General features: G+C 37.5%; 2 pseudogenes; one reads left to right on the top strand and one right to left on the bottom strand.

The window, feature by feature from the left end:
* Window positions 1–895: 895 nt before the first annotated feature.
* Window positions 896–1,825, bottom strand: LOC114036287 (annotated as a pseudogene).
* A 5,892-nt stretch (window positions 1,826–7,717) lies between these two features.
* On the top strand, window positions 7,718–53,120 carry LOC114036311 (annotated as a pseudogene).
* The last annotated feature ends 14,629 nt before the right edge of the window (window positions 53,121–67,749 follow it).

The following is a 67,749-nucleotide window of genomic DNA, read 5'->3' as shown; positions in this document are numbered from 1 at the left end:
AGAAAGAAAGAAAGAAAGAAAGAAAGAAAGAAAGAAAGAAAGAAAGAGAAAAATAGCAAGCTTCAGTGTGTATTCACTCAATATCAGTTCTTTCTCTAGAGGCAGATAGTATCCTTCATCATTAGTCCTTTGGGATTGTCTTGGATCATTGTATCACTAAGAGTAGCTAAGTCATTCACAATTCTTCAACATACAATATCACTCTTACTGTGTCCAGTGTTCTCCTGATTCTGTTCACTTCACATGCATCAGTTCATGTAAGTTTTTCCAGTTTTTTTTTCTGAAATCATCCTGCTTATAATTTCTTATAGCACAAAAATGTTCCATTAAAATCACATACCACAGATTGTTTAGCCATTCCCCAATTGATGGGCATCCCTTTTATTTCCAATTCTTTGCCACCACAAAAAGAGCTGCTATAAACATTTTGTACAAATACATCATTTTCCATTTTTTTGGATGTCTTTGAGACATAGACCTAGAAGTGACGTTGATGGATCAAAAAGTAGGTACTGTTTTATAGCCCTTTAGGCATAGTTTCAAATTGCTCTGTAGAATAGCTGGATCAGTTCACAACTCCACCAACAGTGCATTAGTGTGCCAGTTTTCCCACATTCCCTCCAATATCTTCCTTTTTTTTGTCATATTAGTGACTCTAATATCTGTGAGGTAGTACCTGAGTTTTTTTAATTTATATTTCTCTAATAAATAAGGATTTAGAACATTTTTTTCATATGACTATAGATAGATTTGATTTCTTTGTCTGAAAACTGCCTGTTCATGTCTTTTGCCCATTTATCAACTGAGGAATGACTTGTATTTTTTTTTTTTTAGAAATTCCATATGTTTACATAGCATGTCTGAGATACACTTTTAGCAGTTGGAATTGCTCAACTCAACCTGAACACTGTCCTCTTGGAAAAACTGCCATGAATTTTTGCCAGGCAGCACTCTCCATCCTGGGAACATCTATCTCCTTGCCAGGGAACAGGGGTCTCAGTTCAGGCTCTCGGTGCTCAGGTGTGTCTGACTGAATGCGACGGACTTCAGCCTTGTCTCTAGGCCTCAGGCTTATCCCTTCAGGTGGGTAACAAGTGATGGTGGGAGCAATTCCCAGAGGTATGAGGGCATGTGGCTCTTGTTGATGCCATGGACAAAGGAGCTCATCAGTTTTCCATGAGGCTTTGGCTTCAGTCTGGCTGCTGGGAGTGCTGGCTAGCTTTGGGGTAGACAGGTCCTCCAGGTCATAGCATCCATTCTCAGAAGCCTCATCGAAATTTGTTTTCTTGGCTTCCTTTTCACTCCTCTTGTGTTCAATGATCTTCTGGAGCTGGTGGACAGCCTAGTTAGACTTGGTGGTCAAAGGGCCAGCTGGCACTGTCATGCTGAGGACATCAGACATCATGAACAGGCAAAGCCAGTCAATCAATGGAGTGCTGCCTGGGTTATAGCGGGTGTATTTGTGATAGAAAAGGAGCCCATCTACCTCAAAAGGGAAGTTTGTGGATAAGACCTTGCAAAGGTTCTCTGGGATACATGGGAAATTCTTTAGATCCACAAATTTAAATGGATTAAGCCTGATTTTCTCTCCAAGTCTTTGCTCTTCTGATAAATTTGAATGCATCCAATAGAATCTAAAGTCAGTCTGGTAGTCATAGACAAGATGTTCCCTCCAGCACATCACATCTAGAACATAATAGGTCTGGTTCAGTTCACTATAGATACAATCTAGGATTGTGTAGTCTTTCCCCACATAATCAAAATTATCTATTTTACATTTTGTAATACTATATACTCTTTGGTCCTAAATTCTTCTCTTACCCATAAATCTGACAGATAAACTCTTCCACGCTCTCTTAATTTGCTTATAATATCACCCTTATGTCTAAATCATGTACACATCTTGACCTTACCTTGTTATGTGATTATGCCATATTGTTTTCCAGTTTTCCCAGTAGTTTTTGTCAAATAATGAATTTTTGTCCCCAAAGCTTAGATCTTTGGGTTTATCATACTATCTGTACATACCATGTATCTATTATATATGTAATTTGTACCTAATCTATTTCACTGATCCACCACTCTGTTTCTTGACCAGTACCAGATTGTTTTAATAATTACCACTTTATAGAACAGTTTAACATCTCGTATGGCTAGGTCACATTTTTTTTTGTAATTTTTAAAAATTTTAAGCTACAAAATAGTAAATGAAAAAAGAAACAAACTAAAATGCTAAAACTAAAATTATACAAAATAAGAAATAAAAGAAACATTACCTAGGGTACAGCAGAATATGAGAGAAGATTCAAACAATATGGTAATACATTTCCATTTTGAAACATTTGACAAGATGGCAGAGTAAAAGCAGTGACCTGCTTGAGCTCTCCCCCAAACCCCTCCAAATGCCTGTTAAAAATGACTCAAAAAATTCTAGAGCAGCAGAACCCACAAAAAGATAGAGTGAAACAAATTTCCAGCCCAAGACAATCTGGAAGGTCAGTAGGAAAGATCTGTTGAACCAGGCTGGGAGAGGAGTGTAGTTCAGCGTGGTCCACACAGGGAAAGGCAGGGCCCCAGCAAACCTGGAGCAGCCCTCAGGAGACTGAATCACAGGGCAGCTGTGGTATCTTCCAGACATCTCAACCCACAAACACCAAAGACAACCTAGAAGGTCAATGGGAAAGGTCTGTCAGACCTGGGTGTGAGGAAAATGGCCCAGGCCCAGTCCTGGCTTGGCCAGGAGGTGGTGGTGGCTGCTTCCAGAGCACTTGGATCACAGGCTGTGGGGGGATCAAGCAGCTGATCAGAGTGGGATTGCAGGGATATCTTTGCTGGTGCTGAGGCAGGATTCTCTCGCTTTGCCCATGCTTGGATCTGGGTTTTAGTCCTGGATGGTGGTCCTAGGGTGAGGAGGAGCACTGACATGGTGGAATTTGTGGTGACAGGGAGGGAATTCTCCTCACAATTCAAAGGCAGAAAAGAGTGCTTGTGGTCACTCATAGATGAGAGCACAGGCCAGAAAAGGAGTAAACATCTCACCTTTGATCATACCACCTTGGAAGAACTGAAAATTTATAGGTCCCTGGAAGTACCTCTGAAAACAGCTGCTCAAAACATTCAAAGCTTGGGACAGTACACCCTCCACACTGGAAACATAACCTTACCTTAACAAAGAGTTTAAAAATCAAATAATTGACTGGGAACATAAGGAAACAGCTTAAAAAAAGAGAGAAAAACCTTGAGACTATAGAATCTTACATTGGTGAGAAAGAAGACCAAAATATACAACCAGAAGAAGAAAACAAAGTCAAAGCTCCTACATCTAAAGTCTCCAAGGAAAATATGAATCCATCCCAGGCCGTGGAAGAGCTCAAAAAGGATTTTGAAAAGCAAGTAAGAGAAGTAGAGGAAAAACTGGGAAGAGAAATGAGAGTGATGCAAGAAAATCATATCAAACAAATCAACAGCTTGCTAAAGGAGACTCAAAAAATATCGAAGAAAATAACATCTTTAAACATAGTCTAACCTAAATGGCAAAAGAGGTCCAAAAAGTCAATGAGGAGAAGAATGCCCTAAAAAGCAAAATTGGCCAAATGGAAAAGTAAGTACAAATATTCACTGAAGAAAATGCTTCCTGAAAAAAATTAGAATAGAGCTAGTGACTTCATGAGAAATCAAGACATTGTAAAACAAAATCAAAAGAATAAAAAAAAAATAGAAAACAATGTGAAATATTTCATTGGAAAAACAATTGACCTGGAAAATAGATCCAGGAGAGAGAATTTTAAAAGTATTGTACTATCTGAAAGCCATGATCAAAAAAGAGCCTAGACCTCATCTTTCAAGAAATTATCAAGGAAATCTGCCCTGATATTTTAGAACCAGAGGGCAAAATAGAAATCAAAAAAATCCACCAATCACCTCCTGAAAGAGATCCCCAGAGGAAAACTTCTAGGAATATTGTAGCCAAATTCCATATTTCCCTGGTCAAGGAGAAAATATTGCAAGCAGCCAGAAACAATTCAAGTATTGTGGAAACACAATCAGGATAACACAAGATTTAGTAGCTTCTACATTAAGGAACCACAGGGCTTGGAATATAATATTCCAGAAGGCAAAGGAGATAGGATTACAACCAAGAATCACCTACCCAGGAAAACTGAGCATAATCCTTCAGGGGGAAAAATGGACATTCAGTGAAATAGAGAACTTTCAAGTATTCTTGATGAAAAGACCAGAGCTGAATAGAAAATTTGACTTTCAGATACAAGACTCAAGAGAAACATGAAGAGGTAAACAAGAAAGAGAAATCATAAGAGACTTATTAAGGTTGAACTGTTTACATTCTACATGGAAAGATGATATTTGTAATTCATGAGTCCTTTGTCAGTATTAGAGTAGTTGGAGGGAAAAAAACTATATGTATGTATGTATAGATAGATAGATAGATAGATAGTTAGAGGGCAAAGGGTGAGTTGAAGATGAAGGGGTGATATTTGGAGAATAAAATTAAGGGGTGAGAGAGGATTATACTGGGAGAAGGAGAAATGAAGAGGTAGAATGAGGCTAATTATTTCACATAAAACAGACAAGAAAAGAATTTTAAAGTAAATTATCTCACAAAAAAAGACAAGAAAAGACTTTTAAAGTTGAGGGGAAACGGGGGAAAGTGAGAGGAAATGAGTGAATCTTATTCTCATTGCATTTGGCTTAAGGAGAGAATAACATACTCACTCAATTGGGTATGGAAATCTATCTTACTCTACAGGAAAATATGGGGGGTCGAAGGGGACAAGAGAGCAGGAGGATGATAGAGGGGAGGGCAGACTGGGGGAGGGGGTAATCAGAAGCAAACACTTCCAAGGAGGGACAGGGTCAAAAGAGAGAACAGAATAAATGGGGGGCGGGATAGGATTAAGGGAAACATACTTAGTTTTTCACAACATAAAAAAATAAAAAAACAAATATACAACAACAACAACAAAAAAGAATTATTTCCTTTATACTTAAATTTTGGGTTCTATTATTCCTAGGAATTGAATTCATAATAGTTAAAATATGGATAATATTAACAAGGTAGGTTTATTTTTTTTGGGGGGGGGAAGTGTTTTCTGGATAATCAAATTCATTTGATCACTTCAATTTAGACCTAAACTCGTTTCCCAATGGAGTGTGGTAGGGATGATACATTTGAATGTGCAGTGCAGAGGAACATTTTGTTGCCATTTTTAATCACTGAAATAGCCATTAATTTTTTTAAACAATGTTCAAGAGATCTTAGACAATATCCAAAAGATTGTTAAATATGCATATCATGGAAAGAGTAATACCTTTGACCCACTGATATCAAAAAGGACTTTTTAAAAAAAATAATTAATTTATTTTTAATTATCAACAATCACTTCCATAAGCTTTTGAGTTTTAAATTTTTCTCCCTTTCCTTCCCCACCTCCCTCCCCATGATGATGTACAGTCTGATATAGGCTATACATATATAGTTTTATTAAACATATTTTCACATTAGTAATGTTGTAAGTAAGAATTAGAACCAATAGGAGGAACCACCAGAAAGAGGAAAAAAAACACAACAGAAAAGAAAAAAAAATAGCAGGTAGTGTCCTTTGATCTGTCTTCAGACTCCATAGCTCTTTCTTTGAATGTGGATAGCAGTTTCCAACATGAGGCCTTTGGAATCAAAAGGACTTTTAAAACACATTATAAAAAGAACTGATTGCCTCTGAGTTTAACAGGCTTTTTGTTTTAATGGCGATGTCAAAGTCTCCTTTCAAATTTCTCTTAAAAGGGTTGCCTGTTATCCTTGTTTTTTGAGGATGAGCCTTTTCTAATAAATCAGTTGTATTCCTAAAAAAAAAAAAGATTTCTTCTAAATAAAACATTCTATGATTCACAAATAAACGGTGGGTCATTGATTGGCCTTTTGCCCAAAAGGCTATCTCCCTACTCCTACCCTCCTCTTTACACAATGCCTGAGGTCAGAGGACACAGACTTCCATCCATAGTGAAACAGCACAGCTTTGGAGTGGAAAGGGACTGCCGAGATCTAGTGCAGGCATGTCAAATCACAGGCTTAGAAAGCCACATGCTGGTGTTATCTCTGTTGTGTGGTAGCTTTATTTATTTTGTTAAACATTTCTAAATTACATTTTAGTTTGCCCCTAGCCCTACTGAGGAGTGATGAACTATGATGCTTCAGGCAGGTCTTGTGTTTGACACCTCTGGTAGGCCAACTTCCTTTTTTACAGACAAGGAAATAGAGGCCCAGGGAAGCAAAATTGGAAGAGCTGAAATTCAAGCCCAGGCCCTCTGACACCAAATCACCTTTCTACCTACTGCTCCAAGAAGACCATTGAAAGGGAAAACACAAGGATTGCCATTCACCCCTGGCTCCTGGTGCCAACCTTATAGACTAAGGAAGATTTGAAAAAATAGTTCCAACCACTTATAAATGCCTGCTTATAAGAGAAGTTTTCCAACTTTTTTGTGTCCTGAATCTCTTCAGCAGTCTGCTGAAGCCTATGGATCCTTTCTCAGAATGATAAATGCATAAAATAACATACATAGGATTACGAATGAAGTTCCAATTATATTGAAACATGTTAGAATTTTATTCCAATCACTCTTTATTCTAACTGTATTGAAATTTCATTCCAGTTATCTAATATTTTTCTCCAGTTACACTGGAATTTTGTTTCAATTATAATGGAATTTCATTCTAAGTCATTACAGTTTAATCCAATTACGTGGGAATTTCATTCCAATTATTCCAATTATATTGCAATTTTATTCTAATTATCCCAATTTATTCTAATTATTTTTTACTTTTATTTCTATTGTTCCAATTATATTGGGATTTTATTAAAGTTATTCTGATTTATTCCAATTACATTAGCATTTTATTCCACTTATTTCTATTTAATTGGCATTTTATTCCATTTATTCCAATCATATTGGAATTTTATTCTAGTTTATCCTAATTCTATCAGAATTTTATTTTAATTATCCCAAATTATTCCAAATCTATTAAAATTTTATTCTAATTATTCCAATAAAGTTGAAATTATTCTCTTCAATTCAAGATCACAGACTCACTGAAATCTATCCATATTAGTTCCCACGCCCATTAAGAGGCAGTTTACAATAGGGAAAAGAGAACTGACTTGAAGCCAGTTGAGTCAGGTTCCAATGAAGGCTCTGAAACTTAAAAAGAGCTATGGGAAACTTGTCAGTTTCCTGGCCTCCCTGGACCTCAGGTTGCCGCTCTCCTAAACAAGGGGGTGACATTCTGGGTCCCCTTCTTGCCTCAAAGGTCAGGTCCTGTGATTTGGGCCCCACTGGGTGGGTCTGACTGAGTGTGGAGCCTTCCCAGGCTGCTCTGGCCAAGTTGTCTCTCTGGTTCCCAACAGACAAGCCCAGTTTTCTTTTTTTTTTTGGTGGGGGAGTGGGATGTTAGGAGGGGCATGTTTACTCCAAAGAGGCAGGCCCTGGTAGAAGTCAGAGGGCTGGGGCACAGAGGGGAGGCAGGCACTCGCTGGAGCTCTCACTGCAGTCTTGTAAAGCAGAGCCAAAAACAGTTTGAGCTTTGTCTCTCACGTGAACACTGCTCCTGTTGGCCCTATAGCTATGGCTGTTGCTGCAGGAAGAGGAAGGGGGAGGAGGAGCTTGGCTTGTCTGGCCTTGGTGCCAGAGCTGGGGAAGTATGCAGCTCTCTCTGGGAACTGTGCTCCCTTTCCTTTGGGAAAAAGCCCCCCTGCAGACCCTCCTCTTCTCTGCCATCCTCCTGATCCTGGCACAGTATCTTCAGAGAAGAAGGAGGCATCCCAACTACCCCCCTGGCCCTCCTGGGCTGCCCATATTGGGCAATTTTCTTCCAGATGGACTTTAAAAAACCCCAAATCACCATCCAAAAGGTAAGGAGTGAGATGGGAAGGTGAGAATTCACTGACTGTGGGGGGACCTTGGGAACTGGGGCCTGGGGAATGTGCTGGATTGAGTAGCCACAAGCCTGGGTATCTATCCTGCTCTGGCCCTACTGAGATGCAGCTTCCTGCAATAGAAAGAACATCTGATTTGAGGCTTAGAGGGCCTGGGTTCACATTCGCCTTCTGACCTATGGGACCTGGAGAAAGTCATATGCTCATCACGTGTGGGGTGTGTCATTGTGGAGTTAACTTTTGTGTGGTGTCAGGATTAGATGCCTGCTGAGGTCCCTTCTGACTCAGTTTCTGTGATTCTGACACAATGGGATAATAACTGTAAAGTGCTTCACATAGTGATAGGCACACACTAAGCAGTATATAAATGTCAGCTTTCATCATCATTATTGTTATATCTATAAAATAATAGGTGAGCTCCTTGAGAGACTGTCTTTTGCTTTATTGTATCCACAGTACTCAGCACAGCACCTGGCACATAGTAAGCACTTAAATGTTCATTGATAGACTGACTGGCAGAAATCGCGTAGGCAGCCTCTGAGGTCCCTTCAAACTCCAGAAGCAGAGGCATATAATCTGGGGCCATAGAACTTTAGTTAAAAACATTTTTTCATTGCTGCATTTTAATATATTTGACTTCCTTCATATTCCTATGTATTTTATTTTATTTTATTTTATTTCATGCATTAAAAAAGGTTTTTCTGAGAAGTGACCCATAGGATTCATCAGACTAACAAGGGGACAGCAAGAGCTATACCCACACACACCCACACACAGCCACACTCCCCCCCCCACACACACAGGAAAGGTTAAGTAATTGTGTTCCATGACACTGATCTTAAGACTTTGGACAAGTCATGTCAGGTCTCTGACGTTCACATGCCTTATTGGTCAATTCTGGGTGTTAATGTTATACTGCCAACATCTCAGTGATGTTCCTTTAAATTGAGCTCACTAAATATTAACAATGCCTCTTTTTTTTGCTGGCTATATCACACTGTTGATTCATGTTAGGCACAGTTTACTGAACCTCTGTTTCAACTTTTTCATGTCCTGGACCCCTCTGGCAGTCATTCTTGTGAAACCAATGGATATACCTTCAGAATCATGGTTTTAAATGCATAAAATAGTATTTTAAAGGAAATTGATGGTAATGAAAGGCAGTTATTGAAATTTAAAGAGAAAACCAAGTTGCCAAGAGCCAGATCTTTTTCAGAGTGAAATTGGTTGTTGTATCTTAGCGTGAGACTTTAAATTTATCCTTTTTGTGTTTCACCTTGTTGCTCGCAATCCAATCACAGCCCATCAATTTTTTTTTCTTTTGGTTGATTATCACCCAGCTACACATTCTGATTCAGTGTTGACTGAAAATCAGTTAAGTACCCTATCTATGCCTTTATTCCAGTAATTGATAAAATGTTAGACAGCCCAGGGCCAAGCACAGATCCAGGAGTAACCCATGGAAGACCCCCTACCTAGGATATTCAAAGGTTAAGTGCCTTACCAAGAGTCATATAGCTGGCATGGACCAGGGGGTGGATTTGAACCCAGGACATTATGATGCTGATGATGGTTCTTAACGCACTATCACATGCTGCCTCCCAGGTCAGACTGGCATAACCTTTTCACATTTGAAGAAAACTTTGCAAGCATTATCCCATTTGATCCTCAAAATATCCCTTTGAGATACCTACTACATATGCAGAAACTAAATCTTAGAAAAGGTTCAGTGACTGGTTCCAGGCAGGAGTCAAAGATAGGATCTGAACCCAGATCTTGCTAGATTTCAAGTCATAAGCTCTTATCACATCCTTCCCCCCCCATTTTTTTTCCATTTTGAAGTTTAAATATTCCTGGCTCCTGAAAATAGTCATCATTTGCTATCAAATTGAAGTTACACTGTGAGGCCCTTGAAGCATAAGACCAGCATTCTTGGGTCCTACCAAGCTGCAATGATTACATATAAGAGTGTGGTGACAGGCTCTCGAAGTGTCTGTGGCATGAAGACAGGCCTTACTAAGTTCAGAGAACCTTATGACCATGTTGGCAACACCATTGATTAATTTTTCCTCTAATCTCTCTCAAAGACAGGCTACTGAGTTTTGAAAAGGCTTTGATGGGTTTCAGTGGGTGAAAGACCAAACCAATCAATCAATTAACAAGCATTTCATAAGTACTTTCTATGTGCCAGGTACTATGCTAGGTGCGGGAGATTAAGAAAACAAAAAATAAAACTGCCCCTGCCCTCTGGGAGCTTATGTTCCACCCAACTCCAATGAATTTACTAATGGTTCAAGTGTTGACGTCCAAGTCTTTCCCATATATTCAATTCTTAGTTCTTTGTCATATATTTCTAGCCCAGCATGGTGCCTTAAATGTAGGAGCCACTTCAGAGCCTGGAATACACTCCCTCTTCCCCTGAATCTTTTGGAATTCCCAGTTTCCTTCAAAGCTCAGCTTCAAGGGGTCATCTCCTGCAGGAAGCCTTCTAGATCTCTCCCAGATGATAGTATCCCCTGAAATAACTTAGAATTTCCTTTGTATGTATTCTGTATTTGCTTTGTATGGATTCTGTATTGTATCTGTAATGTACAGATCATTTCCTTCCAATGTCAATTTCTCAAGAGAAGGAATTGTTTGGTATTTGTGATTGTCAGCTCAGCTCCTAGCACAGGACTTGAGATATAATTGGATGATTCAGTGTTTGTTGGAGTGATCTGAACCAAATTCAGTGGAATTTGATCAGACTGAATTGAGTGAGCTCCATTGGAATTGATGTTTCACATTGCTAGAACATCGTCTGATGATGGTACAGACAAAAATAGCCTGAAATGCAATGGAAGTTTGCAACTCAAACTAATTCTTTTTCAGTTTGCCAAGAAATATGGAAATGTTTTCTGCGTGGATGTGGGAAATCTTACCTTTATGATGGTAACTGGATTGCCACTGATCAAGGAGGTCCTGGTCAACCAAGACCTATTGGTTTATTGATCGTCCCCAACTTCCTCTCCACTTCCATGTCTTTAAAACACTTGGTGAGTTTTTGAATTATGATAAATATTTTTCATCTCTAGGATTCTTTGAATAATATCTTTGACTCCTATATTTCATCATTCCTGAAGAATTCCAACCTATTATAGAGGTCTTGTGGCTAGAAGAAATATAAAAGAAAAAATAGGTTTTTGAAGTTTCCTTCCTTTATGTCTGAGAGTTGGGGGACAGTAATAAGATTGAGGGGGAGAGCAATGAGGATGGAGAAGGGGTTCAAATTTATCCCATTTGAAGATTCATTAAAGGAGCTTGGAGTGTTTAACTTGAGGACAAGGAGACTCAGTTGGGGGGGGGGGTGAAGGGAGGTATGATGACTGTCTTCATGTATTTGAAAGATTAGGTTTTGGCCTCCGAAACGGCAGCAAGGGGTGAGAGTTGCAGAGGGGTACAATTTGGCTTGAAGCTAGGAAAAATTTCCTAACCATCAGAGCTGTCCAAAAATGAAATAGTTTTTCCTCAGTAGATTCCTACTCATTGGAGGCCTTCAAGTAAAAGTTGTTTAGAGTATTTTGCTGGTGTTGTTTGCTGGGTACAAGTTAGACTGGATGACCTCTGAGAACCCTTCTAACTCTGAAGCTCTAAGGGTTTATGATTCTGCCTTTGGGCCCTTTGACCCACACGATGGTGCAGGTGCCAGCAGAGCCACCTGCATCTGGAGGAATTCAATAAAATCAAAGTCCCAGGTCAAAGTCTTTTGTTTTATTTTGTTTATGTGTGTATATATATATATCTATATATATCTATATATATAGATATATATAGATATATATAGATATATATATATAGATATATATACACATACATACATTCACACACATAATATTCACAATGTAATTATATATTTATATATAATATTATATAGTTATATAATTATATATTTATATATATATAATATACATTTATAATATAATTTTATATAATATATATAATTTTTAATTTATGGAATCAAATAAGCATTTTTATAACAATATAATAAAAAAAGGATTGCACATGAACGTGCAAATCTACTATGCACTACTTAATATTCATTTCAAATATACAACAAAATTATCATCTAAATTTATTTTTTTCTTTTTCTTCCTTCCCCAACCCTACCTAGAGGTGTATATATACATATATGTGTATATATGTATATATATATATGTGTGTGTGTGTGTGTGTGTATGTACATATGTATGGTATATATATAATTATTCTATACATACATCTATTTATCATTTCTTTCTAGATGCTGATATTGTTTTTCTTCACATGTCCTTGATATTTAATTTGGGTATTTATAATAGACAAAACAACACATTCACTCAAAGTCATTCTTAAAACAGTATTACTCTTCCTGTGTACAGCGTTCTCTTGGTTCTCTGCTCATTTTGCTCTTCATTATTTCATGCAAGTCTTTCCATGTTTTTCTAAGATCATATCATTTCTTATATCACAGTGGTATTCCATCACAATCATTTACCACAACTTGTTCAGCCAATTGATGAGCTTCTCTGCAATTGCCAGTTCTTTGCCAGTTCTTTGCTACATTTTACTTGAACTAAACTTTTTAATTTAGTGTAATCAAAATTATCCATTTTTATTTTACCTTGCTCTTTATTTCTTGTTTATTTACAAATTGTTCACCTACCCATTAGTCTGATAAGTAATATCTTCCATGTTCGAATTTTCTTGTAAAATTTCTCTTTATATCTAGGTCATATATCCATTTTGACCTTATCTTGGTAAATGGTGTGAGATACTGGTCCATGATCAGTTTCTGCCATACTGCTTTCCAGTTTTCCTAACAATTTTTAACAAATAAAAAATTATTATCCCAAAATCTTGTCTTTACACTTGTCAAATTCAAGTTTCTATGTGTATCTGTTGCTGTAAATTGTATGTCAACTCTATTCCATTGATCTACCTTTCTATTGCTCAGCGAGTACCAGGTAGTTTTAATAATTACTGCCTTGCAATACAGTTTAAGATCTGGTACTGCTAAACCTTCCTCCTTCACACTTTTTTTCATTATTTCCCTTGATACTTTTGACTTTTTGTTTTTCCAAATGAATTTTGTTATGATTTATTTCTAATTCAGCAAAACATTTTTGGGGTAATTTAATTGGGATGGCATTGAATATAGAAATTATTTTGGGTAAAATTTTCATTTTTATTGTATTGGCCCAGTCTACTGATGAACCATCAATATCTCTCCAATTATTTAAATCTGATTTCATTTGTATAAAAAAGTTTTTTTTGTATAATTTTGCTTATATAGTACCTGGAGCTTTTTGGCAGGTGGACTCCCAGATATTTAATACTATCTGTTGTTTTTTGTCCTTCATTCTTGAAGAGGGCCATGAACTCAGCGAGGTGATGCCATGACATGCAATTGAATTGGACTTAAGTGAGGGAGTGCTGTACAAAGTCACCAGCCTCATTTTCTCCTCCAGAGCCATCTGTGTTCTGTGGCAAGATATAGATCAGGATGACTGGAGATGGCCCTGAATGCAGTGGGAGACCTTGACTTTTTAAAGATAAAGTCTTTTCAGGTCTCACTTTGTCTGAAGCCACACCGATTCAATGATTAAGGCTAGGTAAGAAATAAGGCAGAGAATGATTCTTTTTTTTTTTCAGCCAAAGACAAGATTTATTAAAGATCCACCATACTGGCCCAGACTCTTAAGGAATCTGAGCACCTGTGAGCTAGTGGCCAGATTGTAAAAATCTCAGCAGTGACTAGATTATAAGAATCACAGCTGAGAATGATTCTTTACCTAGTCAAATAAAAAGAAAAAAAAAAAAACAATGGTGGAGGGGGGGAAGACCCTCTGGATTCCCAGCCAAAACAAAAGAAACAATTGCTATTCACATTGTCTCTGAGCCAATCAAAGCCCAGACAATGACCAAGTGGGACTTGGCCTGAGCTAGAGTTATTTTAAATAGGGTATTTTTTTTTTACTATCTCTTCTTACAAAGTTTGTATGTGTGTATGTGTGTGTGTGTATGTGCGTGCGTGTGTGTGTTATATAGGAAGGCTGATGATTAATGTGGATTTGCTTTAAATCTTGCTATTTCACTAAAAGTATTAATTTTTTCACCTAACTTTTTAGTTGACTCTTTGGGATTTTCCATATATATCATTATATCATCTGCAAAAAGAGATAGCTTTATTACCTCATTCTCTCTTCTGATTCCTTCATTTTCTTTTTCTTCTCTTATTGATATTGTTAGGATTTCCAATATAATACTGAATAATATTGGTGACAGTGGACATTCTTCTTTCATACCTGATCTTATTAGGAAGGTTTCTAGTTTATCCCCATCTCAAATAATGCTTGCTGATGGTTTTAGATAATTTTTTTTATCAATTTAAGGAAAAATTCATTTATACCAATCCATTCAAGTGTTTTAATAGAAATGAATGTTGTACTTTATTAAGAACTTTTTTGCATCTATTGATATAAGCATAATTTGTTTTAGTTTTATTATTGATATAATCAATTATGTTAATAGCTTTCCTTCTGCTAAACCACCCCTGCTTTCCTGGTATAAATGCAACTTGATCATAATAAGAAATCTTCGCAATATATTGATGTAATCTTTTAGTTAGAATTTTATTTAGGATTTTTTCACCTATATTCATTGATTAAATGGGTCTATAATTGTCTTTTTCTGTTTTTACTCTCCCTGGTTTAGATATCAGTATCACATTTGTTTCATAAAAGGAGTTTGGTAGAATCAATTCTTTACTTATCATTTGAAGTAATTTATTTAATATTGGAATTAGTTGATCTTTAAATGTTTGATAGAATTCACTTATAAATTCATCTAGTCCTGGTACTTTTTCTTTTAGGAAGTTAATTCATGGCCTTTTTAATTTCTTTTTCTGAAACAGGTCTATTTAGATATTCTATTTCCTCTTCTGCTAAACTAGGCAATTTATATTTTTGTAAATATTCTTCTATTTCATTTACATTGGTAAATTTAATGGCATATAATTGAGCAAAATACCTCTTTAAAATGACTTTAATTCCATCTTCATTAGTGGTATATTCATTCTTTTCATTTTTAATACTAGTGATTTGGTTTTGATCTCTCTCTTTCTTAATCATGTTAACCAATTTTTAACTACTTTATTTTTTCATAAAACCAACACCTAATTTTATTTATTAATTCAATGCTTTTTACTCTCAATTTTATTAACCTCACATATGCTTTATGATTTACAATTTAGTGTTTAAATGGAGATTATTTATTTGTTCTTTTTAAAATTTTTTAAATTGCATACCCAATTCATTGGTCTGCTCTTTCTCTATTTTATTGATGTAAGCATTTAGAGATATAAATTTTCTTCTTATTACTGCTTTTGCTGTGTCACATAGGTTCTGATATGTCATCTCATTATTGTAATTCTCTTTAATGAAATTATTGTTTCTATGACATGTTCTCTAACCCACTCATTCTTTAAAATTAGGTTGTTTAATCTCCAATTAGTTTTGAATCTGTATTTCCTTGGCCCTTAATAAATATACTTTTTTATTGAATTATGATCTGAAAAGGATATTTTTAATATTTCTATTTTTTACTATAACATTTTTATGTAATAATATAGGGCCAATTTTATAAAGGTACTGGGACAGTGAGGTGGCATGGTGGATAGAGCACCGGCCCTGAAGTTAGGAAGACCTCGTTTCAAATTTGGCCTTGGACCAAACACTTGACACTTACTAGCTGTGTGACCCAGGGCAAGTCACTTAACCACAATTGCCTTAAAAAAATAAAGGTACTACACTGAGAAAAAGGGGGATTCCTTTGTATTTCAATTCAATTTTCTCCAGATACCTATCAAATCTAGTTTATCTAAAATTCTACTTAGTTGCTTAACTTTTCTTATATTTTTGGTTCAATTTATCTAGTTCTGAAAGGGGAAGATTAAAGACCCCTACTATTATGCAACTACTATCTCTCTCCACCTGTAACTCATTTAACTTTTAGAAATTTAATTGCTATAGTAATTGGTGCAGATAGGTTAAGTATAGATATTACTTCATTGTCTATGATATCTTTTATCAAAATATACTTACTCTATTTATCTCTTAATTAAATCTATTTTAACCATAACTCTGTCTGAGATCATAAGCTGTCTCTCCTTTTTTGCATCAGCTGAAGCGTGATAAATTCTACTCCAACCCTCAATTTCAACAGTTAGTGTATCTCTCGTAGGATACTGATTTTTAATCCATTCTGCTGTTTGCATTTAATGGGTGAGTTCTTTTCATTAATATTCAAAATTATAATTACTATCTGTGAATTTCTCTCATCTTATGTTTTTTACTATTTTCCTTCTTAATCTTTATTTTTGCCTTATCACTGTTATCTTATCTTCTCCCTTTACTCTTTTATTCTTTATTTTATCCATCCTTTAAAAGTCCCTCATTTGTCTATTCACCTGACCCTCCTAATCTTAATCTATCTACCTTTCTAAAAGTCTCTCCCTCATCTTATTTCCTTGGTTTCACACCTCTCTAGAAATTCATAATACTTCTAAAACTCTTCAGATGTATATGGTGTTTCCTCTTCAGCCCATATGAGAATGAAGTTCTAATATTACCAGCCCTCCTCCCCCACCTACTTGCTCTATATTGGTTTTTCCTTTCAAGCCCTGTTTTTATGAGATACTTTCTCCTTTTACCATTTTCCTACCCAATTTTGCTTTTTTAGAATCACCTCATCATGTACAATTCAGCCCTCATCTTTCTTTCAAACTACCTCAGTAATGATAACAATTTTAAGAATACAATTACTAATAAAAAAACAAAAGAATCACTAATATTAATAACATTTTCATGTGTTATGAGTGAATAGTTTGACCTTAATCAGAGTCCTATAATTAGTGTTTAATGGTTTCCTTATATTTCTTTGGGATCTTTATATCTAATTCTCCACTGAGTTCTGGTCTTTTGTTACAAATACCTGAAAGTCTTTCAGTTCATCAAATATCCATTTTTTTCATTCAGGATTATACTCATTTTCACTGGATAAGTTATTCTTGGATGTAACCTCAACTTTTGCTCTTTGAAATATGATATTCTAAGCCCTACAATCTTTTAGTGTAGAAATTGCTAGGTCTTGTAAAATCTTGATTGCTTTTCTGCAGTATTTAAATTGGTTTTTTTTTGTCCTTTTCTTATTACTCACAATATTTCCTCTTTAACCTTGGAATTTTGAAACTTGGCTTTGACATTCCTTTAAGTTTTCTTCTTGGCACTTCTTTTGGTAATCAGTGGATTTTTTTTCTATTTCTACTTTATCTACTTTTTCTAGAACTTGAGAGCAATGTCCTTAATTTCTTGTAATATTGTATCCAGATTCTTTTTTTTTTATTGTAACTTTCAGGAAGATGGACAATTCTTATACCATCTCTCCTCAATCTGTTCTCCAGATCAGCTTTTTTTTCAAATGAGATGTTTCAGATTCTTTTCTATTTTTCCTAGTTTCATGATTTCTTAGTGTCTTATAATGTCATTTGATTCCACTTGCCCAATTCTAGCTTTCAAGGAGTTATTTTCTTCCTTCACATTTTCTATCTCTTTTTTTTCTAGTTAGTTAACTTTCTATTCATAATTTCCCAGGATTTCTTTTTTTTAATTGGGTCAAAGTCTGGAAGGGGACAGGTGATGGGAGTTGACTGGGGAGGGTTGGTAAGAGTGGATGGGAAAAAAAGATGAATTCATCAAGGATTAGAGATACTTATTGTTCTATTATTGAGAAGAGAGCATAATTGATGCTGCTATGACTTAAGGAATAAAGGCATGGAACTGAAACCCATAGGAAAACATCTTCTAGAAGTAGGAGGCTTAGACTTCAGCTCTAAATTTGGCTCAGTAGTGGAGAAGAGAAGACAGAGGCTCAGAAAAATCAGTGTAAAGATGTTGATAAGGAGTCATTAAAGGCAGATTAGGAGGACTGGCCAGACATAGGAAAGACCAAATTGGAGTTAGTTACCATCAGATTGAGTGAGTCTAATGAACCCTTCCAATTTGGACATTCTGAGGGTCTATGATTCTTTACCACACCATTGACGGTCCTTCAGCCAATCTTTACATCTTAATCTGTGACATATCATGTTTGTGTCCCCACACTTAAGCCAAACTAGTCTGGGCATTATTTCCCAAATGCACCTCCAGTCCAGTCATAGAATCACAAATTTAGAGATGGAAGGAAACTTAGAGGCCACCCACTCAAACCCCCACCCCCATTTTACAGATGAGGTCACTGAAGCTGAGAGCTCATGTATATCAGTCATGATTTAAACTCAGGTCTTCTTAACTCCAACACCAAAGTTCTAACTTAGGAACTATGTATGCCTTTACTCCATGCTATGCCCATCATTTGGAATATTCTCCTTCCCCACCCCTTAGCCTCTTGAAATCTTTCAAGAACCAATTCACATACTTAATTTCTCCATGAAGCTTTCCCTTGTCAATAATAAATTTTTCTGGGTCTGATATCAAGGAATTCTTTACTAGTCTTGAATTTATAGAGTAATTTGTAATAATGATCCAAACTAGTTTTTAGCACAGTGCCCAAGATATAATAATAAAGGTTTATTGACTGATATTTATGGAGAAGTTTCTGGTTTACCTTCCCAACAAGAGGGAAATTTAATTTCCATTAGAGCTCAGACAGTCTAACACTGCCTGTATTTCTATCATCATTTAATGCAGGCCTTTGTGGTTCTTCATTCCCTAATAAATGAATGTTGAGTGAATTAGTGAAAGGGCTCAGCATGCATATTTTGACATTTGAGAGAGTTGAGATTTTAGAGGCATAAAGGACCTTAGTAGCTGCCCAGTACTGCTTGGATATGAATCGGAATCCCATCTCAACATTTCCAACAAGTGGTCATCGAGATTCTGCTTGAAGACCTCCAAATATGGGGAACCCACAACCTTTCAAAGAAGCCTATGACACTCTAGGCCAATTCTAACTGACCAGAATTTTGGCCTTCCCTCTAAATTCAGTTCTTGTCCTTACATCTTTCACAGATTGCTCCTGGTTTTGCCCTGTGGGGCCAAGCAGAAAAAATCTAATATCTCTTCCACAGGAAACCATCAATACAAGTCTGCTATCTACTAGTTCATCTTCTTTCATTTTTCTTAACAATAACTTATGACTTACTCCATGTTATTGGGGTGAACCTATCAGATTGTATAATATGAAATCTCCAGCCACTGTGAGTTTCCATGATTCTCTTGGTGCAGACACATCTCTGCTTTTTTCCTTTTTTGTTTTGTCAAGGGTACCACCATTTTTTTAAACATTTTCTCACTTTCATAAACTGTCTCTTTCTGTTATACGACCTTTTCTAATATGCTGGGGAAATTGACATCCACCATTCACACATTGTGACAGCAAGGAGATACTCTGCCTTTGAGGCAAGAAGGTGAAGGCTTCTCAGTCAGGGGCGCCCAGGCCAGGGTTGCCTAAAAAGTGTTTTCACTATTACATTCCAAAAGACCTTCCCCATCTAAAAGTGGAAACTGCATAAGATGGGATGTGCATAAGAGACCAGTCTTAGAGTAGAAAGCATACACTTATGAGAGAGCAAGAAGTAATGGAAAGGTCACAGACTGTGGGGTCTCAGGGTCTCAGTTCGAATCTCAGCTCTGTCATGTTTTACCTGTGTGACCTTGAGTAAGTCCCTTACCCTGTCTAGGCCTCAGTTCCCAAGTTCTTCATAGCAAAGACACTTTCTGGAAAAGGAGTGTCCCAAGGTCCCTCCTCTACCCATCCCCATTCATGGGTAAAGAGAAATAGGGTTGATTGTTTAATACTGCACTGTCAGCAAGGTGGAGGGACCTTACAAGTTCCATATGACATCGAGTAAAGGAGTGACAATGAGCCTGCTTGTGGCATTTCTAACATCTCTGGGCCATGGCGTCACTGCCCTGCCTGGCCCATGACACCGATGAAGTCAACGAGGGCCACATGAGATGACTTAAGCTGCTCAAAGTGGAGCTGGCCATCCAGAGCAGGACTTGGGCTCTTCCCCTGTTTATATCTGTCTTCTCCAAAATAGAAACTCATCCAACTGTCAGTCATCCCTGACTGAGGACATCAGAAGCTCATACTTATGGACCCCAAGGCACATAGCCTACTTATAGACCCTGCAGACCCCTGAGACTTCATATCTCCTTCTGCTTTGTCTTTAGGACTTCCAGGTATTTCCCCATGTCCTAAGGCAAACTTTAAATGTTATTTCCTCAATTCCTGTGTGAGTTCCTTGGGAACAGAAACTGTATAGCCCTTAATATTTATATACTCAGCACAGTGTTTGGCACATTATAGGTGTTTTTTTTAAGTGCTTTTTCAATTTAATTCTATTGCTGGTAGAGGGAATAATCACACCTGTAAAATTATAGATCTTTTGAAATAATGATATGAAGTATTATTATTTAGGCTTATTAATGTCTAATGGCCAAGAGTGGAGACATCAAAGAAGATTTGCCTTAATGACGCTAAAGAACTTTGGTTTGGGAAAGAAGATTCTGGAAGATCGGATCTGGAAGGAGGCCAGGCATCTTACTGAGGCTATCAGGGAAGAAAAAGGTAAACACTGGTCAGGCAGAGGTATTTTCAATTGCTTCTGATTGTCCTTTTGTCCAAATAATCACTAAACTAATCTGTAACTGTGGATGGGAGGAGCAGGGGAAGAGAGATCCTCTGTAGAATAGAGACAGACAAAATTCCCCAGTCCACCAGCCCCTGGGAAGGTCTTCAAAGACCCAACATTGTCCTCTAGGAATAAACAAGGTAATAAGCAAACAAAGGAATTTCTTGATGATTCGTTCTCTTAAATGGCATTATGATTATTATTTTTTTGCCATGAACACATAGAGGTTACATGCCTCAATTCTTCAAATGCTTCACATGAAACATTGCCTTGTCTGGCCATTCCTGGAACTTCCTACAAACATGCATGTACACACACCCCTAGCGCTATTCTCTTCTGCTACCCTTCTCTAATTCTTTTTTCTTCCTAATCATGCTTCTTCCTTTCTATTTACTGGATCACCTATTATCTTTTCTCATTATCTTCCCTCTCATTCTTCTCTTTCTTCTTTTCTCTTCTGCCTTGCTCTCTTTTTTCTACTTCTTAGAATTCACACATGTATAAATATTGCTATCTTCATTTTTTAAATTTTGATTTTTTCAATTAATCATTTATTTTCTTTCCTCCTTTTTCTTCCTCTCACTGGAAAAACCAAAACCCTAGTAACAAATATACAGTCAAGCAAAATCAATTCTTACATTGGCCGTGCCCAGAAACATATAACACTGTGTAACCTAAGTCCATCACCATGTGTCCGGAGGTGGGTAGTAGGTGCCATCAATGGTCCTCTGGAATTGTGGTTGGTATTGCATCAATCCAAGTTCTTAAGTCTATCCACATTGTCTCTCTGTTCGCAATTTTGTTATGGTAGACATTCGTTCTTCTACTCTTCTTCCTCTTTCTATGCTCCTTCTTTCTTCCTTCTCTTCCTCTTCCCATTCTCCTCCACTCTCCTTTCTCCTCTTCTGCTGCTTCTACTTAGTATCATAAATTTAGTGTAAGAATGAGCCTTGGAGCCCATCAATCCAATCCTCTCTCCCATTTTACAGATGAGTAAGCTTAGGAGCAGGGCAGTTAAGTGACTTGCCCAAGGTCTCACAGTCAGTCAATAAATATTTATCAAGTGCCTATTATATTCTAGGCACTGTGCTAAATTCTGGGGATATAAAGAAAAGGGAAAAAAAAGGAAGTCTCTGTCCTCAAGGAACTCCTAGTCTGAGAGGGGAGACAACATGCAAACAACTATGTGCAAACACTCTAAAAAACAGGAGAAACTGGAAATAATCAACATGGAGAAAGAACTAGAACTAAGGTCATCAAGCTAGTCAATGTCTAAGGTAGTCCGGGTCTTCCTGGCCCAGGTTCAGTACCTTATGAACTACCTTATACTGGCTCCCTTCCTTATTCATCTTCTCATTTCTTTTTTTTTCATTCTAGTATCTCCAGTTGTAATTTCAGTTGTACTGCTCACATGTATGCAAGTAGCCCACTGGTATATATAGTCATGGGCATTGGTATATGCAAACATACATCTATGGACACATATGCACATGTGTGCCCATACCCATTACACAGATGTGCATAGCTTTGTCAACCTATGCATATGATATATCAGATATAGAACCATAGATAGAGTCTAGAAGGGTCCTCAGAGGTTATGTAATCCAATGCCCTCATTTTACTGAGGAATACACGGAGACAAAGACAGATAAAGTAACTTGCCCAAAGCCACAGGTAACCTATGTTGAAAGAAAATATGCCAATTAAACCCCAAGTCTTGACTAAACATTAAAAAGTGGGCATGTTCTTTTCTTTTTTCTCACATCTATTTAGGCAGTAGCTGGTTATGGACAATAATAATAAAGCAGATGTGCTGGTAGGTATGGGACAGGGGAAGGTGAGGAAAAGCATGTTTAGGAGAAAAAGGCAGAAAGCTCTGCAGAGTTCTTTTAAACAACATGAGTGAAATGAAGAGTGGTCTGTCCCCTTTCTCTTCTACTCAACAGGACATCCCTTTGACTCTCACTTTCAGATCAACAATGCTGTTTCCAATATCATCTGCTCCATAACGTTTGGCCATCGCTTCGAATACCATGATTCTCAGTTTCAGGATCTGCTAAAGAGTTTGGATGATGTCACAATGCTTGAAGTTAGATGGGAATGTCAGGTAACAGACCTTCCATTCCTGGACAGGGTGGGATCAGCCTCAATTTGGCCTGTATATCCTCCATGGGAAAAGAAACATGAAAAGTATGGTTGTGAGAGGCTGGCAAGAGCTGAATCAGCTTGTGCGTGAGTTCCTCTAGGTGGTAAAAGGGACTTAAAAGGGGATAGGAAAGAAGCAAGATTTTTATAAACAATGACATGAAAAAACATGACTGGGGACCCAATGCTTTTCCAGAACACTGTGATCTCCAAATAACAGGAAACAAATTTCTATACAGTTTTTAAGTTTTTCTAAGATATTTACCAAGGTTATCAAATTATAAACATTTATTAAGCACCGACTGTGTGCCAAGTACTGTGCTAGGAGATGAGGATATAATAACAAAAATGACAACACCCGGCCTTGAGTGCTTTATATACTGTTGGAGGAGACAATATGCCATCAAGGGAGTGTGTAGGCAAATAAATACAATGGGGGTAAGTTTTGGTATTGGCTGCATTAGAAGCCAGGGGGACCACGAAAGGCTTAATAGAGAAGCTGTATCTTGAGCAGAGTTTGAGGGAAACCAGGAATTTTATCCTCACCTCTGAAGGGGAGAAAGGGGTGAGAGAGGGGAGGGGAGAGAAGAGGAGAGAGAGATAGAAGGGGGAGGGAGACAGAGAGACAGAGAGAGACAGAGACAGAGAGATAGACAGACAGATAGACAGAGAAGAGAGTTGGAAGCAGGATGGGAGAAAGGGAAAGAGGTTCAGAGACAAAGACAAGAGACATAGACAGACAGCTAGAGAAATGGAATGAGAAGAGACATAATCAAAGAGACAGGGATTTAAGTGCTTACATTTAAGGTGTGTAAACAGCTTTACATTTATTGTTAGCTCCCACATCAGTGCCTTTGCACTGGCTGTCCCTCATGTCTGGAATGCTCTCCTTCCTCACTTACACCTCCAGGCTTCCTTCAAGAATCAGCTTGGGGGAGAGGAGCCAAGATGGCAGAGTAAAACCAGTGACTTGCTTGAGCTCTCCCTCAAATCCCTCCAAATACCTGTAAAAATGGCTCTAAACAAATTCTAAAGCAGCAAAACCCACAAAAAGACAGAGTGAAAGACATTTCCAGTCCAAGACAACCCTGTATGATTGATCGAAAAGGTCTATTGTGCTGGGCTGGGAGAGGGCACAAAACAGGCCTCGGTGAACCTGGAGCAGGCCTCAGAGGACTGAATCAACAAGCAGCTGTGGTGGTTTCCAGACTTCTCAACCCATGAACACCAAAGAGAACATAAAAGATGTGACCATCATGAGAGAGAAGCTCAGTCCCAGACCCAGTCCTGGTGCAGCCCAGGGGTGGTGGCTGCTTCCAGAGCCCTTGGCCCATAGACTGAGGGGGAATCAAGTGGATGATCAGAGGGGGACTGCATGGATCTTTTTGCTGGTGCTGAGGCAGAATTCTCTTGCTTTGCCCATGCTTGGATCTGGGTCACAGTTCTGGGTTGTGATCCTGGGACAAGGAGGAATGCTGATATGGTGGAGCTTGTGGTGGTGGTGGAGAGGAAATCCTCTTCACAGTTCCAAGGCTGAAAAGAATGCTTGTGGTCACTCATTCACCAGAGCACAGGCCAGGAAAGGAGTAAACTCACCCTTGATCATACCACCTTGGAAAAACTGAACATTTACAGGTCCTTAGAAGTATCTCTGAAAACAGCTGCACAAAACCCCTGAAGCGTGGGACAGTGTATTCTCCATACTGGAATCAGACACCTACCTTAACAAAGAGTTTATAAGTCAAGTAATTGGTTGGGATCATTAGCAAACTGTGCAAAAAAAAAAAGGGAGACATGGAATCTTTCTTTGCTGACAAAAAAGATCAAAACATACAACCAGAAGAAGACAACAAAGTCAAAGGTCCTACATCCAAAGCCTTCAAGAAAAATGTGAATGGTCTCAGGCCATAAAAGAGTTAAAAAAGGATTTTGAGAATCAAGTAAAAGAAGTAAAGGAAAAACTAGTAAGAGAAATGAGAGTGATGCAAGAAAATCATGAAAAACAAGTCAATGGCTTGCTAAAGGAGAACCAAAAAATATTGAAGAAAATAACACCTTTAAATGTAGCCTAACCCAAATGGCAAAAGAGGTCCAAGAAGCCAATGAGGGGAAGCATGCCTTACAAAGCAGAATTGGCCAAATGGAAAAGGAAGTTCAAAAGCTCACTGAAGAAAATACTTCCTTAAAAAGTAGAGTGGAGCAATTGGAAGTTAGTGACTTTATGAGAAATCAAGTCATTGTAAAACAAAACCAAAAGAATGAAAAATAGAAGACAATGTGAAATATCTCATTTGAAAAACAAGTGCCTTGGAAAATAGATCCAGGAGAGATAATTTTAAAATTATTGGACTACCTGAAAGCCATGAGAAAAAAAAGAGCCTAGACATCATCTTTCAAGAAATTATCAAACAAAACTGCCCTGATATTTTAGAACCAAAGAGCAAAATAGAAATTGAAAGAATCCACCTATCACCTCCTAAAAGAGATCCCCAAAGGAAAACTTCTAGGAATATTGTAGTCAAATTCCAGAGTTCCCAGGTCAAGGAGAAAACATTGCAAGCAGTGAGAAAGAAACAATTCAAGTATTGTGGAAACACAACAAGGATAACGCTAGATTTAGCAGCTTCTACATTAAGGGACCAGAGGGCTTGGAATATGATATTCTGGAGGTTGAAGGAGATAGGATTACAACCCAAAATCACCTACCCAGCAAAACTGAGTATAATCTCTCAGGGGAAAAAATGGACATTCAGTGAAATAGAGGACTTTCAAATATTCTTGATGAAAAGATCACAACTGAATAGAAAATTAGACTTTCAAATACAAGACTCAAGAGAAACACAAAGAGATAAACAGGAAAGAGAAATCATAAGAGACTTATTAAGGTTGAACTGTTTACATTCTACATGGAAATACGATATTTGTAACTCATGAGTTCTTTGTCAGTATTAGTGTAGTTGGAGGGGAAAAACTAGATAGATAGATAGATAGATAGATTGATTGATTGATTGATTGATTGATGGATAGAAGGCACAGGGTGAGTTGAAGATGAAGGAGTGATATCTAGAGAATAAAATAAAGGGGTGAGAGAGGATTATACTGGGAGAAAGAGAAAGAGAGAGGTAGAAAGGGGTAAATTATCTCACATGAAACAAAAAAGAAAAGACTTTTACAGTGGAGGGGAAGGGGGAAAGTGAGAGGGAATGAATGAATCTTATTCTGCTTGGATTTGGCTTAAGGAAGGAATAACATACACACTCAATTGGATATGGAAATCTCTTACCCTACAGGATAATGGGGAGGGGGAAGGGGACAAAAGAGCAGGGAAATGATAGAGGGGAGGGCAGATTGGGGGAGGGGGTAATCAGAAGCAAACACTTCTAAGGAGGGACAGGGTTAAAGGAGAGAGCAGAATGAATGGGAGGTGGGTGGGATAGGATTAAGGGAAATATACTTAGTTACTCAAAACATGACTAGTATGGAAGTGTTTTGCATGACTACACATGTATAACCTATATTGAGCTTCTTGCCTTCTCAATGAGGGTGGGTGGGGAGGGAGGAAGGGAGACGATTTGGAATCCAAAGTTTTAAAAACAAATGTTAAAAATTGTTTTCAGGTGCAACTGGGAAATAAGATATACAGGCAATGGGATATAGAAATCTATCCTGCCCTACAGGAAAAGTGAAGAGGAAGGGGAGAAGAGGAGGGGGGCAGAGATAGAAGAGATGACAGATTAAGGGAAAGGATATTCAGAATGCATGCCATCTTGGTTGGGGGAGGGACAAGATGGGGAGAAAATTTGGAACTCAATCTTGTGGAAGTGAATGTTGAAAACTAAAAATAAATAAATTAATAAAATCTAAATTGATTTAAAAAATGAATCACAAGATTTTAAATCTGGAAGAGACCTTGAAGATGAAGTTATATGGAATCTTTCTTTTCAGGCAGTGTTGTTGTTGTTGTTATTGTTGTTGTTGTTTAAATCTGGAGAAATATACTGTTTTCTAATACTAATTAAAATTATTATATAATATGATTCTATTAAAAGATTAGATAAAATGCAATTTGATTCTGTTAAAAAACTACAGTCATTCAGTTAACAAAAAAAAAAATCAGCTCAAATTTCACCTTCTACTGCAGGATGTCTTTTCCAGTTTCTCCATCTGCTAGCTCCTTCTCTGAGATTACCTTTCAACCTGCATATATCTTGCATGTATCAGGGTCTCTCCCATTACAATGTGAGTTTCTTCAGGACAGAGACTAGCATTTTCTCTCTTTCTTTATGCCTGGCACATAATAAGTGCTTATTAAATGCTTGTTGATTGACTGATTTCTTTAGATCCTCACAATGACCTTTTGAGATAATTGCTATTATTATCCCCATTTTACAGATAAAGAAACTGAGGGTAAGAGAAATTAATGACTCATCCCACAGCTAATAAGTGTCGGAGGCAGAATTCTAACTCAGGTTTTCCTGAGTATTATCCTAGCACTCTATTTGGCTCATAAGTCACTGACTCATGATTTCACTTAACTCCTCAGAAGTCTGGCTATGGAGGAAAATGAGTGGAAAGGGTGAATAACATTAAATTTAATTTCCCTAAGAGGAACAAAATGGAAATTCAAGAGAAGTGAATTCTGTGGGGCTAACAGGGAAATATAGACCTAAGTGCTATCAATTTCCCTAGAAAGAATCTCTCCCATTCTTCTTTGCAGGTTATGAGGCTGCCTAGATTGGTGACATCTTGAAAGAGTTATTTAAGTGCATCAGGACACGGCCATGGAGTTGATGTATGAGACAAAGACAGTTGGACATGAGCCTGTATGTTAGGAGAGCAGCAGTATGGGAGGATAGACAGTGGTTACAGGAAAGGTGCATTTCAGGAGAAGTTAGACATGGAATTAGTGTAAATTCCATGATACAAACAAAGGTCAAGAATCCTGGCCTGGCTTAGGGTGAGGAAGATGAAGAGTTAGGCCACCCTAATAGGAACTAACACTCATCTTTTCTCCCCACCCCGCCTCCTTTTATATTACTTCGTTCTTCAATATGTTTCCTTGGATAATGAAATTCCTGCCAGGACCTCACCAGAAATTCTTTAGAGAATGCAAGAAGCTAGAGGCATTTGTAAAACATGTGATCGAACAACACAAGGAAGACCTGAACCATGAGGAGGCCCTGGACTTCACTGATGCTTACCCAAAGGAGCTGTCCAAGGTAATGTAGATAAAACAGAAATTGGACCTTTTGTGTTTAACCACCCTCCCCCCAAAAATGCAGATCTGGGGGGATAAGTATGTTAAAATGTTTCAAATTTTACGTCTGCCTCATAACGTAAATATCTTCCCTCAATGACAACTCTGGGAGGTAGAGTATAAGTAATGGAGCTTGCTAGTGGAGAGCTCCCAATTTTGATTTAGAACTGGAAGGTACCATTGGGCTCACTTAGTTCAATTTCCTGGTTTTATATGAGGGGAAATTGAGCCATAAAGAAGTTAGTTGATTTGCTGCAATCACACAGCTATTAGGAATGTGAGGCTGGATTTGAACCCAGCTCTTTCTGTCACCAAGTTCAATGTCTTTTTCATTAGAATCTATTAAGATTGGGATTAAGTCTTGGCCCTGATATTTTATCCTTATGAATTCATCTCTTTGCACTTCACTTTTCTCATCTATAACATTAAGATAGTCTCTCTACTCCTTATCCTATCCAGAACTATTGTATGTATATTCACAACACTATAAAAAATAAATTGAATTATCAATTTCATATACACAATCAACATATCACCATCATTGGGAATATGTGCAACAGTCAAACATGTGACCAGCATTGTAGCCCATATCACTCCTGAGTACTGTAGAATCAGATTAAAAGGTAATTTAGACACATTTAACAAAATAAATAAAAATACATTAGAACGTACATGATGTAAATCAATATGTAGCCCCCAGGGATCCTTACATATGGTTTAGTGGCTCCATTTCATCTTGAGTTTGATACCATTGGAGTTCCTTTCCAACTTCAAGATTTTGTGATTATGTCCTATATAATTCAACAATGCTGGACCTCTGTTTGAAATTCATATCTTGAATTCATTAGCCAAGTTTACTTGGGAACAAATCATTTCTCTAAGTCTCAGTATCTTCAACTGAAAAATGGATATAATACTATTGGCACTATTTACCACATAAGATGATGGGAAAAGTAGTTGATAAATTGTAAAGCATTTTGATAATATTGGTTTTTATTTCATTAAAAGAATAAATCAATAGGGTAAAATAGCTATTCTTACCTAGAAAAATAATACAAAATGTTAAGAAATGACAATAAAACTTCTGCTTAGATGCAGATGATACTCCAAGGCATACAAAATGTTTTCCACCTCCAAGCAATGGCATGAGATATCTACCACAGGTATTACGTCCATTTCACGGATGAAGAAACTGAAACCAAAAGAGATGAAAGGATTTGCCCCAACAATCATGGAGCATAGACATATGAACCCAGCTCTTTTGACTTAGTGTTCTATTTTAAGAGTATGAAATAGGTGAGGGATGAATCTAGAACTAAAGTAAGATCATTTAGGTAAGTACATTGCATGTGGATACAGCACTGGACTTGGAGTCAGGAAGACCTGAGTTCAATTCTGATATCAGACACAGCTGTTTGATGCAAGGAAAGTCACTAAATTTTTGTTTACCTCTGTTTCATCAACTATAAAATGGGGATAATAAAGCTTCTATCTCACAGGGTTGTTGTGAGGATCAAATGGAAATCTATTTGTAAAACCTTATCACAGTGTTTGGCACATAGTAGGTGCTATATTATAATGTTAGCTATTATTATTCTCCATTTTACAACCAGCTTCATTCCTTTCAGAAGAAGAAATACCAGCAGCTACTAATAGGCATATGGATAGGTCTTTAGTAGAGGGAAAATAATGAGAGTGATAATAAAGAGAAGGAAGAAAAAAACAAAGGAAAAGAGGTAGAAGATAATGTGAAGGAGGAGAGAGAAAAAAAGAAGAAAAAAGAGGAAGAGGAGCAGGAGGAGGGGGAAGAGGAAGAAGAGGAGAAAGAATTGAATATAAACAAATACAGATGCAAATTCAATATAAACTTCTATGATTTTAGCACACTGGGTACTTCTATCCAGCACATATCCTGATCAGATCATAGAAAAATCCATTGACCACATAATCACCTTTTAAAAAGCAGACCTCCATGCCACTTCTTTTTTGTGTGGAAGGCACTGAGGGTTATGTTGGAAAAGGGGAAGCGGTACTTGCACACAGGGGTGAGCAGTGACATGATGCAGCAAAGATTGGTAGATTTTGCTCAGGAGCCAGTATTCATCGGTCAGTCCTGTCATTTATTAGCCCTGTGACTCTGGGAAATTCACCCCTTGTCTTTGAGCTTCAGTTTTCTCCCCTGTAAAACAAATATTCTATCTACCTGCATGGGTTTGGAGAGAAAAGTACACACAGTGAGCCTCCCAACCCAAGAGAACTGAGAGCTCTCAGAGGTGGAACCAAGATGGTGGAGAAAAGTCAGGAAGTTGCCTAAACTCTCCCCAGTTTCCCTGGATATAACTTTAAGTCAAGCAACAAAATGAATTCTGGAGCAACAGAATCCATCAAAGGAAAGGTTCAAACAATTTTCCAGGCCAAAATTACTTAAAAGGGCCACAGGACAGGTCTGTTTCACTTGGGTAAAATGGGAGCACAGCCTAGTGCAGGCAGTGTTAGGGCAAGCCAGTGGAGGCCCTAGCCGTAGCATACATAAGTAACCTTCCTCAGCAGGCTGGTGGTGCAGAGACAAGCTGTGAGGCCTGTAGCCAGCATGTGAGAGGTGAGCTGTCAGGCCCTAAAGTCTGGTACAACAGGTAATAATAGGAGAGGAAATTCCAGCACAACTGCTGACAGCCCTGGAGCCCCCATGCAACAGGCAAGCCTCCGAAGCACCCCAGTGAACAAGGCCCTGGTCTCCAGCACCAGAAGTTTGGGACAGCGTCCCTGTATCCCAGGAGTAGAGCTCAACTTTAAATAGTCACAACGTATGTTGGAAATGAGCAAAAACAACCAAAAAGTCTGATGATAGAAAGCGACGATGGTGACAGAGAAGATCAACACCCAAACTCAAACAGGAATATATTGTCAAAATCCTGATATGTGAAGAAACAATTCAATTATCAAGGAGTCACAGTCGGTATTACACAGGATTTTGTAGCTTCTACATTAAAGGATCAGAGTGTTTGGAATTTGATATTCTGGAAGGCAAAGAAGCTTGTATTACAACAAAGAATAAAGAACTCAGCAAAACTGAGCATAATCTTTCAAAAGAAAATATGGACATTCAGTGAAAAGGGGGACTTTCAAACATTCCTGATTAAGACCAGAGCAAAACAGAAAAAAAAATGATTTTCATATACTAGATTCAAGAAAAGCATAAAAAGGTGAACAAGAAAGAAGAAAAAGTTATTCAATAAGGTTAAATCATTTATATCCCTACAGGGGAAGATAATACTTGTAATTCTTAAGAACTGTATATCTATTAGAGAAGTTAGAAGGAGTATATATACACAGAAGGTGTGGGTATAAGTTGACCTTGATGATATGTATGTAAATAATATATATGTATGATATATATATATACATACACATGTATAAGTATATATACATATATACATATACATACATATATACATACACATATGTGTATACAAAGATTATTGAACTAGGAGAAGATAGAAGAGAGAAGCATAATGGAGCTAATTATATCATTAAAAAGTGCAAAAGATTGATTACAGTGGACAGAAAGAAGGGAGGTAGTGAGCATTGTTTGAAACTTACACTCATCTGATTTGGGTTAAAGAGGGAGTAACATACACACTCAGTTGAGTATAGATATCCATCTTACCCTATAGGGAAGTAGGAGGGGAGGGAGACAAAAATAGGGGTACTGATAGAAGGGGGTCAGATTGAGGAAGGCAGAAGCAAAACACTTGAGGAGGTAAAGGATGAAAGAGGGAGAGAGGGAAAAGTATAAACAGGAAAAATAGGACTGAGGGAAATACACAGCTAGCAACCAAAAGTGTGAACGTGAATAGGCTGAACTCTCCCATAAAGCAGAAGCAGATAGCAGAATGGATTAAAAACCATAATCTGATAATATGTTATTTATCAGAAACACATCTGAAGCATAGGCACACACATGTAAAAGGCTGAAGCAGAATATTTTATGCTTCAGTTGCAAAAAAAAGCAGAAGTAGCAAGCATAATCTCAGGCAAAGCAAAAACAAAAATAGATAGAATTAAAAGAGACAAGGAAGGAAGCTACAACTTGCAAAAAGGTACCATAGAAAATGAAGTATTATCAATACTAAAAATGTACCAAATGGTATAACATCAATTTTTTTTAAAAGAAGTTAAATGAGTTACAGGATGAAATAGACTGTAAAACTATAATAGTGGAGGACCTCAACTTTCTCCTCTTAGAACTAGAAATATCTAACCAAGAAAGAAATTAATGAGGTGAATAGAATTTTAGAAAAGTTAGACATGCTAAATCTCTGGAGAAAACTGAATGCAGATAGAAAACAATAAACTTTTTTCTCAGTTATACATGACTTCTACACAAAAAAATTGACCATGTAGTAGGGCATAAAAAAACTCAGAATCAAATTCAGAAAGGTAGAAATATTAAATGCATCCTTTTCAGAATATGATTCAATAAAAATATATTTATTAAAGGGCTATGGAAGGATAGATTAAAAATTAGTTGGAAACTAAATAATCTAATCTTAAAGAATGAGTGGATCAAAGAACAAATCATCGCAACAATAATTAATTTCAACAAAGAAAATAGCAATAATGAGACAACATACCAAAAATTTGTGGGATGTTACCAAAGCAGTATTTAGGGGAAATTTTACATCTCTAATTGCTTACATCAATAGAGGAAGAGAATGAAAATGAATTGGATATGCAACTAAAAAAGCCAAAAAAAAGGATTTTAAATCCTCAAGTGACACCAAACTGAAAATCCTGAAAATCAAAGGAGAAATGAATAAAATTGAAAGTAAGAAAACTAATAAATAAAACTAAGATCTGGGTTTATGAAAAATAAAAAAGAAATAGACAAAACACTTAATTTGATTTAAAAAAGAAAGAAGAAAACCAAATTACTGATATCAAAAGTTAAAAGGGTGAATTTACCACAAAAGATAAGGAAATTAAAGCAATGATTATGAACTATTTTGCCCGGTTTTTGCCAATAAACCTGACAATCTAAGAGAAATGTATAAATACTTACAAAAATATAAAATGCTTAGATTAAAAGATGACATAAAATTCTTAAATAACCTCATTTTAGAAAAAGAAATTGAAAAATCAATGAACTCTCTTAAAAAATCCCCAGGTCCAGATGAATTTACAAGTTAATTCTACCAAAGAACAATTCATTTGAATACCATATAAACTATTTGGTAAAATGGAAAATAGAAAAAAGAAATCCTAACAAAGTCTTTTTGTGACACAAACATATGGTGCTAATAACTAAACCAGGAAGAGCCAAAACAAGGAAAGACAATTATAGGCCAATTTCCCTAATGAATATTGATGCAAAAAATGTAGATAAGGCACCAGGAAGGAGATTGCAGCAAAATATCACAAAGTTCATGCACTAGGACCAGGTGGGATCTATACCAGCAAGGTAGAACTGGTTCAATGTTAGGAAAATGGTCAGCATAATTGACCATATCAATAACAAAACCAAGAGAAATCATGTAATTACCTCAGTAGATGAGAAAAGCTTTTGACAAACTCCAACATCCATTCCCATTAAAAACACTAAAAAGTATAAGAATAAATGGAGTTTTCCTCAAAATGATAAATATTATTTATCCAAAATCATCAACAAGCATTATGTATAATAAGGATAAGCTAAAAGCCTTCCTTATATGATCAGGTGTGAAACAAGGATGCCCATTATCACTACTTTAATTCAATATTTCTGTAGAAATGTTAGCTTTTAGCAATAAAAGAAGAAAAGGAAATTGAAGGAATTAAAATAGGCAACAAAAAAATAACACTTTCACTCTGCAGATGATATAATGGTGTATGTAAAGAATTCTAGAGAATCAACTAAAAAATACTTGAAATAATTAACAACTTTATAATAAATAATAATAAATCCACATATAAACCCATATAGATCATCAACATATATATGCTATTTAATAACTTATATATAAGCTATTTAATAGTTTAAATATTTAATAGAAAAATTATATATATATGCACACATTACCAACAAAAACCGGCAGCAAGATATAGAAAGCAAATCCCATTTAAAATAAATGTAGAAAATAAAAAATACTTGGGAATCTACTTGCAAAACAAACCCAGGAACTCTATGAACACATATTACAAAATGCTTTTCATTCAAATAAAATTGAATCTAAACATTTGGGAAAATATTGATTGCTGTGTAAGCCAAACCAATAAAATAAAAATAACAATTCTAACTAAATTAATTTACTTATTTAGTGCCATACCAATTAAATTGCCAAAAATATCATTTTATAGAGCTAGAAAAAATAAGAACTAAATTCATCTGGAAAAACAAAAAGTCAAAATATTAAGGGAATTGATGAAAAAAATAAAAAGGAAGGTGGACTAGTTATGCCAGATCTTAAAATATAATATAAAGCATCAATCATCAGAACTATCTGGTACCGGCTAAGAAATAGAGTCACGGATCAGTGGAATTTATTAGGTACACAAGACAGTAGTAAATGACCATAGTACCTTAGTGTTTGATAAACCCAAAGACACCAAGTTCTGGGATAAGAACTCACTATTTGACAAGAACTACCGGGAAAACTGGAAAACAGAAACTAGGTATAGACCAGCATCTTATACCATATACCAAGATATGCTCAAAATGGGTACATGATTTAGACAAAAAGAGTGATAAAGTAAGAAAATTAGAAGAGCAAGCAATAGTTTACCTTTCAGGTCTATAGAGAAGGGAAAAATTTGTGATCAAACAAGAAATAGAGAGCATTATAAAATGTAAAATGTATGATTTTGATTCTATTATCTTAAAAGGGTGTTGCATAAACAAAACCAATGCAACCAAGATTAGAAGAAAAGCAGAAAGCTTGGAAACAATTTTTTACAGTCAGTGTTTCCAGTAAAGGTCTCATTGTTCAAATATATAGGGAATTGAGAAAAATTGATTAGAATACAAGTCATTCTCTAATTGATGAATGGTCAAGGGATATGAACAAGCAGTTTTCAGATGAAGAAATCAAAGCTATTTATAGTCCTATGAAGAAATGCTATAAATCACTATTGATTAAAAATGCAAATTAAAACAACTTTGAGGTACCACATCACACCTATCAGATTAGCTAATATGAAACAAAAGGCTAATGATGAATGCTGGAAAGGATTGGGTACAACTGGGACACTAATGTCCTGTTGGTAGACTTGTGAACTGATCCAGCCATTCTGAAGAGCAATTCAGAACTATTTACAAAGGTTATCAATCTGTGCATACCCTTTGATCTAGCCATACCACTAGTAAGTCTATATCCCAAAGAGATCATAAAAAGGGAAATAGATGGACATGCACAAAAATATTTATAATAACACTTTTTGTGGTAGCAAAGGATTGGAAATTGAGGGGATGTCCCTCAGTTGTGAAATGGCTAAGTAAGTTATGGTATATGAATGTAATGGAATTCTACTGTGCAAGTGACAAGCTGTTGGACTTCAGAAAAGCCTGGAAAGACTTACTTGCACTGATGCAAAGTGAAGTGAGCAGCACCAGGAGAACATTGTACACAGTATCAGTAATGTTGTGTGAAGATTGACTATAATTGACTTAGCTCTTCATAGCAATATAAAGATCCAAGACAAGTCCAAGACTCATGATGGAAAATGTTGACATTCAGAGAAAGAACTGATGAAATCTGAATGCAGATCAAAGCATACTATTTTCACTTTCTTTATTTTTTATTTCATGCTTTTGTTCCTTTTTGTTCTGTTTCTTCTTTCACAACACGACTAGTACAGAAGTATGTTTTATGTGAATGCACATATAAAACCTATATCAAATTGCTTACCATCTTAGTAAGGGGAGAGGGGCAGAAGGAAGTGAGAAAATTTGGAACTCAATTTTATGTTAAAAAAGAATTAAAAATTGTATTTAAAGGTAATTGGAAAACATAATATTTTAAAGGGGAAATAAGAAATAGAAACTCTCATTCTTAGGAACAGTTAGTATATTTTTGGGTGTTAAATGGAAGCCCAGGATCTGCCACCTTGACCTTCCCAAGGTTCCATTGAGGGTGCAGCTCTTTATGCTTGGAGACAGCAGTAATTATTTTTTAGATTAAACAACTGATCCTTGACTTTTTCACTTAAAGATAACATCCATTCTAGTTTTAATGAAGAAAATTTAATCTTCTGCACCCTGGATCTCTTCTTTGCTGGAACAGAGACAACTTCAACTACGCTGAGGTGGGCACTGCTGTATATGGCCCTTTATCCAGAGATCCAAGGTACAGTGATGGCTCCAGGCTATGCACTCCTATAGAATTCTGCTCAGAAGTTCCCATTTATAGAGATGTTAAAAGTTTGCCAAGCACTTTACATATATTATCTTCTTTCAATTCTCATTGGAATAAAGTAGTGATTACCATTTATTACAACTGTATGGATCCCTTTTTAACATCAAAATTTCTTTCAGCACCCTATATGATAACAGTTGCTGGTTAGGACAGTAGAGTATATAATTTGGAGTCAGGAAGATATAAGTTCAAATCCTGTCTCAGGCACTTACTAACCATGTGACCCTGAGAAAATGATTTAACTTCTCTCAGCCTTTGAGTCTTCATCTGTAAAATGATGATAATAATATTCTTTACCTCATAGGGTTGAAATGAGGATCAAACAAGTTGACAAACATAAAGTGCTCTATAAGCCATAAAGTGTTATATAAATACCAGGAATTATTTTAATATTATTAATTATTATTTTAGTACTACATTTCATTAAAAAAGCATGATAAGAAAAAAGTAATATTTTGAAATGTATTTGTATCCTATTAAATATGATAAATCTGCATAGATTTCAAAATAGAAATCCTTAAGTGAATGATACATTGTTAATTCAATCTACAGAAGGTCCTAAGTTCTTTAAATTTAGAATTGGAAGATATCTTAGAGGTGATAAAGTCGAATCCACTCATTTTACACATGTGGAAACTGAGACTGAGAGAAATTAAACAATTTCTTCAGGGCCTCACAGGTAGGAAGTTTCTGAGGTGGGGTTTAAATGCAAGTCATCCTGACTCCAAACCCAGGCCTTCATCTCCAGGGACCCCTATTTGCCTCTCCCTTAAGAGATCCATGTTCTGAAAGCCAAGACATGATCAAAAGTTCTATTTCCTCATCTATTATACTGTGATGTGTCTCATATCTTCCTTAAGTTAAAGATCAGAATGAGAATCCATGGACAGAATATGGATTTAGAGATTTCTAGCAATAGCTTCTTGGAGAAATCCACAGCTCTCAGTTTGGAAAAACCTAGAAATTTTTGTTCTCTTTAAGGTAATACCCAGAATGAACTATTCCTTGTACCTATCTGAGGCAATACACAAAAGTAGTATTCTTAGCAGCCATTTAACATCATGGAAATTTAATCAAGTACTTATTATGTGCTTACTGTGTGCCAGGCACTGGAGAAACAAGTACAAAAAAACGAAGCAATGCTTCCCTCCTTTCAAGGATCTGGGGGTGAAAGAAAACTTAATCAGGAGTCATAAGTTTGTTTTCTAGTCCAGGCTTCCAGTCTAAGTAGTCATGACACTTTGAGCAAGTCATTTCAGTCAGTCAATGAAGATTTATTAAGTACCTACTATGTGCCACAAACAATGCTAAGTATTGTTGCTGTTATTAGTCTTTAATTCTAGAAGAGGGATGTGGCATCAGGAAGGCGAGGGCTGTGAAAAGTCACCAGCCTCACTTTCTCCTCCCAAACCATCTAGGTCCAGTGGCAAGATACAAATCAGGACAACTGGTGACACCAAATCACCACCACCCCCCATCCCACCTGCAAAGCATTAAGAATACAAAGAAAGGCCCAACAAAAACAACTATTCTGTTCTCATAGTCTAATGGGAGAAATAGCACACAAAAAGCTATGGACAAAAAAAAAATTCAGGCAGAATAGATAGAAGAAAATCAACAGAAGATAGTTCTCTGGTCCTCAACTTTCATTAAAAATATCATAGGGAGACATGATGGCAGTCTTCAAGTATTTAAAGGGCTTTTGGGTAAAAGAGGGATTCAACTTATTCCACCATTGTGGGTAGAAGTCATTGTAATGGGTTGAAGTTGCAGGAAGCCTAGTTTGGATTGAGGTAAGAAAGACTTCTACAAAGTCTTCCATGAATGCCTCCCTGTGATGTTGAAGTGACCCTTGATCTCAAAGTCTATGTCAGTAGAATAGATGGCTCTAGCAGGTTCTACTGTGATGGAAAGGCAAGCTCCTTAAAGCAACTCTCTTTTGCCTCTTTTTTGTATCTTCAGGGCTTAGCACAGTGCCTAGCACATAGTAGGCTTTTAATAAGTGTTTATTGAAGAGAATTGGAAGGCATAGAACAAAGTCCCAACAGTTGTGATATATATCCTGAAGCCCCACTTAGCTAAGTACCAAGCAGCTCATCCCAGGAGGCTGAACACTGGGAGCTGAATTCCAAGGCCGTAGCATCTGTTGACACAAAGAATGATACAAAATGACCCTCAGCCATCTGCAGTCAGCTCCTGCTCCTACAATGACCTTGACAGAATGATGGGAAATGGGATAAGTACCACATTGGTGCTAAGAATCACATTGACAAAAAGCATTAACTTAGTTATAAGCTACTCTAATATATTTGTCTTACATATTATTATTATTATACATTATATATATATATATTTATTGTATTACAATATGTAATTATAGATTACATATTCAGATATATTATACTTATGAGCTTAGTTATAAGCTACTCTAAATGGGTGATCTGGTCCTTGCCCACAAATATTCCACTTTCTGAATTCATGAATTCTGAAACTGTCTTATCTGATCTCAATCTATTGATATTCTACCTCTCCCTCTGCCTTTCTTGACTGCCAATCTCTTGACTCCTCAGTTCCCTCCCAGGCCATCACCCTTGCGCTAGCCACATTCTCCTCCTTTTCCCACCTTGGTCCATTAGTGAATCAGTTCAATCTACACTTGCCCCATTAAGGTATCATTTGTCTTATCCTGTCAAGCCTCAGGCTTGGATCACTTTCAGCATCACTGGCCTTCATTCTCACTCATGTGTTATTAAATGAAAGTAAAGAATTGCAAAACTAGACTGACTGTGTCCACTACAGAACTATCTTACATAATCTCATAATTATTGCTGCAAGGCAATCCTATTACATGACCCTAATTAATTAATTTTCCCATTCACTGCAGCAGCTTTTCCAGACCTTCTCATCTCTTCTCAGGGGAGCATGACTCCGTCCCCCACAACATTTTCTGGGAAACTGGACTCATATTTTACTATAAATTGTTATATACATATGTATGATATTTTATTTTTCTCCAATTTCATGTTAATTTTTTAAAAAGACTTGAGCTTCAAATTCCATCCCTCTCTCCCTCCCTCCTTTCTGAGATGGTAAGCAATCAGAAGTAGGTTATGCATGTACACTGGTATAAAACATTTCCATATTAGTCATTTTGTACAAGTCAAAATAATAAAATAAATAAATAAAGTGGAAAATATCATGCTTCAGTCTGTATTCAGACAGAATACAGACTTGTATTCAGACTTGTATACAGACTTGTAATGAGATCTTTCACTGGAGGCAGATAGTATGCTTCATCAATAGTTCTTTGGGATTTTCTTGCATCATTATATTGCTGAGAATACCTACGTCATTCACAGTTGTTCATTGCATATTACTGCTCTTACTGTCTACAACATTCTCCTGGTTCTGCTCACTTCACTTTGCATCAGTTCATTTTACTGCAAGTCCTGAGGCCATTCTCTGTGAGCTCCCTCTTCTCCCGTCCTCCTCATCTCACATCACTCAGATGCCTCCTGCCACTCTTGTTTCCTTTATCCCTATCTCACATGAAAAGAAGACTCTTCTCCTTGCCAAGGCCAGGTCTTCTAGATGCAAAAGTGATCCCATGCCATTCCATTTTTTTTTTTGGCTAGGCAATAGGGTTAAGTGACTTGCCCAAGGTCACACAGCTAGTAAGTGTTATGTGTCTTAGGCCAGATTTGAACTCAGGTCCTTCTGAATCCAGGGCCGGTGCTCTATCCACTAGGCCACCTAGCTGCCCCCGATTTTCTTTAACAGATTTTTGTCTCTATCTTTCCCAATTTTTCCTTGATCTCTAATCATGCCCTGTCAACTGGCTGCTTCCTTATGGCTTATGAACATGCTTTGTTTCAGCTATCCTGAAAAAAATCACTTGATCCATCCTCACTCACTATTATGCCATATCGGTTCTCCGTTTTGTGGCTAAACTCTTTGAGAAGGCCATCTACAAGAAATGTGTCTGCTTCCTTTCATCTCACTTTTCTTAATTCTGTAGTAGAATTTTATCATTCAATTGAAACCACTTTTTTCAAAGTAACTAATGACCTTTTAAAAGTCAAAAAGAATGATCTTTTCTCGGTTTTCATCCACTTTGACCTCTTTTTCACATTGCCAATTACTTTTTTTCTCCTTGGTATTCTCTTCTCTCTAGATTTTCATGACACCTCTTTCTGAGTCCCCCTCCTACCTAACTGACCACTCCTCAGTCTCCTTTGCTGGATCTCAGTCCAGGTCACACCTGCATCTAGGTCATACATATAGTTAGTTATTCCATAGGGCTCAGTCCTGGGCCTTCTCCTCTTCTCCCTTTATACCATTTCACTTGGTGATTTCATTGACTCCTATGGATTCAATTATCACCTCTATGCTAATAATTTTCAAGTCTGTTTGTCCAGTCATAAGTTCTCGGCTGACCTCTAGTCTCTCATCTCCAACTACCTATTGGAAAGTTTAAAATGCATGTCCTAGAGACATGTTAAACTTGGTATGTACAAAGCAGAACACATTCCGCCCCCCTCCCCAAACTCTCCTCCCCTCCTACCTTTCTTATTACTGTAGAGGGCAGCATGACCTCCCAGTTTCTGAGTCTTGAAACCTAGGAGTCATCTTCAACTCCTCATAATCTCTCACACACACCATATAATTGGTAACCAAGGCCTGCTAATTTCTCCTTCAAAACATCCTTGTAATATATGCTCTCCTCTACACCACTCCCATCTTGGCCCAGACCCCCATACTCTCACACTTGGACAATTGCAGCAGCCTGTGATGGATCCGCCTTCCTCAAGTCTCTCCCTACACTACATCTTCATTCAATCACTATTGAGTGATTTCCTCCACTCAATGAACTCCAATGCCACCTTGTCACCTTCAGGATCAAATACAACATGCTCTTTTTGACATTCAAAGCCCTTTATAAGCTGCCTCCCTCCTATATTCCCTGTCTTTTTATACCTTACTTTCTGAAACCTATTCTTTGATTCTATGCCACTGACTTCTTGGCTGTCCAACCAACAAGACATTTTCTCTGCCTGGCCCTTTATTCCTGGAATGCTTTCCTCCTTATCTTTTCCTCCTGGCTTTCCTGATGTCCTTCAAGTCCCAGATGAAAGCTCAGCTTTAGCTAAAAGGATTTCCCAATCCACCTTAATCTTAGTGTCTTCCCTCCTTGTTTATCTCCACCTTATTCTGCATGTGCCTTGTTTGCATGTTGTCTCTATCATTAGATTGTGAGCTCCTTGAAGGCCTTGCTCTGTCTTCTCACTGTTTAGTAAAGTTCCTGACACTCAGTAGGTGCTTAACAAATGCTTCTTGACTGGACTTGAAATGCTTTGTTTCTGTCTACTAGGTTCATCACAAATGCTTTTTCAGGGATAAACTTACATTGGTAGCCAAATTATCTTTCTTCTAAAAGGACCATCCTGTTCTTCAAAAGTGCCTTCTACATCTGGTTGGCTTGGAAGTCAGAGATCACTGAAGCCTAAATGTAAAGCTATATAAATAAATATAATAGACGTAAATATATTTGAAGGCATTAGAGACAGTCTAGTCTGACCTGATCATATTAGAGGCAGGAAAAATGAGGCCCCAAGAGGTCCAGTGACTTACCCATGGACACTCCAATAGTGAGGGTTAAAGCTGAAATTTGAATCCAGGTCTTCTGTCTCTAATTCCAGCATGCATTCCTGGATGCCTTTGTAATAATATAAACATTCTTATTTGCCATTAATCAGCCAAGTCTTCACATTTCTAGGCCATGTGGATTAGCATCTTTGAAGAAGTGTCAAGTTAAACTTTCAACCAACCACAGGTGTAACTGTGGTTCTCTCACATGGTCAGAGAAAACTGGATGGGATGGGAAAGAAAGTCCTGAGTTGAAATCTACCTAAATGTGTGTTTCTGAGCAAGGCACTTAAATTCTGTTTCCATCATTTGAATCTATAAAATTAGGATAATAATCTCACTGTACTCCTGGCATTGTTGTGAGGATCAAATGAGATAATGTTTATAAAATGTTTTGCAAACTTTAAAGCACTCTATGTATGTGAGCTATTATTTGGGCCTCAAAAACTCTACCTTTTCTTTCCAGGTAAAATACAAGCTGAGATTGACTGGGTAATTGGTCAGTCAAGGCAGCCCACCACGGCTGATAAGGAGAATATGCCCTACACCAATGCAGACATTCATGAAGTTCAGAGAATGGGTAATATTATTCCTTTCAACGTGCCCAGGGTGGCCACAGTTGATACCACAGTGGCAGGATACCATGTGCCAAAGGTAAACGGCTTTTCTCCCATGAACCTGTGGGGCTCCATGGCTTCCATTTACCCTGGGAGAGGGGGAGGAGAAATTGAAACAAAAAACAGCATAGCTGTAGAACAAATGTTCTTAATCTAAGATGGATGAATTTGATCTTTGAAAAAATACACACCCATATATACATATATGTATACATATGTGTATATATACATATGTATTATTTTCATATAATTGGGGATTTTTATACCCCTATGTATGTTATTTTACACTTTAAAAAGAATTGTTCTAAAAAAGGAAGGATAATCTTCACCATATGACTGCCAAAGGGCTCCATGATAAAAAAAAAAAAAGGCAAAGAAATATTGGACTAGAGTCTTAAAATCATTGATTCTCACAGACGAGAAAAACAAAACAAAACAAAAAAAACAAAAATACTGGATTTGGAGTCAGAGGGTCTCTGGTTTTATTAAACCTAGTTTTATTCCTGTGTTTGAGTTATTTATATCCATTTAGTTTCCCTCTGTATGCCATCCCTATGTGTGATACCTCTCTGGGACTCAGTTTTCACATTTAAAAAATAAGAGGGTTTGACTAGATGGTCATTAAATGTCCTTCCAACTATTCTGGACTCTATAGTCATATGAGCATAATGGGTATAGCGTGGACCTTCCCCAATCTTTTCTGGCCAGAACAGATCACATTTAGTCAGACAGCAATGGTTTCTCAGTCACAGTGGGTAAAGAGACTCAGACAGACACCAAGCACAGAATTCTGAAGGAGTTATTTACATCCCCCATCCCCTGGACTGCACTCCTGGGACCTGGCCAGGACAGCTGAATCAACACCCTTTTCTGAGGTCCAGGCTCTAATCCTGGCTGTGCCTTTCAAAGAAGTCACTTTAGGCCTTGGAGCCTAAATGGAACTCATGATTAACAATCATTTTAACAACTCCCAATTTCACAGAGCTCCATCACCTTCATATAATTTCCTGTCATATCAATAAACCTTTCTTAATCACCTCCTATGTGCCAAGCACTGTGCTAAGTGCTGCTGAGCTTTAAACCCAGGTTTTCTAACCCAAACTTCATTTCTTTTTCATCTACTGAGTTGATAACTGTGTATAAGACCCTGTGAGGAATAGAGAGCACAATATTGAGCAGAGAAATAGCTGCGACTTATGTAGCACTTTAAAGTTTACAAAGCCCTTTAGAAACATGTCATTTGATTCTCCTAGCAATGCTGGGAGGGAGGTGCTGTTATTACTTTCATTTTACAGATAAGAATACTGAGGCAGTCAGAAGAGAAGTGACTTACACAGAGTCACACAGCTAACTAGTGAGTATCAGGTATAGTTGATGGATTAGTCAGGAGGAGGTAGAGCTAAGTAATTAAGGATAGCTTCAGAGAAGAAGTGAGCAACGAGTTACGCTTAAGTGTTAAGGGAGACCTAGTTTGAGTATGGAGACAGAGAGACAAATTGAAATAGTGGGAAGAGTATTGAACTTGGAATTTAGAAGACCAGGGTTCATATGGTTCACATGATTCATGGTTCAAATGCTGAACCATGTGACCCTGGGCAAGTCACTTAACCTCTTTGTGGTGTAAAATGATGGGGATGGGTTCTAGGTCCCCCCCAGACCTAACACCATGATTTCATATGTCCTGGGAAGCAGAGATTACTCCTAAGGTGTAGTCTGAAGGCCATATCTGTTTTAGGATCTCCAGACCCAGAGACTGGGCCACGCCTGCTCACTTATACAAACAGGATACAAGAAGGCCTGGGCACACCTACTCCACTGCCCTCTTCTCTGACCCCAGCTTTGTCTAACCCTCTGAGCTCCTCCCATGAGGACTCCTTCTAAACCAGGCTCTCTAAACATACCCAGGTGCATCTTTATAGTTAGACATGAGGAAGCTGGAGGTTACAACCCAACAAGGCCCAGGGGATAGAAAGCTGGAACTGGAGTCAGGAAGACTTGAGTTCAAATCCTTCCTGTATAACCTTTGACAATCCACTTCATCTGTCAGCCTCAGTTTCCTCATATGTAAAAAATGAGAAGTCTTCTAGCCCGAAATCTACAATCCCATATTTTAACCAACTCGTATCAAAGATTTTAAATGGGCCCCCTTATCTCCACTCCCATCGTTCTTTCACAGTATCTGACATTTCTTACCATCATTTCTTACAGAATTTCTGACAAATTTGACACATATTTCTATCTGGGAAGCTTACACATTTACAATCTAATTCATAAGTAGGCATTAGGTAGCCTGTGGTCCCAGATGGTGGCAGAGACCACTTAGAAGACAAATCACCTATTTCTGTTGGGTATCAACCTTTCCCGAAAGTGTCAGTTTAGAATAAGGCAGTTTGGGTCCATCTGCCCTTTCTGATGCTACCTGGGGGGAATCTACCTTTCCATGTCTTAGTTTACTCATCTGTAAAATGAGAGGGATGGACCAGATGACCTCTACAATCCCTTCCAATCCTAAATTTATGACCTTCTAAGACCTGCGTTCTTAACTTGGGGTCCATGAACTCGATTTTTTTTTTGTTTAGATCACCCTTTGCAATCCTATGTGTTTTATTTGATTCATTTAAAAATGTGAATCTAGAAGGGGTCCAAAGTCTTTGCCAGTCTTCCAAACATGTTGGGAGCCCCTGCTCTAAGATGTCTTGAGTTCTACAATGGGCTAGGCTACTAAAGAGCTGCGTGACCTTGACTAGTTCTTTTCCCCTCCTGGCCCTCAATTCCCTCTTCTGCAACATGAGAGGGCGCACCAGGTCTCTTCCACCTCAAAGTTCCTTGGACTCAGTTCTTTTCTCTTGTTTCCAGGGCACCATACTGATGACCAACTTGACTGGCTTGCACAGGGACCCCAAGGAGTGAGCTACCCCAGAAACCTTCAACCCAGAACATTTTCTAGAGAATGGTCAATTTAAGAAGAGAGAGTCCTTTCTGCCTTTCTCAATGGGTGAGCCACACTCAGTAGGAAGGAGGCCCTTGGCCAGGGGACACCAACCTTCTTAACATTAGGAAGCTTCACAGACTCTGCTTCCAGAAACCTACAATCATATGATGGAGCATATACTACTAACATTCACTGATTGGGAAAATATATCACAACAAAATTTAAAATAGCAGACCTTTAGATAGCTTGTTAAAGTCTGCAAGAAATATAACATCCCTTTGGAGTTTCACAGCCACTCCATGAGGTAGGTAGTATCACTGCCTATTTTACAGATGAAGAAACTAAAACTCAGGGAAGTTAAGTGATCCACCCACTGTCACAGAATTTTGGAGTGTCTGAGACAAAATCCACCCTAGGACTCAGCAAATCTCTTGAGTAGATTCGTATTTTATTCACGACAAAGGCACCTGCAACCATTTGAAAATAAAATTTATATATATATATATATTTATATATATATATATTTATATATATATATATTTATATATATATATAAATATATATATATAGTAATCTTCAAGGGACATGACAGATGTCTAAGGAGACAGCAAGGGCTGGTTTGCATTCCTTAGAGAACAGCCACGTGGTTTAAGTGAAGAAACTCTTGTCATCAGGTCCAGTTTTGCCTGATGGTTTTATAGAGCCTCTGCTAGGAACCCAGAATTCCCCCAGGCCTAACTACCACCCATAAGCTCTGGTACTCTCCCCTTGTGTATCCTTGGGAGACCTTACTTAAACTTCCTGGGCCTCAGTTTTCTCATCTATAAAAAGAGAGAATTGGACTAGATGGTCAATAAACTTCCTTCCATCTCTAAAGCCATGAACCAAGAATCCCAGGAATTTAACTCCAGAAGATCTGAGTTTTCAGCCAAAGACAAGGTTTATTAGAACATCAGTCATATTGGACAGACTCTTAAGGAGTGTGAATGTTACTGAGTTATTGGCTAGATTTGAAGAATCTGATCAATGGCTAGGTTGTAAGAATCTAAGCACTTTAATGGCGACAAGATGGACCTTATATAGAGAAAGACTGTGGGAGAGATCTCGGAGTGGCCAAGTAGTTTGGAGTGACTGGAGGAAGGGTCTAAGGAGATCTGGATGGGAATGGCCAGTAAGTTGGGGTGAACAGAACTCCTGGGACCTGGCCCAGATGGCCAAGGGAGAATGGAGGCTAGCTAGGATTAAGGGTGGAAAGTGGGGGTGGGGCATAGGAATGTAAAACAACGGAGGGCTAAACTAGGTTAAAGGTAATAGAGAATTGGGAGATTAGCCACAATGAAAGGTCAGTTGATGGGATTATAGCTGCAGGGGAATGCCAGAGATTTGGTCATGTGGGAAAGTCCAGGGTTTTTCCTTTTAGGGGTCTAGATCCTATCGTCATCATCCCCCCCCTCAAACAAATGGGACCCAAATTCTTTTGGGGTAAGGGGTGAAGGTCTTGGTTTCTGAAATTGCTTCCTGCTGGCAAGGGGCATAGAGCTGTCCCTGCCTTAAGGGGGGGTCCCAAATAGGAGATTAACTAGAATGGTGCACAGGCTGCATTCAGGAAATGATAGGGGGACAGTGGCTGGTGCTTGCATTTTGCTACCAATTGTAGGTGAGTGGCCTGTAGTCTGGAAGACACAAAGCTGACAGAAAAGACTGCAGGGCCCAGATACAAAACAGGAACTAGATTTAGGGCCCAACTTTGAGAGGATAAAACATCCTTAGCTCTGTTTGGATTCAGATAATTCAGTTATAATTCAGTTTTCCAACCATGCAGTATGAAATCCATCTCATAGCCAGACTCAGGAATAGCCAGGTGGGTAACATTCCCTTTCAAAGGAACATAATGGGGAAACTGAGCCAGGAGGATACCATCTTAGACTGAAGCTAAAATTGTCCTCTCAGCTTTTCCTGATGCTGACTTCCCACCAGTAACATGTTCTCTGAGTAACTTGTGGTATTTCTCTCAGATGTTGGATTATTGATTATCAATGGATTATTATGATCCATCAGACAACTCAAAATAAAATCCTGTGAGCTTTTGCCTCCAGTATCAAGTTTCACTAATCACAGTTTAGGAAAAGCTTTTCCAGGATTTACATCTCAAATTTAAATTTGTCCTGGTATAAAAAGCCAATTGTTAGAGATTATTCCTATATACTCGTAAATTCTTAGCAAGACAAAAGTCAAACAAGCTTTTTGGCAAGTTTACACATTAAAGCAATAGCCATTGCTCAGATTCTTAAATTCTAGCCAATAGCTCACTAACATTCAGACTCCTTAAGAGTCTGCCCAATATGACTGATATTCTAATAAACCTTGTCTTTGGCTGAAAGAAGACTTGGGTCAAATTCTTTCAGCCAGGATACATGTATTGTGATTTTGGGGTCCCAGCACCCCAAAACCCCCTAACCCTCAACATTTTGGTGGCCCGTACAGGGAAACTGTCTAACCTCGAGTCCTTCTTCAGCCAAGACTGGAAGGTATGTAAGCCTCCCTGCCCCCCTTTCTTGCTCTCCAGTTGGGGTTGATCTCCAAGCACGAAGGCTTGCAGGTGCTTTTCTGGCAGACAGTTACAAGGCTGTCTCTCACTCGAATGGACACTCTCAGGCTCTTGGTCCACTGGATCAGTTCGAGGCCATGGAAGGTGTACCTGGGTACCCCTTCTGCAGTACAGAGGACAAGGACAGATGCCCTATCTGGAAATGTATGCCCAATTCTGTCAATTCTCTTGGCACTAGGGAATTGGGGAAAACAGCAGTTGCTTTTTGGTGCCCTGAGGCTTATTTACTCCCTTCCCTCTACACCCCTGAATCCTCCATCATGGAGGTTACAGGGAAAAGTCAGAACAGCTAAAAACATTTTGGCAGATTCTAGAGATTTTGTGATGGCTCATTAAGGAGTTTTGAAACTCCTCCTTACAACCCTGGTCACTCCCTTCCCTTGAGTCAAGAGGTTATCTCTTAACCCCTCTCATAGGAGAAGAGAGTTTCACCCTTTACCCTTTACCTTTGATTTTGCCCTCCCCCACCTGGGAAAAAAAGGAGGTGGGAGGGGCAGCAGCTACAGCATGGGCCCCACAGGCAATGACCTTGGGCCCTAGAGCAACCTTTACCTGGAAGGTTCAGCACATCCTGCTCAAGGTAACTGGCCTCTGAAATTGAGTAAGCACACTCTTTTAAAGTTGCAGTTTTAACTGTTAAAGATGAGATATTGATTCTCTGTGTAAAGTAATTTGGAAATGCATTTAACAAAACTGAAGTCACCTGATTAATAATGGTGAACTTTTAGCATCAGTTACGTCAAGCAACTTTTCATAGTTTGGTTACCACCAAAATAATTTGACTATTGTTGGTTATTGTTTTAATGTGTTAACTAGCCAAAAATTGTGCCTCTTCTTACTTGGGTGATTTGGAGTGACTCAGATCCTCTCAGGCATGTTTTTTTTTCATTTCTAAAATGTGAGGAGGTTGGAGTAGGTGACCTGGAAGGCCCTTTCCACCTTCAAATCTGTGATATTCTGATCCTAAGTAAATATGAAGGAATTTCAGTAAGGAAAAAGCCTTTACAACTAGAGGCAGCCTCTGGGCTCAGCCTTGAAATAAGTTGGAGGCTCTAATGGGTAGAAAGGAGGAGAAGGTGCCAAGTAATCTGGGGCAGCAGCCTGTGTTGTGCAAAGGGATGGAGGTGAGAACAACAAGGTCGTACCAAGCTGGGCGGCCTCATTCATCCTTCTTGGAGGTGGCATGATCACTTGTTGAGTATGTCATTTGGGGGAGTCCTTCCTTCAAGGGTTGTACTTAATGGCTCCTGAAACATCAAATTCTGTTTATTTCCTTCACTTACAAACTTAAATTTATAAAAATATCAAAATTGTTTAAACTTCATAAATTTCATAAATTTAATTTATGAATAAATTAAAAAGTTTAATAGCTTTAAAATATTAAAATATCTTTAGATTTTATTAAAAATAATATATATGCAATTTATATAGTGCTTTACAGTTTCCAAAGTGTTATCATACCTAGGGCCCTACTTTTTATCATCTCTCACCTGGACCACTGCAAGAAGCTCCTAAGTGATCTCCTTGCTTCAAGGCCCTCCCTAAACCAATCCATTCTCCACCCAGCTGCTACAATGAGTTTCCTAATGTATAGGTGTGACCATATTACACCCTACACTCACTCCTGCTCAGGGTGCTCTGAGGACTCCCTACTGCCTCTAGGATCAAATATAAACTGCCCTGAGATTGAATGCTCTTCATAACCTGGCATCATCTTGCCTTTCCCCTCCACCATCTACTTCTGGGGGCTATTCTGCCCACACCTCACCCTTGTCTCTTGACTCCATGCCTTGGCACTGACTGTCCCCCAGGGTTGGAATGCCCTCCCTCCTCACTTCCATCTAACAGGATCTCTGACTTCCTTCAAGGTCCAGGTCCAATGCCACCTTCTCCAGGAGGCCTTTTCTAGTCCCTCTTCTCCATGTGTATTTTATATACACCTATTTATGAGCATGGTATCCTCTTTCTCATTAGAATGTAATCTCTTTGAGGGCCAGACTCATTTTTCTTCTTCTTTTTATCTTCAGCACTTAACTTAGTGCCTGGCATATAGCAAATGTTTAATAGAAATCTAGGCAGCTAGATGGTACAACAGGTAGAGTGCTGGGCTCGGAATCTGGAAGACATAAATTTGAATTTGGCCTTAGATATTTATTAGCTGGGCAAGTCATTTAACTACTGTTTGCTTCAATTTTCTTATCTGTAAAATGTAACTAATGATAACACCTACCTCTCAGGGTTTTTTTTTTTTGACATTAAATTAGATGATTTAAAAAATAGTAGTATTTTATTTTTACCAATTACATGTCAAGACAATTTTAAGCATTCATATTTACAAGATTTTTCAAACTTAAATTTTTCTCCCTTTTCCCCTCCTCTTCCCTCTGGCTGCTAATTTGATATAGATTATACATGTGCTATCATGTAAAACATATTTCCATAATTGTCACAGTTGCAAAACAAGAAACAGATCAAAGGGGAAAAAACACTAAAAAGAATAAAGTAAGTCATGTTTTTCATAGCTCTTCATGAAAATTAATTCCCTTCCTTCTGCACCCAGTGTACTCCTTTCCCATCCCTTAATTATTTTTATGTTATTCACTCAAATTCACCTCATACCCATACCCTCTGTCTATGTATATTCCAGTTGTACTACTAGTAGAAAAATTTTTAAGAATTACAATATCATCTTCCCATGTAGAGATGAAACAGTTCAGCTCCATTGAATCCCTTATGTTTTCTTTTTCCTTTTTAACTATTTAGGCTTCTCTTGGGTCTTGATATTGTAGATTAATTTTTGTTCAATTCTGGTTTTCTCCTTATGGATGCTTGAAATCCTTCTATTTCATTGAATTGCCAATTTTTCTCTTGGAGTATTGTACTTAATTTTGCTAGGTAGGTGATTCTTAGTTGTAGTCCTAGCTCCTTTGCCTCTGGAATATCATGTTCCATGACCTCTGATCCTTTAATGTTGCAGCTGCTAAGTCCTGGGTAATCCTGATTCTGGCTCCCCAATATTTGCATTGTTCCTTTTTTCTTTTCTTTTTTTTTTTAAGTGAGGCAATCGGGGTTAAGTGACTTGCCCAAGGTCACACAGCTAGTAAGTGTCAAGTGTTTGGTCTGAGGCCGGATTTCAGCTCAGGTCCTCCTGACTTCAGGGCTGGTGCTCTAACCACTGCCCCACCTAGCTGCCCCTTGAATTGTTTCTTTCTGGCCACTTGCAGTATTTTTTCCTAGGCCTGATAGTTCTCAAATTTGGCTATAAAGTTCCTTGGAGTTTTTATTTTGGTATCTCTTTTCCTGAGGTGATCAATGGTTTCTTTCAATGGCTATTTTGCCCTTTGCTTCCAGGATATCAGAACAGTTTTCCTTGCTAATTTCTTGAAAGATGCTGTCTGGGTCCTCCTTTTGATTATGACTTTCAGATAATCCAATGATTCTGACATTGTCTCTCCTGGATCTATTTTTCAGGTCAGTTGTTTTTCCAATGAGGTGTTTTACAATTTCTTCTATTTTGTCTTTATATTTTGAATTTGTCTGATTGATTCTTGATTTTTTGTGGTGTAATTAGCTTCCATTTACCCAATTCTAACTTTTAAGGAGCTGTTCTCCTCAGTTAGCTTTTGTGCTTCCTTTTCCATTTGGTCAATTGTCCTTTCTAGGGAGTTGTTTTTTTCTAGCGGATTTTTGTGTCTCCTTTTTCCATTCGGCCAATTCTATTTTTAAGCAGTCGTTTTCTTTTTCCCAAGCTGGGGACTCATTTGTCACAATTCTTTTGTATCACTCTCATTTCTTTTCATTTTTTAATTTTTTTATAATTTTTATTCTTTATAATCATTTTTTATGATTTTTAAGCTGCTTTTTGAGCTCTTCCATGAGTTTTTCCTAAGCTTGAGACCACTTCCCATTTTTCTTTGGGGTTTTGCCCACAAGTGTTTTGACATTGTTGTCCTCTTCTGAGTTTGTGTCTTGGTCTTCCCTGTTACCTTAATAATCCATTGCCATGGGCAGCTGGGTGATGCAGTGGATACAGCATTGGCCCTAGAGTCAGGAGGACCTGAGTTCAAACCCAGCCTCAGACCAAACACTTGACACTTACTAGCTGTGTGACCTTAGGCATGTCACTTAATCCCAATTGCCTAAAATAATAATAATAATAATAATAATAATCCATCACCTGTGCCAAGCATTAGTGGATTCACTGCTTACGATCTCCTTGCCTTTCAGGGAAACAAGTTTGCCTAGGAGAACAGTTGGCTCGGGCTGAGCTTTTCTTCTTCACTTGCCTGCTCCAGAAATTCATATTCCAGGCTCCCCCAAATACTCAGCTGAGCCTAGACTCTGAAGTTTGAGTGACCATCTCTCCTGCCTCCTACCAAATCTGTGCCCTTCCTTGAGTGATGTAGGCCAATCTAGGCTTGTAGGGTGGTCTGCTGAGGGGGGAGGGGAAGGACCTTGAACAATCCTCATCCTCCAAGGGGTCACCCATCCTGCCCTTTGGAGTTTTGGTGGGAAAAGGGAGAGAAGTCAAGAGGAGGAGAACAGGAGAAAGAAACAAAGGGAGGATTTTTGTCACCTAACTTGAATCTTCCTACTCAGAAATAGGAGAAGCATTAATGTCACCAAAAGGAAAGCATAAAGAGTCATTAATGGACTTGCATTCCAAGAACCTGGGCTCAAAATCCAAACTTGTCAATTAGTAGCTGCATGACCTTGGACAAGTTAAATCTCTGCCTCAGTTTCCACATCTAAAATGGAAAGGAGGAGTATTTCTAAGGTCCCCTCCAGATCTAAACCTAAAACCTTGTGATACTATAAACAGAAGACCAATGCTTTTCCTCCCCTGCCTCAAGCAGTAGGACCAGGTTTTTTTTTTTTTTTTGGTTTATTACTTTTTGGTCTCCTGCTCTTGTAATTCACAGACTGGTTGTGATTTTAGGGGAGGTTTCATAGAGTTTATGTGAGTTACAGGAGGCATCCACAGGTTGATGAGGATGATCCTTATAGATTCTTATAGATTGTAATTTCCTCATGGGCAAAGATAATTTCTTTTACATTTTTAGATCTGCAACTTCCAACCCAGTGCCTGACTTGGAAAAGGAGCCCAATATATACTTGTTGATTGTTTCATCTCTAAATCACTCATTTTCATTTTTATTATTTCCCTTGACTTTCACAGTGTGAAATACTAATACATCAGCTGATGAGCTGGATTCCTCATTGCTATTAAAAACCTTGTTATAGATGATAAATCATAATCACCCTACTATTAATTATAATCACATGGGGCTAGGAGCACCCAAAACTTGAAAAATGCTAATCTGTTAAGGTTCCTTATCCCTATTTTTGTCAGAGATGGTTATACAAATACAGATGGTTATACATTTACATGATGATAATGAAAACTCTTGTAATATCCCAGCCAATTAGAAAATGTAAATGCCCATATGAATCAATATTATCAATATTCCTCATTACTCATTCATATTCTCCTTTTTAATGTTCCTTAATTATACCTATAATGTTCCTTAATTATACCTATAAACATGCTCTGTGAATTCACAATGAGACCCTTGTACCAAATGAGGTTGGTGTGGGTTCATTTTACTGGAAAATTGCTAGCCATTGATAATAAATTAATCATGCTTAGAACTCTTTTGCTTCAATTTCTCTTATTTACAGATTTTAATCATGACCAGCAACCCTCTAAGGTGAGTAGGGGTAAACCCAGTTTACATATGGGGAAATAGAACAGAGTTTTCAAAATCAAAGGCTGAAAAAAAAATCCTGGAAAAAGGATGGTGTTAATTTCTGCCAGTCTTTTTTTTTCATTTTTGTTAACATTTTTATTTAAAGTTTTGGGTTCAAAATTCTATCCCTTTCTCCATCTCTCCTTCCCATCTACCCTCCCTGAGATAGTAAGAAGTCAGATTTAGATTATACATGTGCAATTATGTAACATATTTCCATATTAGTCATTTTGTACAAGAAGACATAATAAATAAAATATTAAAAAATAAGACATAATAATAAAAGAAAAAAGAAGTGCTGAGCCAAGATGGTAGAGGGAAAGAAGTGACTTGCTTGAACTCTCTACCCAAACCCCTCCAAATACCTATAAAAAATGACTCTAAACAAATTCTAAAGCAGCAGAACCCACAAAAAGACAGAATGAAACAGATTTCCAGCCAAAGTCAGCCTGGACGGTTGATCGGCCAGGTATATCGCACTGGGCAGGGAGAGGAGTGCAGTTCAGCATGGGCACTCAGGCCCCAGCGAACCTGGAGCAGGCAGGTCTGAATTCAGAGGACTGAATTATTGGCAGCTGTGGTGGTTTCCAGACTTCTTAACCCATGAACACCAAAGACAAGTGGGAAGGTCAGTGGGAAACATCTGTGACTGCGGTGAGAGAGGAGCTAGGTCTCAGCTGCAAGTCTCAAGCGTGGACAGGGGCCATGGCTATTTCCTGAGCTTCCAGCCCACAGACTGAAGGGGAATCCAGTGGCTGATCAGAAGGGGATTGCAGGGATCTCTTTGCTAGTGCTGAGGCAGGAATCTCTTGCTTTGTCGGTGCTTGGATCTGGGTCACAGTTCTGAGGGATGGTCCTGGGGTGAGGAGGAACACTGGTGTGGTGGAGTTTGTTGTGACCATGGAGGGAAAACACCTCGCCCCTTACCATAGCACCTTGGAAGAACTGAAAATTTTCAGGTCCCTAGAAGTATCTCTGAAAACAGCTGTACAAACCCCTGAATCTTGGGACAGTACATTCTCCACATTGGAAGCAGACTTTTACCTTAACAAAGAGTTTAAAACTCAAGTAATTGACCAGGATCATGAGTAAGCAGTACAAAAAGAGTCAGACTATATTATCTTACTTTGGTGACAAAGAAGATCAAAACATACAACCAGAAGAAGACAATGAAGCCAAAGCTACTACATCTAAAGCCTCCAAGAAAAATATGAATCAGTCCCAGGCCTTGGAAGAGCTCAAAAGGGATTTTGAGAAGCAAGTAAGAGATGTAGAGGAAAAACTGAGAGTGATGGAAGAAAATCTTGAAAAACAAGTCAACAGCTTGCTAAAGGAGACCCAAAAAAATACTGAAGAAAATAACACCTTAAAAAATAGCCTAACCCAAATGGCAAAAGAGGTCCAAAAAGTTAATGAGGAGAAGAATGCCATAAAAAGCAAAATTGACCAAATGGAAAAAAAAAGTCCAAAAACTTACTGAAGAAAATACTTCCTTAAAAATTAGAATAGAGCAATTGGAAGCTAGCGACTTTATGAGAAATCAAGACACTGTAAAACAAATGCAAAAGAATGAAAAACTAGAAAATAATGTGAAATATCTCATTGGAAAAACAACTGACCTGGAAAATAGATCCAGGAGAGAGAATTTAAAAATTATTGGACTATCTGAAAGCCATGATCAAAAAAAGAGCCTAGACATCATCTTTCAATAAATTATCAAGGAAAACTGTCCTGATATTTTAGAACCAGAGGGCAAAATAGAAATTGAAAGAATCCACCGATCTCTTCCTGAAAGAGATCCCCAAGGGAAAACTCCTAGGAATATTGTAGCCAAATTCCAGAGTTCCCAGGTCAAGGAGAAAATATTATAAGCAGCCAGAAAGAAACAATTCAAATATTGTGGAAACACAATAAGGATAACACTAGATTTAGCTGCTTCTATATTAAGGGACCACAGGGCATGGAATATAATATTCTGGAGGCCAAAGGAGATAGGATTACAACCAAGAATCACTACCCAGCAAAACTGAGTATAATCCTGCAGGGGAAAAAATGTTCATTCAGTGAAACAGAGGACTTTCTATACTTCTTATGAAAAGACCAGAGCTGAATAGAAAATTTGATTTTCAAATGCAAGACTCAAGTGGAACATGAAGAGGTAAATAGCAAAGAGAAAATCATAGGAGACTTGTTAAGTTTGAACTTTTTACATTCCTGCATGGAAAGATATTTGTAACTCATGAGACCTTTGTCAGTATTAGGGTATTTGAAGGGAAAAAAATTATATGTATGTACATATATATATATATATATATATATATAGAGAGAGAGAGAGAGAGAGAGAGAGAGCGCACAGGGTGAGTTGAAGATGAATGGGTCATATCTAGAGAATAAAATTAAGGGGTGAGAGAGGATTATACTGGGAGAAGGAGAAAGGGAGAGGTAGAATGGCATAAATTATCTCACCAAAAAAAAAAAGCAGAAAAGAAAAGGCTCTTACAGTGGAGGGGAAACAGGGGAAGGTGAGAGGGAATAAGTGAATCTTATTCTCATAGGATTTGACTTAAGGAGGGAATAACATACACACTCAATTGAGTATTGAAATCTGTCCTACCCTACAGGAAAATGGAGGGGGAAGGGGACAAGTAAGTAAGAGGATGATAGAGAGCAGGGCAGATTGGGAAAGGGGGTAATCAGAAGCAAATATTTCTGAGGAGGGACAGGATCAAAAGAAAGAATAGAATAAATGGGTGGGCAGGATAGGATTAAGGGAAATAGAGTTAGTTTTTCACAGCATGTCTACTGTGGAAGTGTTTTTCATAACTGCACATATATAACCTATATTTAGTTGCTTGCCTTATCAATGAGGGTGGGTAGGAAGGGAGGAAGGGAGAAAATTTGAAACCCAAAGTTTTAAAAACACGTGTTTAAAAAATGGTTTTCACATGCAACAGGGAAAGAAGAAATACAGGAAATGGGGTACAGAATCTATCCTGCCCTACAGGAAAATAGAAGGGGAAGGGGATAAGAGAAGGGGGGAGAGATAGAAGGGAAAGCAGACTAGGGGAAGGGATATTCAGAATGCATGCCATCTTGGGGTGGGGGGAGGGGCGAGATGGGGTGAAAATTTGGAACTCAAAATCTTGTAGAAGTAAATGTTGAAAACAAAAGATTGAATAAGAATTATTATAAAAAAAGAAAAAGAATATGAAAAATAGCATGCTTAAGTCTGTATTTAATCAATATGTCAATATCACTTCTTTCTCTGAAGGAGAATAGTATGCTTCATCGTTGGTCCTTTGGATTGTCTTGGATCATTGTATTGCCGAGTATAGCTAAGTCATTCACAGTTCTTCAGCATGCAACATTGCTTTTATTCTGCACAGTGTTCTCTTGTTTCTGTTCACTTCACTATGAACCAGTTCATGTAAGTCCAGGTTCTTCTGAAATCTTCTGAAAATCTTCTGAAATAATCCTGCTTGTCATTTCTTACAGCACAATAACATTCCATTATAATCAGCTTGTTTATCCATTCCCCAGTTTATGGGCATCCCTTTAGTTTTCTCTTCTAAGCCACCTTAAAAAGAGCTACTATAAATATTTTTGTACAAATAGGTCATTTTCCCCTTTTTTGAATGTCTTTGGGATATAGACCTTGCTGTAGTATTACTAGATCTAAGCAAAGTTTTCTAGCTCTTTGGGCATAGTTTCAAATTGCTCTCTAGAATGTTTGGATCAATTCACAACTCCACCAACAATGCATCAGTGTCCCAGTTTTCCCACATCCCCTCCAACATTCAATGTTTTCCTTTTCTGTTATATTAACCATTCAAACACATGTGAGGTGGTACCTCAGAGTTGTTTTAATTTGCATTTCTCTAATTTATAGTGATTTAGAGCATTTTTATGACTATTGACAGCTTTGGTCTCTTTGGCTGAAAATTGCCTGTTAATATCCTTTGACCATTTATCAGTTGGGGAATGACTTGTATTTTTATAAATTAGGCTCAGTTCTCTATATATTTGTGAAATGAGGCCTTTAAGAGAGATATTTCTTGAAAGTTTTTCCCGGTTTTCTGCTTTCCTTATAATTTTGATTACACTGGATTTGTTTGTACAAAATCTATTTTAATTTTATATAATCAAAATTATCTGTTTTACATTTTGTAAGGCTCTCTATGTCTTCTTTTGCCTTAAATTCTTCCCTTATCCATAAACCTGATAGTTAAACTATTCCATGCTTTCTGAATTTGCTTATGGTATCACCCTTTATGTCTAAATCATGTACCCATTTTGTCTTTATCTTGGCATGTGGTGTGAGATATTGGTTTATAACTAGTTTCTGTCAGACTGTTTGCCAGTTTTCCCAGAAGTTTTGGTCAAATAATAAGTTTTTCTCCCCAAATCTGGGATATTTGGGTTTATCATATGCTATCATTTGCTATAATGTAATTTGTACCTAACCTATTTCCCTGATCCACCACTCGATTTTTAGCCAGTGTAAGATTGTTTTGATAATTATTGCTTTGTGATACAGTTTGAGATCTGGTATGTCTAGACCAGTTTCTTTTACATTTTTTTCGTTGATTTCCTTGATATCCTTGAGTTTTTGTTCTTCCAGATGAATTTTGTTATTATTTTTTCTAGCTCTCTGAAATAATTTTTGATAGTTTGATTGGTATGGGACTGAAAAACTAGATTAATTTAGATAGAATTGTCATTTTCATTATATTGGCTTGACCTACTCATGAGCAATGGATATTTTTCCAATTGTTTAAATCTGATTTTGTGTGAAAATTGTTTTATAATTGTGTTCATATAGTTCTTGCGTTTGTCTTGGAAGGGAGAGTCTGAAGTGTTTTATATTATCTCTAGTATTTTTGACAGAATTTCTCTGTCTCCTGCTGCTGGATTTTGTTGGTAATATATGGAAATGCCGACTTCCAGGAGCCAAGATAGCTGAGTAAGCAGTTAATCACTGTAGCTCTCCTATATTCAACTCCAAACAACCTTAAAAGAGGGCCCCAGAACAAATCTTGGAATAGCAGAGTCAGTGGAAAGATGGGGTGGAGCAGTCTTTTAGGCCAGGAGACTTGGAGGATTGGCAAGAAAAGTTCATCTCACTTGGGTAAAAAGGGGAGTGCAGTCCAGGACAGGAAGCATCCCAGGAAGCCAGCAGCAAGCTCCACATCAGCAGACCAGTGGGAAATCCTGAGCCCCAGTGTGGTGGAACAGGCGAACACCAAAATTAGAAACCCTTACATGCCTTAGCATACCAGGGCAGACTCCAGTTCTGTGAACTACCATGTGCTGAAGTGCACCCCAGGTGGGCAGGTGTCCTTGAGCAACTGAAACTCCATGTGCTTCAGCACAGTCCCGGGCAGTCAGGCATCTTCTGGCTCCTGGACCTCTGAGTGCTTCAGCACAGAGCAGGTCAAACAGGCATCCTCCAGGGGCTAGACCTTCACGTGCTTCAGTGTAACCCTACCTGGCCTCAGGACACACTAAACACCACAACTAGGACCCCACCTCAGCACCAGATAAGCTGCCAGATCCCGACAGCCCCCAGCTGCCAGCACCTGAGGCTCCAGAGCACAAAGCCAGTGATCAGGCCCCTGGCCCTCCACACAAGAACCTAGGCACAGTACTTCCTTTGCTCCATCAGGAGAGCTCAACTCTAAAAGCACTGAAACAAGCAAAAAGAAAAAAAGAACCTTGACATAGTTACTATGGTGATAAGGAAGATCCAAACACAAACTCAGAAAAGGACAATATACCTACATCTGAAACCTCAAAGGGGAATATGAATTGTACTCAGGCACAAAAAACCTTCTTTTTTAAAAAAAAATTAATTTATGTATTGTTAGGTTTCAACAATCACTTCCATAAACTTTTGAGTTTTAAATTTTCTCCCCCTCCTTCTCCCTCTGCCCAAAATGGCATGCAATCTGATATAGGTTATACATATATATTCCTATTAAACATATTTTCACATAAGTGATGTTGTAAGTAAGAATTAGAACCAATAGGATGAACCACCAGAAAGAGGAAACAAAACACAACAGAAGGAAAAAAAATAGCAAGCAGTGTGCTTTGATCTGCATTCAAACTCCATAGTTGTTTTTCTGGATGTGGACAGCATTTTCCATCATGAGACTTTTGGAGGTGTCTTAGATCCTTGCATTGCTGAGAACTAAGTCTGTCAAATTCAGTCATCACACAATGTGGCTGTTACTGTGTATGTCCTCCTGGTGCTTCTCTCTTCACTCAGCATCAGTCCATATGAGTCTTTGGAGCTTTTTCTGAAGTCTGCCACAAAAAGCCTTCGTGGAAGAGCTCAAGAAGGAATATAAAAGCCAAATAAGAAGAAAATTCTTAAAATAAGAAGAAAAAATGGGAAAAGAAATGAGAGGTATACAAGAGTGTAAGCAGCTAGGAAAAGGAAGACAAAAATTGACTGAAGAAAATAATTCCTTAAAAAACACAACTGGCAGGGGGCAGAGGGAAGATGGCAGAGTAAAAGCAGTGACTTGCTTGAGCTCTGCCCCAAACCCCTCCAAATACCTCTAAAAATGACTCTAAACAAATTCTAGAGAATCAGAGCCCACAAAAAGACAGAGTAAAACAAACAAGATCTGTTGTGCCAGGCTGGAAGAGGAGCACAGTTCATCATGGGCCATGCAGGCAAAGATGGGACCTTGGCAAATCTGGAGCAAGCCTCAGGGGATTGAATCTTAAGGCAGCTGTGGTGTTTTACAGACCTCTCAATCTACAAATGCCAAAGACAACTTAGAAGGTCAGTAGGAAAAGTCCATCAGACCTGAGTGAAACAGGAGCATGGTTGGACCCAGCCTTGGCACAGCCCCAGGGTTGCAGTGATGGTGGCTGCTTTCAGAGCTCTCAGATCAAAGACAGTGGGTGGATTGAGCAGCTGATTGAAAGGGAATTTCAGGGATCTCTTTGCTAATGCTGAGGCAGGATTCTCTTGCTTTACCTATGCTTGGTCACAGTCCTGGGTGGTGGTCCTGGGGCAGGGAGGAGTGCTGGCATGGTGGAGTTTGTGGTAGCAGTGGAAAGGGAATCATCTTCACATTTTCAAGGCATAAAAGAATGCTTCTGGTCACTCATAGACCAGAGCACAGGCCGGGAAACAAGTAAACACCTCTCCTTTGATTATACCACCGTGGGAAATACTGAAAACTCACAGGTCGCTAGAAATATCTCTGAAAACAGCTGCACAAAATCCTTGAAGCTTGGGACAGTACACCCTCCACACTGGAAGCAGAGCCCTACCTTAACAAAGAGTTAAAATGTCAAGTAATTGGCTGGGAACATGAGCAAACAGCAGAAAATAAAAAACTAAGACTATAGAATCTTACTTTGGTAACAGAAGTTCGAAACATACAACCAGAAGAAGACAACAAAGTCAAAGGTCTTACATCCAAAATCTCCAAGTGAAACATGAATTGATCTTAGACTATGGAGGAGCTTAAAAAGGATTTTTAAAAACAAGTAAGAGAAGTAAAGGAAAAATTGGAAAGATAAATGAGAGTGATTCAAGAAAAGCATGAAAAAATGAGTCAACAGCTTGCTAAAGGAGACCAAAAAAATGCTGAAGAAAATAACACTTTAAAAAATAGCCTAACCCAAATGGCAAAAGAGGTCCAAAAAGTCAAAGAGGAGAAGAATGCCTTGAAAAACATAATTGGTCAAATTTGAAAAGGAAATCCAAAAGCTCACTGAAGATAATAATTCCTTAAAAATTAGAATGGAGAAAATAGAAGCTATGACTCTATGAGAAATCATGAAATTATAAAACCAACCAAAAGAATGAAAAAAATAGAAGAAAAAGTGAAATATCTCACTGGAAAAAAAACAACAACTGATCTGGAAAATATATTCAGGAGAAATAATTTAAAAATTATCGAACTACCTGAAAATCATGATAAAAAAAAGAGCCTAGACATCATCTTCCAAGAAATTATCGAGGAAAAGTGCCCTGATATTCTGGAACCAGAGAGTGAAATACAAGTTGAAAGAATCCACCAATCACCTCCTGAAAGAGATCCCAAAAAGAAAACTCTTAGGTGTATTATAGCCAAATTCCAGAGGTTCTGGCTCAGGAAGAAAATATTGCAAGCAGACAGAAAGAAACAATTCAAGTATTGTGGAAACACAATCAGGATAATGCAAGATTTAGCAATTTCTACCTTAAAGAATCAGAGGGCTTGGAATATGATATTCTGGGGTAAAAGGAGTTAGGATTAAAACCAAGAACTATCTAGGCAGCAAAACTGGGTATAATCCTTCAGGGGAAAATATGGACATGCTATGAAATAATAGACTTACAAGCATTCTTAATGAAAAGACCAGAGCTGAATAGAAAATTTGACTTTCAAAAACAAGACTCAAGAGAAACAATAAAATGTAAACAGGAAAGAGAAATCAAAAGGAACTTATTATAGTTGAACTGTTTACATTCCTACATGGAAAGATGAAATTCGTAACTCATGAGATCTTTCTCAGTATTCAGATAGTTGGAGAATATGTGTGCGCGCACACACACACACACACACACACTCCACCGGATTTGGAACTCTATCTTACCCTACAGGAAAATAAGGGAGAAGGGGATAAAAGAGCAGAGAATGATAGAAAGAAGGGTAGATTGGGGGAGGGGGTAATCAGAAGCAAATACTTTTGAGGAGGGACAGGGTCAAAAGAGAGAATAGAATAAAAGGGTAGCAGGATAGGATGGAGGGAAATATAGTTAGTCTTTCACAACATGACTATTATGTTAGTGTTTTACATGACTACACATTTATAACCTATATCAAATTCCTTTCCTTCTCAATGAGAGAGAGAGGGAGGAAAGGAGAGAATTTGGACCTCAAAGTTTTAAGAATGAATGTTAAAAATTGTTTTACGTGCAACTGGGAAATAAGATATATAAGCACAGGGGTATAGAAATCTATCCTGCCATACAGGAAAATAGAAGGGGAAGGGGATAAGAGAAGTTGGGGGGGGCGATAGAAAGGAGGGTAGATTGGGGGAAGGGTATTCAGAGTGCATGCCATCTTGGGGTGGGGGGAAGGGAAGAGATTGGGAGAAAATTTGGAACTCAAAATCTTGTGGAAGTGAATGTTGAAAACTAAAAATATATTTATATGTATAATATATATGTACATATATATACACATACATATATATACATATACACACACATATATACATCATACATACATATATATAATATATATATTATATATATATATATTACACATATATATATATATATATTGCTGTTTGGTGAGGCAGTTGGGGTTAGGTGACTGCCCAGGGTCACACAGCTAGTAAGTGTCAAGTGTCTGAGGTCAGATTTGAACTTAGCTCCTCCTGACTCCAAGGCTGGAGCTCTATCCATTGCACCACCTAGCTGCCCCAAAAGAATTAAAAAAAAATACAATTGGCCAAATGGGGAAAAAAATCCACTGAAGAAAACAACTCCCTAAAAAGTAGAATTAGCCAAATGTTAAAGGAGGTACAAAAACTAATCAAGAAAATAATTCCTTAAAAAATAGAATTGGGCAATTGGAAGTTAATGATTATATGAGACATCAAGAAGTCAAACAAAATCAAAAGAATGAAAAAAAATAGAAGAAAATATAAAATACCACATTGGAAAAACAATTGATCTGGACAATAGATCCAGGAGACATAATTTAAGAATTACTGAACTACTTGAAAGCCATGATCAAAAAAAGAGCCTGGACAGAATCTTTCAAGAAATTACCAAGGAAAACTGCCCTGATATCCTAGAACCACAGGATAAAATAGTCATTGAAAGAATCCACTGATCACCTCCTGAAAGAGGTCCAAAAATGAAAACTCTAAGGAATATTATAGCCTAATTCTAAAATTATCAGGTCAGAGAGAAAATATTGGAAGCAGCCAGAAAGAAACAATGTAAATATTGTGGAACCACAGTCAGGATTACATAGGACTTAGCAGCTTCTACATTAAATGATTGGAAGGCCTAAAGTATGATATTCCAGAAGACAAAGCAACTTGAATTACAGCCAAGAATCAACTACCCAGTAAAACTGAGCATAATCTTTCAGAAGAAAAGAAGTACTTTCTTTTTTTTTCTTGGCTTTTTGATGAGGTGATAAGCATTAAGTGACTTTCCCAGGGTCACATACCTAGTAAGTGTCAAGTGTATGAGGCTGAATTTGAACTCAGGTCCTCCTGACTCCAAGGCTAGAGTTTTATCCACTGCACCATCTAACTGCCCCAAAAAGATGTACTTTCAATGAAATATGGGACTTTCAATCATTCCTTATGAAAAAAAATCCCCCAGAGCTGAACAGAAAACTTGATCTTCAAATGTAAGACTCAAGAGAAGCATAAAAAGGTAAACATAGAAAAAAATGTTACTTAATAAGGTTAAACTTCTACATCCCTGGATGGGAAGATGATACTTGTAACTTTTGAGAATTGTATCTTTGCTAGGGCAATTGGAATGGGTATACATAGACAGAGGGTGTGGGTATAAGTTGACTTTGAGGTGATGATATAAAATTAATTAAGGGGTAAGAAAAAAGATACTATTGGGAGAAGAGGAAAGGGGGAGGCAGAATAGGGTGAATGACCTCACATTAAGAGGCACAAAGGACTATTACAGTAGAGGGAAAGAAAGGAGAGGGGTAAGCATTGTTTAAACTTTACTTTCTTCAGATTTGGCTCAAAAAGTTAATAACATACATACTCAGTTGGTTATATACTTAACCCTATAGAGAAATAGGAGGAGAAAGAGGAAAGAAAAGAGAAAGTGGTGGATAGAAGGGAAAGCAAGAGGGAGGGAAAAAATAAAAGGAGAAAGGGGAAAAAAGAGAGAATGCCTGGTAAAAGGGAGGGCAGATTGAGGGGGGAGATAGACAGAAGCAAAACCCTGGCAAGGAGGTAAAGGATGAAAGGAGAGAGAAATGTATAAATGGTGGAGGGAAGAACAGGATGGAGAAAAAGACAGGGTTAGTAATCATAATTGTTAATGTGAAGCTGATAAACTCTCCTATAAAACAGAAGCAGATAGAAGAGTGAATTAAAAACCAGAATTCCACAATATATTGTTTATAAGAAACACATTTGGAGCAGAGTGAGTAAAGGTAAAAGGTTGGAGCAGAATATGCTATGCTTCAGTTGAAATAAAGAAAAAAATCAGGGGTAGCAATCCTGATCTCACATAAAGCAAAAGCAAAATTAAATCTAATTAAAAGAGATAAGAAAGGAAACTACATCTTGTTAGAAGGTACCATAGACAATGAAGTAATAACAATATTAAACATATATGCACCAAGTGGTGTAAGATCCATATTCTTAGAGGAGAAGTTAAGTGAGTTACAGAAAGAAATAGACAGTAAAACCATTCTAGTGGGGGACCTCAACCTTCCCCTCTCAAAACTAGATAAATCAAACCACAAAATAAATGATAGAAATTAAGGAAGTGAATGGAATTTTAGAAAAGTTAGGTATGATAAACCTGTAGAGAAAACTGAAAGGCATAGAAAGGAATTTTTTTCTGAGTGGTACTTGACACCTACACAAAAATTGACCATGCATTAGGACAATGAAAACCTCACAATCCAATGCAGAAAGGCAGAAATATTAAATGCATCCTTTTCAGATCATGATGCAATAAAAATTATGTGTAATAAGGGGCCATGGAAAGATAGACTAAAACTTATTTGGAAACTAAATAATCTAATCCTAAAGAATGAATAGGTCAAACAACAAATCATAGAAACAATCAATAACTTCATCCAAGAGAATGACAATATGGATGCAGCAAAAGCAGTTCTTAGAGGAAGTTTTATATCTCTAAATGCCTACATAAATAAAATAGAGAAAGAGGAGATTAATGAATTGGACATGCAACTAAAAAAAACTAGAAAAAGAACAAATTAAAAATCCCCAATTTAATATCAAATTAGAAATACTGAAGACCAAAGAAGAGAGTAATAAAATTGAAATTAAGAAAACTATTGAACTAACAAATAAAACAAAGAGCTGGTTTAATAAAAAATAATAAAATAGATAAACTTTTGGTTAATTTGATTAAAAAAGAAAAAAAACAAATTACCAGTTTCAAAAATGAAAAGGATGAATTCGCCACTAATGAAGAGGAAATCAAAACAATAATTAGGAGCTATTTTGCCCAACTCTGTGACTAATGTGAAAATAGATTCTATATGAATGTACATTTAGAGCCTGTATCAGAATGCACACTGTCTTGGGATAGGGGAAAGGGAGAGCTAGGGAGGAAATTTGGAACTCAAAGTCTTGTGGAAGTGAATGTTGAAAACTAGAAATAGATAAATTAAAAAGAGACTTTTTGGGAGAAAAGTATTTATGAAGAATCATAAAACATTCTTTAACTGAATAAACTCTTTGAAATTCTAAAGTTATGCCATCTTTTAGGCATTTACAAAGGTAGAAAAATGGAATTAAATAGGACAAACAAAAGAAAAGTTTACTCCTCTTTCATTCTTTTGGGTTATGGATTTAATTATTAAAAGGCTGGTGTAAATATGTTATTAAAAACTTTTTTAGAAATGCAAGTGATGGTTATAATGATTTTCTGTGAAGTTAGCATATCAAAGAACCCCTTAAAGTGTTCTTATCTGTGAAATGTGAAGTCCTACAGTCCTAAAAAGCCCTAAAATCTTAGACCTGCTAACAGTTTAAAGCAACGTTGAATGTTTGCTTTTGTGGCAGATTGGAAACTGAGTTAGGATGTCAATATTTTAAGATTTCACCTTTTCATCATTTCATCATTTCAGGATTTAGCCCCATGCTTAGGTTAAAGTAAAGTGATTTGATTTCAGTTAAGTACTAGAAATTGTAAAGAAAAATATTCTCATTCCTATAAAAAAAAAATCAGTCTCTAACCATTGGACCATACTCTCCTAATAAAGAGTTTATTTAATTTAAATAATTTATTTACTCAGAAACTTAAGTTTCTGAGTAAAGTCAGATAAGCAACTGGTTAGTTGTGTCCACCCACCTTTCAGGATAACCTGTAGGAATCCCATAACAAAAATCTAACACTATGTAATTTATTGGATATTCTATTAAAACCAATTTTTAAAAGAGATTTTTAGCAGAGAAGGAGATCTCTGCAAATGACTTGAACCAGAGAAGCCAATAAGCTGGAAATTTCTCTGAGACCCCACCCAGACAAGAGAGCTACATCAGAGAACCGGATAGCTGTACAAAATGAGTTGTCTGAGCCTTAAGATATGATGGACCTAAGCAACTGACAATTTTATTTATTTATTTATTTATTTATTTATTTATTTATTTATTTACTATTTACTTTTTTCCTATGTGAATTTTATCTATAAGGCCTACTTACCAAAAAGACTGCCACCAATGTGTCATGTCGATACATCCATCAATCTCTCTCCTTTTTCCCCACACATTATTTCCCCTCATAGGCCCCATAGGTAAATAAATAAATAAATAAATGAATGAATGAATGAATAAATAAAAACTTGATGAAGTGTTTGTCATATCAGTTAGTGATTCATTGAAGAGCCTGCATCTCATAATAAAATCAAATGGGGGAAATGAGAGAAGTAATTATTAATAACCAATTATTAATATGGGAGATTCTGTGTTTTTTTTTCCCTTTCTATTTCTTCATTTAGTTACTAGGTCAAGGCAGCCCCTGAAGAAAAG

Source organism: Vombatus ursinus, unplaced genomic scaffold (assembly GCF_900497805.2).
Source record: "Vombatus ursinus unplaced genomic scaffold, bare-nosed wombat genome assembly UNPS02009824.1, whole genome shotgun sequence".
Classification (NCBI taxonomy): domain Eukaryota; kingdom Metazoa; phylum Chordata; class Mammalia; order Diprotodontia; family Vombatidae; genus Vombatus; species Vombatus ursinus.
This window is presented reverse-complemented; position numbering and strand designations above follow the sequence as displayed.